The following is a 72,089-nucleotide window of genomic DNA, read 5'->3' on the forward strand; positions in this document are numbered from 1 at the left end:
AAGCTAAATCATGTGTTGCGCTAGGATTTGAAGCTAACTCGTTCATTTCGCATGCAGTTGAAACTAAATCATGTTTATCACAAGTATCTGAATCTGAACCATCTGTTTCGCATGGATTACAAGCTAACTCGTTTGATTCGCATGCAGTTGAAGCTAAATCATGTACATCACAAGAATTTGTAGCTATACCATTTGTTTCGCATGCATTCGAAGATAAGCCGTCTACTTCGCATTGATTTGTAGCTAAATCATTTATATCGCACGTATTTGAAGGTAAATCATATGTTTCGCATGGATTTGAAGCTAAGCCTTCTACTTCGCATTGTTTTGAATCTAAATCATTTGTTCTCTTGGATTTGAAGCTAACCCGTTTGTTTCACATCCAGTTGAAATTAAATCATGTATATCACAAGTATTAGAAACTAAACCTTTTGTTTCGCATGGATTTGGAGATAAGCTTTCTACTTAGCATGAATTTGAATCTAAATCATGTGTTTGTCCTTGATTTGAAGCTAACTCGTTTGTTTCCCATCCAGTTGAATCTAAATCATGTAAATCACAAGTACTTGAAGCTAAACCATGTGTTACGCATGAATTTGAAGCTAAATCATGTGTCTCGCATGGATTTTAAACCTTCTACACCGCAGTGATTTGAAGCTATATCATGTGTTTCGCATGCAGTTGAAGCTAAATCATTTATATCGCAAGTATTTGAAGCTAAATCATTTGTTTCGCATGTTTTTGAAGCCAAACCGTATGTTTCGTATATGAATTTGAATCCCCATCTTCTGAATATCTCGCACGTTAAGGTTTTTCTATAATCCATTTTTGTTCGGAAAAAATGTACGTTTAAGTCAATGTAATTGTTCAAAAAAATCATTGTTGTACGTTTTTAATCGTTATGGTAATTGTATTCAAAGATTATTTTCTAGTAATTAGATTGAACAAGTTGTTCGAACAAGATTTCTTCTAGCAAAAATGAAATAAACTAAATTTTGTAGACATAAAAGTCTGCACTGTAGCGAAATAAAAATTGTCCACGCCAAGACACAATAGCCATAAGTCCCTTCATTTCTTCTTTATCGTAGTCATTCTATCAACTCTATAAGAAGATATAAATCTTCATTTTGTTTAACAATTAAGTATTGGATTTTTATTTGAAAATAAATTACAGAACAAATAAATTGCGGATCACTCAATTCCTCTCGCGTCGTAGCATTTTATTTACAATAAAGAATATAACTATAATAACAATATATAACTATAATACAACTGAATACAATTACATTTCAGATCTTTCAATTTGAAATGTTGCTCGTTCGACGGTCCGATCTCGACTCTTCGATTGTCTGTTGGTAACACTCTTCCGTGGTAACCCCTATCTTCCATTATTTTTTAAGGAGTTGTTCACAACAGGGCAGTTTCACATTACAGCGACTTGATTTGGACAGGTCGCCGTAACAGTATTAATACTCGCGTAGTCAACGTCGGGTCACCGTTGTCTCGGAATTTACCAGGTAATAGTAATAAATACGATACGGAATGTGCCAAATGTTTATGATTTATATGCAATGAACATGCAATAAAACACATTAACATTATATATACTCAGTGTACATAAACTTCTGGGCTTTCTGGTCTTCCTGGACCTTCTGGAACTTCCGCGACTTGTTCAATAATTCAAACGCCGCACGAATCCGTGCCGACCTATATAAAAAATATATTATTTGCCTGATACAGGCATTGGTAGCAAACGTGATAAAGCATTTGACAATATTTCATGTACATACACACTCGCTTTTCACTGTTTGGAATTTCGTTTTCTACGAATCTAAATCAATCTATCTGGATAATTCGCTGCATTTGTATGCAGGAATGTTATAATCTCTATCCACGGTGTTAGGTAAAATAATAACGATATTTTGAAATTGATAAATTAAAATCATTTCTTCACTGCTAGGTATTTGTTACAACAACGTACGCTTATAAATTTAATATAAGAGATTTTGCACATAGCGGAACGGATCATCTGCTTCGTATTATCTGCAAATAGCGCTGTTTCTTGTAGTGACAAAATCCTTAAACTAATAAATAAACGTGACCAATAGCTGATACTTATCAAAAAAAGAGCACCACGTTATCGGCAGTTCACGAACTTAGAGACTTATTAATAAAAATCGAGTATTGTGTATACTTTATTATAACCAAGTCCACAAGTTTAGAACTATTAGCATAGACGAGGTATAAGAGTAGATTGGACATCCAATGCATTATTTTATCACCCAGAAATATGAGGCTTTAGAATTCCCATTACCATTCCCGTGTCGCGTACATTCTTACCGCGCGCGCGATCGATATTTCAAATATTTAACACAGACCTAGGATCTATACGTGCATTGCATCTCATGGCCTTTTCTATCTCAGTTTGAGGGGCTCTGAAGTAAAGCTGTCGGAATACTCGAATATTTGAGCAGCTCGAAATTCGGACCGAGCCGGCACTCGATGAAACCGAGTCGGTAAAACGAGCGGCTCGAAAGAATCGAGTAGCTCGAAATAATCGAATAGCTCGAAAGAATCATTTATTTACTTAATACATAATGTGTAATTCACTTGATTCTATTATCGCTGTGGTTAAAAAGTAAAAGTAAAACATTGTTATATAATGTTTATATTATCAATAATAATTGTACATTAAAAGCTGCATTTACACTGTGCATAATTAGATATAAGTGTGAAATTATATTTTACATTAAATTGTTTTGTTGCGTATCATCCTTGGAATTGTCTAGTATCGTGGTCTATGAGCGAGCGTCGCATCGGCGGACCGCGGATGATCATGGACGACTCCTCACCTGATTCTTTATCTATTTCCTATAGGTTATTGTCGCATGTTTTCGCGGAATTATGCTATATGTAGTTATAGAGAAAAATCATATCTAAACTGTGTCTTTCTTCCTCGACCTCTTAAAATTTCAGGGTTAATGGAAGAAGTACAGTTCCTCCACACTCTCCAACAAACACGTAGGCTCGTTCCATTGAATCCCCGTCGAATCACGGCATGGAATTGTAGTCGAATCGTCACAAGCTCCCCGGAATCGCAGTCGAATCGAGGCCCGAATAGCATGAATCCACTGATATTTTCCTTTGAACGACGAACATACCTTCTTTGATGTTGCCTATAATATTTCATATGTTAAGAATCGGTTTTTCTAATGCTTTTTCTCGCAAATAAAATATGTTACTAGCTACATACACTGAATAAGTATTGTTTAAAGCACGTCGTGTTTGGTATCGCTTCAATTGGAAAAACCTGACTAATATATTAAACAAATTTTTTATGTATAAAAAAATTTGAAATAAAAAAATTAAGTTATCATTTTTATTCTAGCATTGTAATGTATATATTTGGAGTAATGTACACTGGCATCCTGGCCGATGCCTTTTCAGGTAGTTTCCTGAAATTATCCTGGAATTATTTAAATTAAAATATCATTTACGAACTTTGTTACTCTTCACTGCACATCTTGCATACAAATTTCATATGGTACACACGAGGTGTCATGCACACCAGAAAATTAAAACGGCTGTCACGGTTAAACTTCATATTATCTCGGGTCCGAAAAATTAGTAAATATTCTTCAGACGTTCTAAAGTAAAGGTGAACAGCGTTTTTCTTAAAAATATCACTGTTATGTAGTAAAAAAAATCCGGAAAGTTCTCGCCTTGTGACTTGTTCAATACTTCGAACGCGGCTCGAGTCCGTCCCGACCTTCTGTCAAAGCCTCGTGCTGCGGACTCTCTCGCGGACCCTCTCCCTCGCACCGTCACCTCTCATTGGCCAAATATGATGACCTCAGCTACCCCTCATTTTCGGCTGTTAAAATAATTGTGGAACACCCTGTATAATGAAATAGATACACAATTAATGGCATGGTTCGTACAAAGGACACTTGGTGACCGTATAACCTATAATCTCATATTACAAAAGGCAACGGAATTAAAAGAAAATTTGTCATGTTCGCGATTTAATGTTAGTCGAGGCTGGTTAATCAAATTCAAAAGACGTCATGGCATACGTTTCAGAAAGAAGTACAAGGACGAAGCTACTGCTGATCAGGATGAGGCAAATGCTTCCGTAGTTAATTTTAAAAAAATAATAGAGGATGAAAATATAAGTTTGGAAAATGTTTATAAAATGGACGAAAGTGGACTTAAATGGAAGGCTTTTCCAACGAGAACAGTAGCTGAAGCAGAAGAAAAAAATCTTAGTGGACATAAGGCTAAAAGAGATAGAATTACAATTGGTTTATGTACAAATACGTTAGGCACACATAAGTTTATGCCTATTGTAATTTACAAATATAAAAACCCAAGAGCTTTGAAGCACGAAGTTTCATTACCTGTAATATTTAAATCACAGGCAAATGGGTGGATAGACAAAACATTCTTTCTAGATTGGTTTGAAAACTATTTCAAACCATTTGTAAAACAATATCAGGAGGAAAAACAAATATCGGGGAAAGTAATCTTATTGTTAAATAATTACAAAGTCCATAATGTTCCACCAGAAGTAAATGATTATTTTAAAATTATGTATTTCCCGATCAATAGAAGATCTTGTATTTTTCAATCGATGTATCAAGAAGGGATCATGGAAAAAACAAAAAGAGTTTTCCGTCAGAAACTCCTGCAACGTGTTTTAACGTATGATGGAGGAATAAATGAATTTTATGCCGACTACACAATAAAAAACTGCATTGACATTTTATCCGAAACCTGATCGGAAATTACACAAAGAGATATTAAAAATGCATGTGGAATAAAATTATTAATCCTGCTAGTAGTTCCATTCAGTCGAAAACAAGAGAGCTTGAACCTGATTGGCAAGGTATGACAAGTGTGATCACAGGAGAACAATGCAACCCGGCACATGTTACACAATTTTTATTAAACTGTGAAGAAGCAGAAAAAAGGATGGAGTCATAGAAATAAGAGAAGAAACGGCAAAACTTCAGGAAGTACCGCAAGAAGTAATTTATGAAGGGAGCAATAACGAAATTGGGAACAATGAATTACGTGTAATATTTGAGAGATTGACATTTTATAGTGAAAAAGCACCAGCTTCCAAGGAATAAAGATATTTTTCTTGGGCAAGGAAAATTAAATTAGTAAGTACGTATTCATACAATGGTAAAAATTTGCAACCAATTTAAATATGAATTATTTTCAAATTAATTTTTCTTACATTATTTGTTATTAGGAAATAGAGAAAAGCCATTACCGTAGGCCACGATACTAGACGATTCCAAGAATGATACGCAACAAAACAATTTAATTTCGAATATAATTTTGCACTTATCTATTTGTGCATAATATCAATGCAGCTTTTCAATGTACAGTTATTATTAATATGTATAACAATGTATTTTATTTATATAATCACAGTAATAAGAGAATAAAATGAGTTACACATTAAGTATTAAGTAAATAAATGTAATCGAAATTACATCATATTTGGCCTTATTTTAATCAAAAAATTATCAGCAATAAGATAAACAAAATTCAGTTTTGAAATGTATAATTAAAAATGTTATATTATTGTATTATGAGTTGTCTTCCGGGAATTCGAGTCAAAGGAGCCGCAGCCTGAGATGCAGCACACCTGTTCACCGACTCTGTCGGACCTCAGCTTCGGCATAGCGAGAAAATCGATCAATTAAAATCAATTGTTTATATTTCACTATTTTACTATCAGTTCTCGTCCCGAGTTCCTTGTTTCTGACCTTTCCCGATTTGTTTTGCAAAAATTCGATTTTAAATGAATTACGACGCGAGTTTTGAACATTGTTTCTCTTAGACTAGCTGTATGTAATCTGAGCAATGTTTGTTTACTTTCGCCGTTGTTTAGAAATGTTATTAATACAACCAATACACTTACAGTTCGAATACTTTTGTGACATACGATATATGTTATTACATCTAATACAGTTTTCCTAATTAGGATATGTGTTATTTTATTTCAATAAAAACATACATTATTCTCACATATTCCCCGTAAGCGACATATACGATAATCTCAAAACATTTACTATACTGCACAGCTTATTGGTCGCATCGAGATGAACTTTTTTTCGTTGTTCTTGGGGAGGATCCATCTTTCTAAATAAATTTTCAGCTGATTGAAGAATTGGTTTTAAAAATAAAAAAGAATACTATAGCATTCCTACGACTTTTCTCTACAAAAATATGTGTTTCATAGGATCATGAGATGCATATTAAAGTTACAGTGAAGCGCCATATGTTGTGGTGTGCTTCGTCACAGGTAAAGGGACCATGATTTACTATGGACAGCTATGATGGTCGATGAAACGAACCACTAGGTAACCCATGTTACTGCAATGGAATCTGAAAAGATAAATGGCAAGGCTCACAGCCACCAGAATAATGTTATTTAAATTGTCTGAAGTAATTTAGTAATTTGGCGAGAAATGACCCTTCTATAATTTGTATGCTATTTATATTTTTCTTTCTTTTACTTGTTAATATTGTATTTTTGGGGATAACAGTTACTCCTATTTTAAATACAAGTGCTCGATTTATTTCACCGTAAGTTTTAATTGGAATACTATTCCATACATTCGTACTTTCCTTTAAAACTAGCTTTGTCCCTCCTACTCTTTTGAGCTCAAAGTCTTTCGTTGCACTTATTCTATTCATTGCTGTTTGTTTGTTTGATTGGTTTGATTGTTTGTTTGTTTGTTTGTTTGATTGGTTTGTTTACTTGTTTGTTTGTTTGTTTGTTAGTTTGTTAGTTAGTTAGTTTCATTGGTTTGTTTGATTGGTTTGTTTGTTTGTTCGTTTGTTTGTTAGTTTGTTTGTTTGGTTAATTGGTTGGTTTGTTTGTTTGTTTGCTTGTTTGCTTGTTTGTTAGTTTGTTTGATTGTTTGTTTGTTTGATTGGATTCTTTGTTTGTTTGTTTGATTGTTTGTATGTTAGTTTGTATGTTTGTTTGGTTGATTATTTTTCGATCGTTTTTTGTTCGTTTTTCGTTCGTTTTTCGTTTTCTTTTGATCGTTTTTCGATCCTTTTTCGTTCGTTTTTCGTTCGTTTTGCGTTCATTTTTCGATCGTTTCGTTCATTTTTCGTTAGTTTTGCGTCCGTTTTTCGTTTCTTTCGTTCGTTTCGTTCGTTCGTTCGTTTCGTTCGTTTTCCGCTCGTTTCGTTCGTTTTTCGTTCGTCTTTCGTTCGTTTTCCGCTCGTTTTTCGTTCGTTCGTTCGTTCGTTTTCCGTTCTTCTTTCGTTCGTTTTTCGTTCATTTTTCGTTCGTTTTTCGTTCGTTTCGTTCGTTCGTCTCGTTCGTTCGTCTCGTTCGTCTCGTTCGTTTCGTTCGTTCGTTCGTTCGTTCGTTCGTTCGTTCGTTCGTTCGTTCGTTCGTTCGTTCGTTCGTTCGTTTCGTTCGTTCGTTTCGATCGTTCGTTTCTTTCGTTCCGGTCGTTCCGCCCGTTCCGTTCGTTTTCCGTTCGTTTCGTTCGTTTTTCGTTCTTTTTTCGTTCATATTTCTTTCATTTCGTTCGTTTTTCGTTCGTTTCGTTCTTTTTTCGTTCGTATCGTTCCTTTCGTTCGTTTTTCGTTCGTTTCGTTCGTTTTTGGTTCGTTTCGATCGTATCGTTCTTTTCGTTCGTTTTTCGTTGCGTTATTTGGTCGATGCTTCTTTCACCTCCGGGTCGCCACTAGGTTTAAAGGAAATTGCGTGAACTAGCCGATACTTCTTTCATCACAGGATCGTCACTAGGAGGTAGGTTGGTAGAAATTAGAGTTTGGGTGCTTCGTAACTTTTATAAAGAAGAAATGAAGATACACTTTGAGCGGAAAAGGTATAACTCTTTGAGTTTCTACCAATTACTGCTTCGAATCAGAAAATGGGATAATTGAATTAGACAACTTGATAGACTGGTAAAAGGTAGTTTATTTCAAGCTTTCAGTCTAATACAATTGCATGTGTATGAGTGTATCGCGGATTCCAGATCGCGCTTCTATTAGTTTGGGGAATAAGTTCGTAGCGTTTTTATATTTTCTTGTATTTTATAACGATCTTTTGCTGTTTGACATAGTGTATAATATTCATTCGATTGAGCTCTTTCTGCTCTACAAAACTGTGCTAATCGTCTTTCTGAGTAATTTAATTTTTTGTTACTTTTGAGACTTAGAAATGGAATATCCAGGAGGTAAAAAGCAACATTTTCGACACATTCTCTTCTTCGCTTTTCATCGAGGCTAGATAGCTCCTGAAGCAGTCCGGGACATTTGCAACGTATACGAAGAAGGTGTCATAGGCGAGTCTACAGCACGAAAATGGTTTGCGAAATTCAAAAATGGCGATTTTTATGCCGACGACACGCCCCGCAGCGGAAGACCTTCTAAATTCGACGAACAGCGTCTCAAAGCACTTTTGAAGGAACGATTCTCAATCATCTTCATTCAATGGGATTTGCCGAAAAATTGGGAGCCTGGGTGCCTCACGAGCTTACCGAAAACAACAAAGAAAATCGCCTCTGATAAAAACGCTACGAACTTATTCCTCAACCCAATAGTTTGTCGCACTGGGTAGGTAGTAACCTGGGTAACCTTGTAACGATATACGTACTTGGTTGAAATGTTCGAAAGAGAATCAGTCTCGATTTCGCTAGCCTTCCTTCGTCAATAACTGACTTGAAACTAACTTTTTAACCCACACACAAACACTTTAACTCACTAAACCCACTTTTTAGTCGCGTATGGACCCTCAGCATACCCAAAATTTCCTTGAAAAACGCTAGTGGGGGTGTCCATATGTGCCCTGGTTCCAGAAGGTTCGTCATCGTACCCCTTCGAAGGTACTTGTCTCACGATATACAGAGCCAACCCGCCGGTTGATATCAGCTTGGCGTACGCCTTCAGGAAGAAATAAAAAAAACGTTAGGAAATTCTCCGTACGTTACAGAATCAAGAATTATCCGGGAAATAAAGTTTTCGACCTTATCAGTACGGTTAACATTTGCGAATTCCCTACATCAATTATTACATCTACAACCAGGTCAAAAAATACTCCACTGAATTTCACGCAAACCCACTGGTCAACACCACCACTACTTATGATCGTAATAAAATTCCTTGCAGAATCAAAGTCGAATTTCCACAATCATTCATCCATGATAAAAAAGCCAAGATCTGTTTCGCTCCACCCAACGTGTGGCTGGCTGCAATTTAATGTTACTCTGTCTGATTTCAAGGCTATCTACCGTCGCATCAGATACACAACAAACGAGAAATCAAACAAAAAATGTTAGCCATAAAACGCAAGAAACTGGCAACCATGTATGCAACTGCTTTTGCAAGCTTCCAACATCCAAGCTGCTACAACATTCACTTTACACGGCCATTGCACACAACTATATAAAGCTTTTTCTTATTACTATCTACTCTGACCACTTGCCATCTAGAACCTTCAATAAAATACCTTATCAAACACAAACACATCCATCATCACATCCAACAGCTGCTTTCCAGACCGTAAGCTCATCAATCAGCATATCTCATACACTGCAAAATAACACAAATTCATGCAATCTTTTCAAGTGGAGTCCTTTTTGAAAATTTGTTCTCTGAATCAAATTCATGTATTAACCTTTTGACAGATAAATAAAAAGGAATTTGATGCATCCGAAAAATACTATTTAATTTGGTTCAACTGAACAGTTATGTGCAAGCTGAGAAAGAGAATGTTTTATTTTCAAATATGCATTACTGATTTGTGGATGCAACTTTGTTATTGGTACTGTCGAGAAAATGGGAAGGTGGGCCATCTTAAACATTGTAAACAAATCAGAATCAACGCACGAGTGAAACAACTAAGTAATCTAATAATATACTGCACGGTATCTGCCGAAAACAGCTCTTGACGAGTTAGGAATGATGACATGAAATAAATGACGAACCCAACTCGTTATTGTATGTCAAAGGGTTAATAAATAATATCCTTTACTTCCAGTAGGTAACCCCATCTCACTCATTTACTCGGTGACACCTGATCACACCGACAGGAATAGGTTTCACAACACAAAGAATTCAAATATTTAAAAAAAAACTAAAAAACGGGCTTAGTTTTAAGTCAGCTTCCGATGATGGAATACTAGCGAGATTGAGTCTGATTCTCTTTCGAACATTTCAATCGAGTACTTACATTGTTACAAGTTTATAAGCCCCCGCCTACCCAGTGCGACAAACTGGGAGAGTGACCTAGAATCTGCGATACACTTACACGCATACAGTTGTATTAGACTGAAAACTTGTACTATAGTATCTTTTACCAGTCTATCAAGTTGCCAAATTCAATTATCCCATTCCCTGATTCGAAGCAATAGTCGGTACAAATCCACAAAAATGTACAGTGACCCATAAAAGTATTCGTATACCTTTTAAAACGCAATAATTATTTTAAAACTGAACTAAATGACTTGAATTTTTTAGATGATACAAGGACTAGTCTACTAGGCGATGACTGAAATGATTTTTTTTAAATTTTGCTGTTACTTGGAATGACAAAAAAATCTCTCGTTTTTTATTTTTTTCTATCTGAGCCTATAACGAAAAATTAAAAAATGTCTTTCGTAGATCTCGGTAACTTATATGCATCTTGAAAATTTTATCAAAATCGATTCACGTTGTTACGAGTTACAACAAATTAAAGATCGCAACAATCGCAGTTTTACCACGATATTGACCAAAAACTGTAAGAAATCTGCAGTTTTTTAAATCCTTCAACGCCTGTAGCTCGACCCTGGGTTAATCGATTACGATCAAATTTTCAGCACGCATATAAGTTACTGAGATGTACAAAAAGCATTTTTTAAATTTTCGTTATTTTAAAACAAGGATTTTTAATTTTTCCTTTTCATTCCAAGTAATAGCAAAATTAAAAAAGAAAAGGTTTTAGTCATCGTCTAGTAGACGACCCATCTATCATCTAAACAAAATTTACGTCATTTAGTTCAGTTTTGAAAAAGATATTGCGTTTTAAAAGGTGTACGAATACTTTTGTGGGCCACTGTACCTTCACCGCTTGAGCTATATTTTCACTTCTTTTTTGTAAAAGTTACGAGGCAACCAAACTCTAAATCTCTATCCGCAATCGTTACCGATTGTCAACAACTATAAAAACGAGCCGTAAGGCTCGAATAATCGTATCTCCTCTTCCCAAATTGTCCATTTTTGTGCACAATCTGAGCGTCAATTAGAGGAAATTTATAGTACACTAATCATACACCGTACGAAATCGTAACAGTAGAACAGTAGAACAGCAGTAAGAATTATAATCTAAAAGCTCCATTTGCAATCTTGTTGCCTTTTTATCGAGATTTAACGGAGATGAACATCACTTTTTTCCATATTACCTACGTTCACCCTAATATTTGCAAAAATTCTAAAATATTGTATGTAAAATTCTAAAATTCTTGGATGGAATAACTGGACTAGTGTGCACTGAATTTGTAGTTTGTAACTCCATACTGCTTTTGCAAGCTAATCTTTCGTGAACACTATCGCCGAAACAGTTGCTCTCGTAATTTCTGCTACACTGAACAAAGTAGAGTAAAATAGGAAAAGGATGAGCTCATCATCTGAAACAAAAACTCGTTGCAGCTAGGATAGAGCATTATTTTGAATAACAATAGTAATACGTATATGTATCGGGTCAGTTACCATCGTAAAGCCTTCGTAACACGGAGTGAACAAGCCGGCAAGATTGATTATTGCTTCCGACTGACTTCTCATCATTGCGAATAACACCAACTTTTGCATTTTTGGTGGTGTACGATACCATAATGAATTGTATCTGATTCATTCAACACCGTCGGTACATTATTACCTTATTATTATATAATATTATATATGATACCGCATTGGAAGCGAGTGTTGTTCACTGTGTTATTTATTCATTATTCGCGATTTATTATTGCCATTTAAATATGCGAACAATTTTCAGACGAATAATTCAGAATTAATTTCCAGAATTATTCTAATTTTATAGTGCATGGAATTAGAGTGCACCGTTTATTTAATTCACGAATAATGTTACACAGGTTTTTCACTCGTAAATATTCCTTTTATGGATCGCGTTCACCGTTTTGCAATTTACCGGACTGACAGATTAAAATTGGTCGTCTTTTATTCAATTTTTAAGATAAATTTATATACTTTGTTGTTTATTTATATTAAATTAATGAAGTATACAGAGTGGATCACCATATATTGCCAACTAGATTTACTTCATTATTATTACACGTGACGAAAAATGTTTCAGATGAAGTTGAATCGTTTCGAGAGGGGCACATTCTGATGATACTAGTTTTCTGGTAGGTGGACGTGTAGAGGACATATAAATGTCATTAACGTTTTTTTTTTTAATGGAATCATATATTTTTTATTACATCAGTTGATGTATCTTAATATTCTTTAATGTTTTCGTGACTCTCTCGTCAATATTGTGCATTCAATGTGATAACTATTTATAATACATTATGCGTCATATCATATTCAATAATGTTATGTTCACAGACGAAGCAACGTTTACGAAGAATGAATCCATGAATGGATACCTAAAACCGGGTATATTAGATTCAGCTTTACATGTGCACTATCACTGTACCAAATCTCATCAAAAAGTAAGCGTCAACCGTGGAGATCTCTCCTACCGATTTGTGGCGTGTTGTTCCATTTAAACATTCATTCGTTTATACAGCTAGGAGTTGTGAGCAATTTATTGTCTCCTGAATAATTTATTTTATATGAATTATTTTGATATATTTTGAATTGAAATGTCTTCTCTTTAAAATATGTATGTGTGCACAGAATATACCTATTTAGACTGTGAAATTAATTGCTTTTAGAGTTATCGATTAAGTTCAATCATTCAAAGTATAACCTACTCCACCGCCAAACATTCTTGCAATTAACAATATTTATTTGTAAAATAGTAAAAACGTCACTGATAATTAACAGATAATTAACCTTCATTAATCTGCAATAATTACCTATAAAATATCATTAAATTCTTATATTCGGTGTGAATTATACAATATTATAAATAGTTAGAAATAAGTGAACCTAACTTGCAATGGGGTGAATGATATCTGTGAAAAGAACAATAAGACTTACGAAAAGGTTAATTTTATTTGGAAAAAAGGTGAATTGCGATCTATAAAAGGATTAATTTTGAGTACAAGACCTATATTTTGTTCACAGAAAGATCTTTTAAGCAGAAAGATACGAACTTACGTTTCATGGAAAAGTTTATGACTGCTGTCCAACAGTAGTTGCGCACTATAATTATTTCCCCAAATGAATGCCGAATACGCCATAACAAAGTGTATACTAAGCATCAGAGCATCCATATCCCCCGCCTCCGTAATGTTCATAAAAAACTGTGACACAGGAAAAGCAGTCTTGTTACACCTCCTTCGACAGAAGGACAAAAGTATTACGTGATTAATTTTTAAATTCTAATTTCTCGATTCTAATAATACTTACACCATATAAATTTACGCCGAACCCGACAACAGCTACTGATATTAATATGAAATACGTCACCATGATGTCGTTCGAGTATCTTTGCGTATAACTTTGTCCAAGAATTGATAATGTTCCAGTATGTCGACCATCAAAGGGGGCAAAATGAATAAAACACGGAACAAAAACATAATGAAACGTATACCAATAATATTTGAATATCTGAATAATATTTGGATGAAGGTACCAACAGAATAGCACGACGGTGCATTTCTATAGCTGACCGTATGTCAATTATTTTCATTGTATCTGAGGTCGCCACTGTGTTCACCGCGTTTTGCATTCGGTAACTGAGGACAGAAAAATATACGAAACGCTATTTTCACATAATACATCGCAATCAACATAAATATTATGCAGTTACTCATACGGGTTTATGTCATCGTGTCAGCGATTATACCTCAAACGTAGTTCCCAAACTCACTATGCCCATGGACCCCTTCTTATAGCAAAAGCCTGACCATGAACCCCCAAGTGAAATAATTCTACATAACTAACAGAAAAATCGAAAAATTACGAATATAACTTTGATGTCTTGAACGGTTTATGATGAACGGTAAAAATAAAACATAAATAAAACATTTTGATATTTAAAGTATTATTTATTGAAATTATAACTTCTGTTTCAAAATATGAAAACACTATTTTTTCCCATGATATAAGATTATTTATGTTCAGCTCAGTTTGTTAGTAACATTCGTAAGTCTCTAGCACTAATTTCTGTAATTAGTAATTAGTAATTAGTAATTTCTGTAATTACTAATTTCTTAATCAACAGTTTCTGTACAGACCTCCCCTGGAGGTCCGTAGGAATCACTTTGGGAACCACTAGATTATATGTATACAGGGTGTCCTAAAAGTGTATCGCAGTCGGGAAATGAGGAGTTTCTGAGGTCATTTGAAGTAACTTTTTCCTTAGCGCACAAATGTAATCCGTGGCTTTGTTTGCGAGTTATTGTATACTATTTTCGGCTTATTAAAATCATTAAAGAGGAGAAAGAAATTCTCAAATGACGGCTGTTTCTTGAATCTTCTCTAAACACGAATGGGCAGCTATGAAAATTGAAATAATATCATTAATTCAAACGTACCTGGCGATTTTCAACATTCCACTTATGTAGGTGGAAAAAACAGCAAGTGATCCCTCCGTACATGTCATTGTTAATAAACCATACATCGTTGTCAATGTTATATGCCAACAAGTAAACGCGCTCTGCTGACTTCTCTCTTTATAAAAGAATCCCAAGAGATTTAAGAAATGAAGCTGAATATCCGAATCTATGAATGTAGAGATTCCTAATGTTCCAACTAGACATAGTCCGCCGGTACACATCATAACTAGAACCCGGAATTATGTTGCATTAGAATACTTCGTATGTAAAGAGCTTCGGTTAATTTCTGCAGAAATAACAGAGACCGAAATGTAATAAATTAAAAATATTCATCATCGAAATGATGCAGAGTGCAATATCACAATACACAGGGTGTAGATTCTAAAATCTAAACACTGCAGCATTATTTTAATCTTTTCGCTGCCTCATGGCAGAGCTGTTCAACAGCTGACCCGTACGGACAGCGATTTTCAGCTTAGAGCAAACACCGATCGGCGGGCTCTAGGACCCACCCCCAAGGACAATGGTACCCCTTCCTTATCTCCTCATGAAGCTCTCCACCAGTAACGACGCGTTATTTGGCTGAAGACAGTGACAGAGACCGACTGTACGTTATGACAAGATTGAATGAAATAGAATGAGTATCGCATGATAGATCGTCATATAATAGATCCTAGTAGCATAACCACTAACCACATGACCCCACTTCGCTAGGACGTTTGCCCATAGCTTTACGCTTAGCACTTGCCCACCGCAAGGCCTGTTGATCAGATCTGCTTTATCCATTCATTTTTTTCATAAATGCATAAAATTCGTAGTCTATAGGTCAAAGATATGCATAGTTCTTGCGCGATAAGAAGGTACCATTGTGTTTACATTCCCCTTCTTACTAGCTGCCCCATTGCCACAGCTATCGCTCGCTATTGGCCTGTTACGAGTCGAGGGCTAGGCAGCTTTGCGTGGCCGAAGGTTTGATGCGTTTTCGGAGTTTTGGTAAGAAAAATACGTGGACTAGCCAATATTTGTCTCATCACCCGGGCGCCACTATAAGGATAGGCTTTCATGAACTAACCAATATCTGTTTCATCATCGGGGCATTACTGGGTAGGTAAGGTGACGGGGACTAGCCGATATCTGTTTCATCACCGGGGCGCCACTAGTAGGATAGCGTGGACTAGCCGATGCCTGTTTCATTACCAGAGCACCACTATAAAAATGTCTCGTAATACGGAAACGAGGGGTAAATAGGGTTGAGATCATTTAATGTTTTCCTAAGCGAAAATTCAATCTGCGGCTTTGTTTACGAGTTATTAACGAAATTCATTGACTAATCAGAGACGAGTGCGCGAATTACAACGTAGTCGATCACACAAGCGTAACGTGCTTCAATCAATGAACAAGTCGCGGAGCGTGAACTTTCCGATTGTTTTTTACCACGTGACAGTGACAATTTTAAGAAAAACGCTGTTTATCCTTATTTCAGAATGTCTGAAGAGTATATCTAGAGCTATACTTCATTAGTATTATATATAGCTTATACTTCGACATATAGAGAGAAGAAGTTTTGTTTCGAGTTGTAGAGGTTTTTACAGCTGTGCGAAAGGGAATTTAAAAAATGTTTGTTTTATAGAATTATTGAAGTACCTACTGTAATAATTTGGAAATTATAGTAGAACCTCGATTATCCGGACTAAGCAGAGTGACACGAATGTTCGGATAAAAGAACAGTTTACTTACAATTAGTTACAGTGCCAGGTTTCATCGTTATTGATTTTTACAGTAAATTGCTTTCCATATGGGTTGCCTTAGATCGGGGATTTGCGGAATTTGGGATAAATTAATCCCGATTAGGGTCGAAATAAAATTCTTGTGGATAATGAGGACACGGTAGACATGTGATATTTGATGTCAAAAGCTGCAGAGGCTTTGAAATTTGTACATGAGGAGGTAGCCAAAAAGTTACTGCTTTTTGCTATAATCTATAAATTGTAGTATACCCGAAGATATACTTCTGCGAGGATTTTTTCCTCTCTAGGGAACATGAAAGCTAAGGTGAGAAATTGATTGGTCCCCGATGACAGTATCCAAAGTGCTCTGACATAAAAATCCCCTAATTTTGGTATTGTTGTACCCAAAATTAAACAGTATCAATTCTCTAAAACATGAAGCGAAGAAGTTATTAAAGAAATTCTTTAGTTTTATAATGAAGACATTAATTTATTTTATCGCATTTATTTTATACTTTTTATATTTGTTATTGTGTTCTCCATATGAATAGATTCAATAAATCTTTTTAATTTAAATAAACTATGATTTGCAGGATAATTTAAAGGATAATGTCTATGTAAATAAATATATTTAGAGGTAGTGGGTAAAAAAGTTCTCCGATCGCTGCCTCAGATCGAGATGATTCTATGTAAAATCTATTAAACTAATAAAGCATTCTGATATCGAAGGGAGATTATAAAGTAGAACTGTGGTGACCCAATTAATGTCAGATAGTTACATGAGATTTTGGTATCAAAGTTTTATTCCAAGTGTATTAATGTTTGTGTAATCGTAGCTTAATTACCTTTGTTTGAACAATAGTATTTCGAATGGAATATTTTAATGAAATACTTCTACTAATGAGTGATAGGATTATGTTCTTCATCTTTGATGTGCAAAATGTTGTTTTATTTTAAAAGTATACATGTGTTATATGTAGAAGCAATGCCGTATTCTCTCCATAACTGGCAAAAAGATATATACCGTAACTGACAAAATTTTATCACCAGCAAAACAAAAGATCGTGACTTGTAAAATTTTTGATTCTTTTTTATGAAACTTTCACCATCGTATTCGTCTCGTTATTTCCGATTAAGTTGACATCAACACGATATATTTATAATCATAATAAAAATCATAGTAAGAATTTCATTGACGAAAAACCAAAAATAAGGAATTTTGATTTTTTAATTTAAAAGACTAAACTCACACGTGATTCCTTTAATATTATATTTGCCGATCTCCTCGAACCTCATTTCCTTTTTCTATTTCATTCGCTAGCTTTTTCCGCGTGCGAAACACTACAAAAAATATAGTACCGCTACCATAACTGCAACTCTGCAAACTCGAAATTGCACCAATTATTGAGTGAATACTGTATTACAATACTCATTACCAAAATAAAGCTGGACAATGTGCTTTGCTACTATTGAATCTTCCAATAATATTTCCAATTCGACTGGATCTTCCACTTCGGAAAAATTTTTCTTCATATTGTCAAACATAAATTTCGTCTAATATCATAAGAAAAGAAACAGCGAGATTATTAAAATTCTACATAGCAGATACAATAACATTCATATTTGTTGACATATAATCTATAAAAAATGTCTACTTCGAAATCCAAATATACTGTTCAAAAAATCTACAGCATAGAACAATTTTGGTTAAATATTGGCCAACTTTAACTGACAATAACTTCGCGAAACATCACTGCAGTGTGATAACTTTTTCTTTAAATTAAAGTTTGAAACCCTTACTGTAAGATACTGTTTCTGGATTTTAAGTTTGATGCATCCTCATCACTGTAACCATGCGAAACCATGTTTGTCATATTGTAAATTGCCAAGTTTGACGAAACGCGTAGACTTTATCAGTGGTACATGACAAAAATGCATGGTTACTTTAAAGTGGTGTAATATTGCAAAAAGAAATTGTAACCACGCTTCTTCTTGTTATATTAAAAGGGAACGATCAAACTTTATTGGATTGTAAAGAGTGTCTCTGAAAAAATTTGTATAAAGTTCGTGCATTTCGTCGAACTTGGCAATTTGCAATATGACAAACATGGTCTTACATTTAAAGGGTTATAGTGGTGAGGATGCATCAAACTTAAAATCCAGGAACAGTATATTAAAGTAGGGGTTTCAAGCTTTAATGTAAAATGAAATGTTATCACATTGCGATGATTTTTTGCGGAGTTACCGTCAGTCAAATTTGATCAATATTGAGCAAAAATTTTGTTATATTATACTATAGTTTTTTTTAACAGTGTGTATGGGGAATAGTGTAATTAAACTAATGGTGTTCTATTCGTCCAAATCAAAACGAAAGCGTAATTTTCTCTGACTTACCTGTGGAAGTAACGCGACAGAAGTAGAATACCGTAAAAGGTATAACAATAACGTCAGTCCGAATGATGTCATCACAACTATTTGATTCAGAGACAATTTAACATTTGTTGTTATGAATATCTGAAAAATATAGCTACTATATTATTATATTCTATTAAAAGATTTATATCTTTTCAGGCATAATAATTCATTCAATACAATGGTTTTTTTGGATAAAAAAAAATTGAATATTTAAAACGGGATCCATTCTTTTGAAATGTTTCAGTAACGACTATTTCTGGCAGAATTTGTTTTTAAAATTCTCCTATTGCCAAAATGTACGAGCACGATGCGTATTTTTATATATATATATATACAATTATATATATATATATATATATACAATTGTATACTTTATACGAATATTGAAAAATGTAAGCAAATAATATAGTATTATATACATTGTAGTTCAGCGTTTCCCAAACTCTGTCTACTAAGGAACTTTAGGAATCCTGAAATTCTAACAGCTCGGCTATTTTATAGATACCTTCAATGATGTCAACCGATCCACTTAACTAAATACTAACTAAATACCTTTTCAGGTTATATTATACGTTACGTGAATTTTGTTAACATTTCGACACTCTATCTCACACGTATAAATCATTATGATCAACATCGTCACGCAAAATTACAATTAGGATTACTATTCACCTTTTTAGATATATTTCGCAAAAATTTACTTACGTATTTAAAAATTATTAAACGACACATTATTGATGTTTTGCATTTGTTATGCCTTAGTTAATCATGATATCCACAGCATATTCACGTGAAAAATATTTAGCTACATATTGACTTCTGCTATGTGAAACATGGTCCTTGTTTAATTCCGTTGTACTCTGATTATCGCAATAAATAATTGTTTGCATCTTTCAATATTTTAGAAAGAGCTATATGTTTTAAAAATCTCCTTAGTTATATTATTGCGATACACATCTCAGATAATGCCATGTATAGTTAGGTACAGTAAATTCTCCCTAGAAAGCCCGGAGCTCGGAATTGAAAACGGTAAATAATCAGAGGGCACTCAGTCGCAATTCTTCGTGCCGACATCTTTAGTGCGCGCGTGCGCGCCCATGTGTGTGAGCGAGTGAGAGAGAGAAAGAAAGAGTGATCGAAGGTGTACATTAATACAAATACATTGTGATGCTAGAATAAAAACGATAACTTAATTTTTTAATTTCTAATTTTTCATACATGAAATTTTTTCCAATTAAAATGAGACCAAATACGACATGCATTAGACCATATCAATAAACATGGTACAATAAATATATTGTACGTAGCATTAGTAAAATATAGAAGCATTAGAAAAATACTAAAGGCAAGGTCAAAAAAGGTATGTATGTCGTTCAAAAAGAAATAGTTATGCCATTGCAGTTATGTTATTCGGACGACAATTCGGAGGCCACATGTGATGATTCAACGACAATTCGGAGGCTACATGCGACGATTCGACGACGATTCGGAGGCGACATGCCATGATTTGACGGAGATTCAGTGGAACGAGCCTACGCGTTTGACAGAGAGTGTGAAGGAACAGTTTACTATACTTTTTCCATTGTATTGTCATTTTATCGGATTTCTAGTTGGAAATTACAGAAAGTAATATTAAAAATGCATGGAATAATATTATTAATCCTGCTAATGATTGAAGCTCTGTTCCGCTCGTTGGGATCGACCGCCTCGCGTCAGCTGAGCTCGCCTCTCATTGGTCACTGGTTTTCGTTAATAACTCGTAGACAAACCCCCGGATTGCATTTTCGCTAAGGAAAAAGTTAACATAATTATGGAACACCTTGTATATCATGTTTGGTCTTATTTTAATCAGAAATCTGTCAGCAATACGTTAAAAAAACTTCAATTAAAAAATGTTACAATTAAAAAAATTCTGTTATTGTATTATGAGTTATCTTCTGAGAATTCAAATCAAAAGAGCCATGTCGCGTGCTGCGCCACACGCTTGACCGACTCCGTCAAATCTTAGTATCGACATAGGAATGAATTACATAGGCGTAAGACTAGCACAGGGAATTCCAGAGTACCCGAAATTTGGCATTCTAAGCAGAATTTACTGTGTGTGGATACATGTAATCTAACATCTCTGTCCGAAATTACTATCTAAAACTATTGATAATATTTTATCGAGCTATTTTACGCGCAGGTCAATGATAAGAAAGTCTATTAATAAGCTTCCGGCAAGTAAAGTGTTAAAAGGAAAAGGTCGATTGTTTTATATTAGAGTAACGATAGTGACACCGAATAAAATTTACATTTTTTTTCCTCCAATGCCACAATCATTTTCCGTTAAGCTGTGTGAAATAAATATGTATTCCTAAAACTTACATTGGCTTTTATCACGAATATTTTTTCTTTTGTACTTACAGAATCTTTTCACGTGATTTTCATTCACGTAAAACAAATCCACGTGGAACGGAAATTCGCGTAAATTGAGAGGCGGGTGTGTATGTGCAGAAAAATCAATACAAAACAGTCTTCTGATTTCTTCAAAAAAATTTCTAGAGAGGTCCAAAAATTAACATTTTAACTAGGATACTTCCTTAACATAATAAATATAACAAATGCATCACATACATTAAATTTTAAACTAGATATAATTTTTCCATGTTTTCTAAACTATATGATATATAAATTATTATGAACACGACGTTATGATTTTGTTCTGAAAAGTCCGCTGCAAAAATATCTTATTTTTTGGACGTCAAATTCGAATATAGTTGTTGCATAAGAGATGTTACGAAATGCTAACACAGAATCTACGTGTACAATTTAGAAGTGATTTTACAGAATATGAAAAGATGGAAATAATTATGTCTGGTATTCACACGGTTATAATAAACCCAGCTAGTGGAATGATCCCTTGAAGGAATATTCTATTACAAATTGAACCTTTATTACCTGGCTCGCTATGCAGGTGAAAGTCATCACAAGATAAACGAATCTTTGAATGTGTGTTAGGATAGATTTGTCGTAGGGCCATAGACCAATGAAGCACGTCAAAGTATGATAGAATTTGTAGTTTCCATTGAACACTTCCATCTCTGTTCGGTGTCGAAGAACGTCTGTATGAAAAATCTGTGGCAGTGTCCAACTATACCTCGTCACCATATTTTATTCATGACATTCTACTTTTATTTCAATTACCTGTCGGTCTCAGAAATTGGCAGTAATTTGTTCGAGTTATATAGAACCGTCTGGAATCGATCGGTTTGATTAGTGAACTTAAAGAAATGCCAGAAAATATCGGACATTAAATTCTCGAAATACGTGTATTGTAACATGCTATTCATACTTGCTCTGTCTATCTTCTTTCTTCAAGTGAAATATTCGCAAAATTTTCTTTTCGCATTAATCGGATTTTTTCACAAATATGTAACTTTGAAGTAGTGATTTAAGATTAAATGGATCTACTCATAGAGAACTTAATTGATTGAACAATTTCAACGAAAAAAGAAATAGAAATTTATCTCATTTTATAAGTATTGTCATAATTTAGTTTGTGGGTGAACAACATTCAGAAGAAATGTATCCACCAATAATTCATTAAATGAAAATCAACATTTTTGAACACACAAAAATGGCTCGAGACAGCCACAAGTAGAGAAGAAACTTTTTCAGGAAAGTCGCTTCTCTACCTGTCATTCATTGGGACAGGTTAATGACTTGGTATGTGTTATTCAAGATATGTCTCTGGAATGACATTCTTTACAAAAATTGCAATCGAAATTATCGACGACCGATTGTGGCTGTACTACCGAAGGAAAGTATTAATAATTTAACACTGACTAACGTGCACAATGATTCCCTTACTGTGTATTCCTACAGTTACATTTCAGTCAGAAGTGAAGCTTTTCAAGCGAAGCATTTCATTCAGCACAGTCGATTACTAGTGACCAATGGTGTAAGATGACAAACAGTTGAAGTATGAAAAACGTTCTTCGACTTGGCGTTACAACAATGCTTATGGGGTTTCTTGTCCGACTTTCAGGAATACTGAGATCGCTCAAAATTAGTTGGTTTGTGAACTACAAAAACTAGTGAATTACGAAAGAGCGCAATACAAAAGGTTGGTTTCATTTTTGTCTTATAAAAACTTTAGGCCAAATGTGGCCCATACGAGAGCCGACACAAATCCGAGAATGATATCTTGTGAACATACAGTTGCCCGTAAAAGTGTTCCTACATCAGAACGAAATTTGTTTAATTCAATTTTATTAGTATTTGAATACCTTTTTTGGGGGAAGTGAACATCCTCCTTCTTTATATTTTCTTACAATGTATTGTATTGTGAAATGTGATCTACTATCCATGCTTGCAATTTGCATTAACGATTTTTGTTTCTTAAATAAATTAATAATCCTTTCCCTGTTCTTCAATAATCGTTTCTCTTCGTTTTTGATTGCGATTCATATTTGCGAATTAATTTTATAATCGAACTTATTGCACTCGTTGCTAACAAACTACTAAGGCATTCTATCGTTAATATTCAGTATTCAGATGTTTCGGTTTGTCATTTGTTTCGATAATAGAGCATTTACGCAACTTATCCTGCAACTTATCCCGCAACTGTACGAAAACTGACCCGATATTTATAAAAAAAAAAGGTTCGTGTTTATTTACTTCTATACAGTTTTGGAGATTAAGAAATATTCTTTATTATGTGTAAACACATTCCGAAAACATTATGTAAATATTAATAAAATTGAATTGAATCGAAATTGAATTGAAATTTTATTATGGTATACGAGCACTCTCTCTCTCTCTCTCTCTCTCTCTCTCTCTCTCTTGTGGCAACTATGATTTTTTCATCTATATGAAAACACGAGATTGTTTCTCGACGCGGTGGTTTACAATATATTTATAGTATCAAATGCGTACGCATAATAGTATGAATGGTAGCGGACTCGCACTTCAAGCGCGTATTGTATTAACTATTCAGGGCACATTAGGACGACCCTCGCATCAATAGATTTTCACATCACACATGAGGTACTATTTTTAATACGTCTTTTTTGGTCGGTAGTATCTAAAGTAGTATCTAAAGCAGTTGATTAACTATCTCGAAAACTATTGGAGTCAGAAATATATAGTTCAAATGATAAAGTTGTATACATTCACTAATGAATCCGCCTGCGCAATTAGATTCTAGAAAACGATATGTTACAAAAAGAGTACAATTCTGTTTCTTTTTCTAGTTGAATATTAACTGATTTTCTTGTATATCTATGCGTGCTTAATTGTTATTCTTAATATTCAGTCATCTGCAATGCTATCAACACAATACTGAATAGTGCATGATGAAATAAAGTTCATGTTGGCGCAATTTTTGGCGCAAGAGAGTTAAACGAGAGGAGAGTACACACTCATGATTTTATATATAGGGAGAAAAGAATAAATTGCAAGACATCTAATATATTATAATATAATATATTACCATGTTTAATTTTATTTAAGATTTACATTTAGATTTACAAAAACTGATAATTGACTGTAGAAATAACCTCATTTTTCAAAAATATTAAATTCGCACAGCTTTTACCTGAAATTTTGACTGTAGTATCTACATGCTAAAACATTTATTTTTGTCAAAGTTAAACAATTTTTATAAAAATGTTTAAAAAGCTTATGAAGAACATGACATCATAAAAACACATTTTCAACGTTTATATATCACGTTCAGTACTTGATAAAATACATAAAACGACAAAAATGTTTAAAATTATATAAAATGCAATTGATATAAGTGATCTTATTTAAATCTTATATTTTGATATAAGTGATTTATAAATAAATAATACAGAATGATATTAAAGGACTAAAATTAAATTACCAACATTCAGTCAATTTTCAGTAACAATGCCAAATGATAACATTTCGATGACAACACCAAAACCAAAAATTCATACCAATCATTCAAGTTTATTTTGAAGAGCCATACCAAAGAGCTTTATTCGTCAACTCAAAGGTCTCACGATCATATACATATACCATACGTTAGTTCGGTTTGAGAGGACGAATACGCAGCAGTTTTTAAACTGCCGAATGCGCAAGTAGTATGCCCGTTTAGCATCATTTAGACCAGACGAATTCCAGCGACAGTAGACCTGAGGAAGTTCTTAGTTGATGCACCACAAGCACATGATGTTGATGGATGTGCTATGACCTTCTCAATCCAGCGACTTAGGATATCGATCGATGCCATAATCCGGCGAATAATTTGATTCAATTTTAAATTTTCCATGTCAACCCACAGCTCCGTTGCAGGAAATCTCGTCTTTTGAGAAAATGGAGCGCGAATTTCTCAACACTGAATAGGTATACATCCAATTAGTCAACTCAGGGTGACAAAATAATGCATTGGAGATGTCCAGTTTACTCCTACACCTCGTCTATGATAACACATTGGATGTCCAGTCTGCTCCTATACCTTGTATATGATAATACATTGGATGTGTAGTCTACTCCTATACCTCGTCTATGATAACACATTGGATGTCCAGTCTACTCCTATACCTCGTCTGTGGCTTGGATTCCGACTGTATACTCTGTACTCTTCTCTTAAGCCGCCTTACCATATCATGTCGTGCTCAGCGTTATCGATAGTTCACGAAAAAAAGGCACGTTAACAAGAAGCAAATATCCTGTATATTTCATTTTTACTATAAATGCTGAATATATTATTTGGAGACAGTAAGCTCATATGATGCGAACATTTTAATGGTGAAAATAGTATTTATGAAACATGTGCTAGAGAAATACGATATAAAGTGTAATTATTTTTATGGACAATTGAGAAATTGTTTCTACTAATTACATAATTAGTGATGGTACATATATAGAAATAGTTTTATTCATTTTGTTTTGCAGATGGGTATTTACAACATAAATAAATTTATAAGGTTTACAGTGCTAGCATTACAAAAAGAGCATTGCATGCATTGCTTGTACGAATCCTAAGTCTGTGATATTGAGTTGTTGGAAAAATAATTTAGGTTTTTTTGTAAGTTATCTATTTGGAAAACCGAAATTACATTTGCAGCAACCCAACAGATACTATCTATAATAGTTAAATTAGAGTCATTCCAGCTTATCGAATCACCGAGGCGAAGTTTATAGCTGAAAATTCAGAAGAGATTACACATCAGATATCATATCTATAATTATAACAAAACATTATTTTATAATTCCCTGTAACGGTTGAACACATCATCTTACACTGCGGGAAACACATCAGGGGAAGAAGACAAAACAACATAAGAGCTCCTTTAGATGATATACTGAAAAACAATAGGACAATCCAAATCTTGCTACATTATTTGAAGCAACCAAATTATGCAATCAACTGTAAACCTGACTTTGAGTCGCTAATAACCCACTCAGTGGTTGATGCTACTTGAAACGATGGATATAAAAAAAAATCAAAACCTCATTTACGAAGTAGAGGTATACAATCATACATCATTATTCGCATTTAAATCGCTTGCTTCACTGCAGGGCTGAGAAAAAATAGTTTTTTTGGAACAGTAAATAGACAAATAGACTATAAATATTTTTATCTTCTCATAAAATATAGAAATTGGCAATATATTATGACAACCCAAAGTGCTGTGCCGCCGGAAGGGGACTCACGAAGTGAAGGTGCCATGAATTGAGCGAGGGAGAATCGCAATTCCGGAGAGAGTTTCCAGAATACCCAAGGATCGAGCAACGGTAAGTCGAACTCAATGATCTTTTGCTAACTTTCGCGAGGTCCGTTTGCGAACCTCTGACTCCTAGGAAAAAGCAAGGAAACTTACACGAATTCAAAGCGATAGTTCAGATGAATTTTGAAATATGTTCTCGTGTGGCTATTTTTACACAACGTAGTTTAAATGATAGCTGGAAGTATCTATTTTCAAACAGGGTAGATTAGGTTGCAATAGAATGACGAGATCATTTCGAAAAATTGAAGATAATCAACCTCTGACGTGGTGAAATCTTTACAAGAGTTAGAAGGAAAAGTTCAGATGGATTTTAAGATACGTTCCCGTAGAGCTATTTTTATGCAATTTAGCTTATATAAAAGCTGGAAGTGTCTACTTTAAGACAGGGTAGATTAGACAGAAATTATACAGGGTCCCATAATTATGTCAACGCCCAGAAGGGGATGATTCCTGAGATCATTTGAAGTAACTTTTTCCTTAGCGAAAATGCAATCCGCAGCTTTGTTTAAAAGTTATTAACGAAAAACACTGACCAATGAGTGGCGAGCGCTAGACGGCCGAGCCAATCAGCGGAACTGGGCTTCGTCCACTCGTAGGCTCGGCCCGTTGCGCCAGAATATATCTCGCCTCTCATTGGTCAGTGTTTTCCGTTAATAACTCGTAAACAAGGCCGCGGATTGCATTTTCGATAAGGAAAAAGTTACTTCAAATGACCTCAGAAATCACTCTTTTCCAGGTGTTAATATAATTGTGGAACACCCTGTGTGCGACGAAAGCCAGTGGCGCCCTGTTCTCGTTCTGACGCGTGATCTATATTGGCAAACCCACAAAGTTTGTTGCGGTTATCTCGAAAACTAAGACTGTGTGACCGGTACATGCATAGGAAAAAGTTCTTCAATATGACGTTCTTGACAACATATTTCACGATCATTGTAAGCATGCAATTTAACCACGCACAACTATGCGTGTGCAGGGTTATATTAAGGTTATTTTAGAACCTGTAATGAAAACACCGTGTCTTCCCTCCATTTAGTTTGGACATCATTGGTCAGAGCCATGGATCTAAAATTCTTAGGTCCATAATGTAGGCATGTTAGCAAGAAGCGGTTATTCTACATATTTCATTTCTACTACGAGCACGGACGAAGTGTAGAACAGATCACTCATGCAATATATTTTTATCACAAACGAGGTCTAGAAGTAGATCGGACGCCCAATATATTATCACAGACGAAGTATACCTCGTCTGTGTTACAACCATGTTGGAACTTGATAGGTGCAGAAGAACTGCCAACAATAACTCTCTACGTTACCATAGATATGGTCAATTCACATGTAGTAGAATCTTTTCGAAAGCAGTTTCAGAATATCTCGTCAGATTGCACTACAATGCAGAATAGTAACTATTGCTTTGTAGAATAGCAACATGTTATAAACTTTTGTAGAATAAATACATTTCGGTCATTTAAAACAAAAGAATCAAAGAAACGGTTTCATTTATTTACATATACCAAATCTTTAGACCAATTATCTTTTATTCTAAAATCTTTATGTATCACGTCTATCGCCAAATTATTGTGGTCACACATCTCTAAATGTAACTTATGTAAATCTGATTATATAAATTCGTTAAACGTTAGTAAGTAGAGCGAACGGGGAAGAGTCGTGTATTGTTGTTGCATATAGACAAGAGGGTGTATGACACAAGGGTTCGAGGAATCTATGATAATCATTTTCATTCAACGTACAGCCACACATCGACGCGTTATCATATGTACTATATTATTAATAGCGGAGAGAGCGTATAATATTTCTTCGGGGGTTGATTTATGTGCTTCACCCTGATTTTTTCCCTGTTACTACATTACATGAACGATTATCGCATGACAGGGGAGAAAATCATCGAGCATACGATAATCGAATCAATCTGTCAATCTAATAATTAAACGCTCGCCAGCGTCGATCGAGGTTTCAATCGCGAATCTCACCATGCGCTGTCACCTGCTCGCCGATGCGTATCCCTACGAACCATTTCGTCGTGGCCGACCGATACGACTTCGATCTTGTAATTTATTCGTCGCGCGGAAAATTAATTCGTCGATCTTTATAGCAAGACTGACGGGGTAACAACCACCCCCTTAAGAAGTTAGTTTCGCGGAGTTTGACTCGCCCGACCCCAACGCACCTCGGGTGAACAACTTCCTGAGTATGCCACATTCTCGGTAAAATTGTCCTTCTTGTGTAAAAATAATGTTTGTCATTCGTTAAATATTTATTTCGAGAGAAATTAAGTTTCTAATGCTTTTATCTCACAGTACAAGTAGCAAACATACTATTTTAGAAACAACCATGTTATGGAAAATAGCTGGTTTACCAACTTTGAAAAATCAATTTGTTTGTCTCTCATTCAATAAACACAGTAACTATATCTCCAAAATTTCGTGTAGGAGTTCGTAAAAGTTATTTGTATAGACAAAACTTTAAACAGTGTTTCTCTCGAAACAATTTCTTCACAGCTTATCGACAAGATTAGCTGCCGAGATCATGTTTTGACGACTTCACAAAGGACTGTGAAATCAATAATGTTTGGAGTGTATGCAACGTAAACAAAATTTTAATAAATGAATTTGTGGTTGTTCCATTACCAAAGTGTAATAAAAATATACAAAATATCAGATTAATTTTCTTTGCTGTTTTATAAACAAATTCATGTATTAAGTGTTTTCTTTAAGCCTTTTCAAAAGTTTTATTTAAACAAATTAAGACTGAGACACAATTACTATTATTTCGAATATATGACATACCTACTGAAAAGATTTCACCGAGTTTGCTAATTTAAGCCAAACATTGAAATAATTTTCCGACTGACGGAAAATAAAGAAAATATCTTATGATTTATGAAATGGCCAATACTTTGACATGTGGGTTTTTATATTTAAGCTTTTTATCAATTTGTTATATTAAAATTTAGACAAACGGAAAATTTATTGAAGACTTATTATCAAATGACAAGTATATCAAACAATCATTAGGTTATCAAAAAAATTCGTTTAGTTGTCAAACTAGTTAAGAAATAATAAAACGTTAACGCAAAGATAATCACTTATATATGCTTATGTTTCCAACATTAAGCGCGCATGTTACAAAAACAACTTTTGAGGCAATTTTATAAATTTTAAGTAATCGTATCAGCCATATCAGAAAATAAGATTTCAAGTAAAACGCGTTTAAATATTCCCTACTACCAGCTCTATCCAAATATGTATACGGTGGAACCTCGATTATCCGATCCTCCAATATCAGAATCATCTCTTATTTAAATATTTCTTACATGTAGAAATATTCAATCAAAGACGAATCATATACAAAACAATAAAGATGACATTTGTCACTTCAACTAACTGTTCGATTACCTGAATATTTATGTCACTCTGCTTAACTCTCGGGTAATCTAGGTTCTACTGTACTGATACTTAAATGGCGAACGATTATGACAAAAATATAACTGTGCATGCTTAAGATCATTTATAATTGTATTTATCAATTTTATTGAACACAATTTTCAAGACAATTAAAAACATGTGAATATTTCCATTAGCTGCTAGAAACTTGATATTTAAGTAACAAATTATAATCTCTGGAATTTAAATAAATTCTCTTACAGACGCATTTTTAAATATATGTATATAAGTAATTGAAGAAAATATAGTAATCAGGATCGACTTTTTCACAGACCAAAATACTCCCCGGAAGAAAAGGACTGATCTCGAAATTGCTGCTTGTTTCGCGATCAAAGACTTCGACGATCGCCGTTCGGGCATCGCTCGGTAATTAGTGCGAACCTTCAACCTTTAACTCAGCAATGTCGAGCTGCGCGATTTTTCGTGGCCTGGTGTGCATTTGCCTGTTGGTTCCTTTCGATCGAGATTCCCATGAAACACGAGAGCAATGTGGTAAAGGCTACAGGCGGAAGAACAGAAGGCACACACAGAGGTTGGAAGGCGATGAAGCAGCGCTGGCGAGGGGTAGTTCGGTCACGAGAAGAGGGTGGGGACCGACGCAATTAGGAGAGAACATAAATCCCGCAGTTTAGCACATTTCCTCGCCGTGGCGGCAGATCGAAGAATACAAATCAATCGGCGTAACGGTCGACTGCGCATTTAATTTCCATTCGGCTTCTGATCCACATAGACAGAGAGAGAGAGAGAGAGAGAGAGAGAGAGAGAGAGAGAGAGAGAGATAGATAGAAAGAAGGGGAGAGTGAAATATATAAAGAGAAATAGAGAGAGAGAGAGAGAGAAAAAGAGAGAGAGAAAGAGAGAGAGAGAGAAATAGATAGAAAGAGAGAAATAAAGGGAGAAAAATATTGAGAGAGAAATAGAGAGAGTGAGAGAGAGGGAAATAGAGAGAGTGAGAGAGAAAGAAATAGTGAGAGCGCGCGAGAGAGAAATAGAGAGAGTGAGGGAGAGAGAAATAGAGAGAGTGAGAGAGAGAGAGAGAACAGTAGCCGGTACGAGACGAAAGACGTAGGGTGGAACAGAGAGAGGAAACAGACAAACGGAACGCGAGAGGAGAAACCAAGAGAAATTGGGAGGCCATGCGAATGAAAGAGGAGAGAGAGACTACGGGAAAAAAGAGTTTAGGATGGGAACTGTCAAAGAGGAGGACGAGGGAAGGACGAAAGTGGGTTAAAAGGAAAGGATGAGGGAGTAATTTGCGAACATTGACGCAAAAGAGATTTAGGACACTGAGAATGGATGATTGGGTGGAAGAGCGGGTGAAACACAACGCGGACTGTGATGCTATTAAATTTGACATGCAAAGAAGAAATGGGCGGGAATGATGGGCAAAGAAACGGGGTGGACAAATAGGATAAGGAGCAGCCAGAAATATCAGGAGGATCTAAGGAGGACTGATCTAATGAGTGTTAGAAAAATAAGTGCGCAAAATGTTAGGAGGTTAGAGCGGGTATTATGGACACCGATTTTTCGCATGATCGGTCACAATTTCTTTGAAACGTGAAATATTCTAATTAACCGTCGTTATAAATAAATATCTATTATATCTAGTAAAATATACAGGGTTATGTGAGTCACCTAAGATTTAAACGTCAAACATTGTTTCCGACGATACGTAAAAATGCCTGAAAAAAGAATTTTTTCCACATAGTAGCTACTATTCAGACAAAGTACATCTTTTTCTTGAGGTTATTTTTCCCGATACTAGAAGAAATCTGCAGTTTTTTAAATCTTTCAACGCCTGTAGCTCAACTTTGGGTTAACCGATTTCGATCAAATTTTCAGCACACATATGTATAAGCTACTGAGATCTGCGAGGCATTTTTTTCATTTCTGTTATAAGCTCAGATAAAAAAATAATTACGAAATTAAAAAAATTAAAATTAAACATTTTGGTCATCGTCTAGTAGTTCAGTCCTGATATTATCTAAAACAAATTCTAGTCAATTAGACCAGTTTTGAAAAAGTTATTACGTTTGAAAAGGTGTACGCTCAATTTTGTGAGTAACTGTATATTATATTGTCTTATATAGTCTCTTAAATGACTTTGGAAACAATGACACCGGGAAAGCAATGTTCATTTATTTCATAATTTTACATGTGGAATCATAGGATAGTAGAGTAAACTAGAAGATCAATAAATGTTGTATGGTATTTGTCTTTTTATTAGTTGTACAATAATTGATTCATCGAAGCAACACTGTGTATCTCTGACATTTTCATGCATCGTGATAATCAACAGAGCAATTTTACAGAAACTTTACGATTTATATCGTTCAATATAATAGCGTAAATCAAGGGTGGCGAATTTTGCAGACAATTTTTATTTTGCATAAAAATCCGCAACCATAAAAATCTTTATTGATTTCTTTATCTGCTTGCAACGAAGAAATAGTGATTAATTAAAGTATATAAATCGCGGTCATATAATTGCACTACCTAAAATAAACTATCTATTTATTCGTCGCAAAGATCACAGAAACGAAACGTCGCAAAGCCTTGTACGGCTCTTGCTCGAGAAGAAGTTCGTCACTCCTGGCGTAAATCATAAAGCAGCCTTGCCTCCTACGGCGAACCGCGAAAGTATTTAGATGCTTTTTAAATCGAAGTAACTTCTTCATAATTTGGCCAAGCGATCTAAATTTGTTGAGATATTAGAGGGACTATTTTATTAGACAATGGATGAGATGTAATAAAATGGATGTTGAAGTGATACAAAATTTTAAAAACTGAATTTTTTAAGTTATTTATCTGAGCCTGGAAGAACAAGCTTTAATAATGCGTTTTGTAGGTCTCGGTAACGTATGTAAATGCTCACCGAAATTGATCGATGCACAGTCAAGTCACAGGCTTTGGAAGATGTAAAAATCTTCTTATTTCTTACAATTATTGAACGAAAGTCTGTAAAACTGCGATTTTTGTTATCTTTAATTATTTGTACCTTCTAACAACGTCAACGTTACCGAGATTTTCGTTACAGTCTGATACAAAAAAGCTGAAAAACGTGTCTTTTTCATTTATACTTCGTCACTCCAACTATTTAGAATTTTTTGAAACGACTGTTTAGATATTTTATGGTAAACTAGTCCCTCTGACATCTTAAAAATATTTCAATCGCTTCGTCGAATTTTAATCGAAGTGATATCGACAAACGATTAAAAAATTGATTTAACTCTAAATCTATCAGACCGGTCAAATAACCGCTTTTTAAATTTTGAACAAAATTTTCTAAATTCATTTTCACTTTTCCTTAACTTACTGCAAGTCTTTTTTAATAATATATAGCTACTTAATTTTTCAATTTGTATCTCTGTTCTTCTTTCGTTTTTTTTTTATTAATCTTTATGTTCTCTATCGTTAATTACAAAATGAAATACGAAAAATGTAGAAACTTTTACGACGATATCTACACTAAAATCACAAACTTATGATTACTGTTAGTTTTTCGAAGGAAAATGTCATCCGATTGTGTTTTAAGCAAAGACCACATGCTTATGCACAGTTTGTTTCATATTTGCAACGCTAAAAATTCAATCTGAAATAATAATAGTGCATAAACTTCCAATTATGTGTATAAAATTTATAGTTGCAAGTAAAATTTTAGGGTAATGAAAGTGAACAAAAACTAAAAACTGTTGAATATTTCCGAATATCAAGATTCTTAAGAACAAGAAACAAAAACATGGAGGAAACATCAACGGATTCCACTACAATTTCTGAAAAACGAAGAACATATCAAATTGAATATTGTAAACAACATAAAACCAAAGATGCTGTTGTACATGTCAAAAATCTGTTTGCGGGAAATGTTCACTGGATCGGCTCAACATCTGTAAAAATACTACGTGTAATAAATTTTATTTTCATTTATATAACAATATCTAAATTACTGAAGCAAAATATAATTTTTTCAATTTTTAAAGCCTTTTTTCTAAAGAATGTTTAAAATGCAAATTAATTATTACATGGAAGTTATTTCACATTTTATTGCCTATGCTAAATTATCTTTTAAAAAGAATATAACGTTTATTTAAAAAGCGGTTATTTGACCACTTTCAGTAGAAATGGATAGAAACAAAATAGGTTTAGTGTTAAAAAATAAGTAGTATCACGAGTTTTTATGGACACACACACACAACAATGTCATACAAAATGTCCGTGGGTTTAGTGTTAAAGAATATGTAGTATCACGAATTCTTATACGCGCGCGCGCACGCGCGCGGGTATGTTCATCGGCGAAATATTTCACGAAAATTATAGTTTACGGTATTAATTTATCGTAAAGACAACAATTAAATAGGAGAAAGGATCAATCGGCGTCCATTTTCAATTCTCCGACGTAACAAAGGCAGGAGAATTCGACGTAACGGTGTCCAGCATTGACCGCGGCTCTGCACGGCACAGGCACATCCGTTCGTATCACGGAAATCCTCGAATCGGAATGTGCTCAATGAATGACGCCGCGCAAAAAGGATTTGCCGCGTTCCACGATGAATCGGCGATGATTTGATTCGTATTAAGCTCGCGACGGATCGAATTCGCACGCGTCGTTACACGGCTGCGTTCCTACTCCTAGGAAATGAGCACATTCCGATAATCGCAATTTCGGTGCATTGTTTACTCGCACGATAACGATCGACCTGGTCGCTTTTCGGATGTTATTAAATTCCGGTAGCAACAACCATTCGATTATGCTAGGGAACGTCGACGTGCAAGATTTGTTGGAAACACGTGTTTGCTGTTAGGATAGTGGAGCCGATTACTGTGGGGTAACTAATTGCTGTGCCTTCGGTTCATTTTCAGGCATAATTAACTTCATATTTAACGAATAAGACATATTAAATTTTTTATTAAAAAATAAACGAAATTAAAGAATAAAAAAATTATAAATGATGTAGATTTACAATGTTACATTTGAATATAAATGAAAATAACACGTCTTCACTGTATGGTGCACACAGAGAATATGCATCACACGCACAAATCTAAAAAATTATGTTATAAATATTATATATTTATATATTTATATTATATATTTATAATTATATATTATGTGAATTATATATTATATAAACTATATGTTATAAATTATATAGTATAAATTATAGGTTATAAATTATATATTATAAATTGTTAAATTCAAAATAGAATTGAACTTTTTACGCACCGATTATAGAACATTAGAAAACAGATTTTAGAGGTGGTTTTGTATATATTAGCTGATGTACTTAAAGTGTTTAATCTAGTATTAAGTATTCTTTAATCCATATATACAAATAGCGTAAAATTCAAACTTAAAAAGGGGTTCCAAGTAAGCTATAAAGAGTCATAAACATTGGACATTGTTTATAAGAAATCTTATACAGTTGCTAGGACGATCATATATTAATTTTCAGTACAACCTTTAGCACCTTCGCGTATACAATCATTTTAACAAATAGATGCCAATAGTATTTCGACGCTTGGGTAGGCAACACGCCGGAATCATGAATAATACGCCAATTCATATATTTTCACCACGTAATATATTATACACTGCAACATAGCATTACTTTTCATGAACATTAGATACCGATTAGAACAATAGATCGCTTTAGTCGTTAGTCGAATATTTGAAATGAACTGTATTATAGCGGACGAACTTATTCGATTTTTTGTATATTACGTGTATAGTGTAAAATGTAAAATGTGTATATTGAACTTAGTTATATAATTATATTTGTACTTATTATTTTATTATAAATATGTTATAGTTATATAATTCCAGTCTTAATTCTAGTTTCAGTTCTAGTTCTAATTCTAGCTCTAATTCCAGTTTTAGTTTTAGTTCTAGTTCTAATTATAGTTCTACATACTAAAAACATAATAACATATATGTATGTTATATTATACATATTAATAGTATTGGTTAATTATATTGTGTTGAAAGATTACGGTATATTCGTCTTTTCAATTTTGGCTACGAAAAGACGCTCTCCAAATCACTGTGCAACGTTCCCCGTAAGTTGATGAATCTTTTCCTCCACAAGCGGATTAAGACTGGCAGCAATCCCAGTTGTAGCAACCGGCAGCCAGCACACTAACCTGACACAGCATCATTTCTTTCACGTCCCTATGTCAATTCTTTTCTGCCATATACATAGGTACTATCTTGGCAAGTTGAGGGGGAGGTGGCGACCAGGGCGAGGGGAAGGAAGGGTCGGTCAAGCGGTAGGTTTGCCGATTCTCGTGTGTACGTCCCGCGAAACCTACGATACATCATTTTCGGCTGGGATGATCTTACGGTAGATTTACCATTTGTACAGTTTATGGGCGTCGGTCTGGGCCATAAACTTGGTTGGCAATGGCGGTAGCGCGGGTCGCCGTCGACTAAGTTGGGTAAGCTCGGCCGAAGCTGGGATACTACGATCACAAGGAGGAAGAGAAGGGAAGAACGGGACGGTCGAAGGGAAATCTCGTGGCCAGAGGAACCTTACGGGGGTGGAAGTAGTTGGGGAACATGCAGAGGCAATAATCGTGTCCCCCAGGTCGGTACCGACGAAAGTGCTGCCGAGGTATTGCTCCCTGCTAACCTATGTCATGTCAAGCACCATTACTCAAACCAGGCATTTGGATATGTTTCTTGCGCAAAGATTCCTCCGCCTTCTTTGGACGAGGCTCGAGAACTTGGCCGTTGCATATAACTTGATACACTTGATCGTTGAAAGAGGGCAAAACTCCAAACGCTTGCATCAGGAACGTGTGATGGAGGTGGCTTTCCTTGATCTGCCTAATAAATCAACATTCTCCAGTTTCACTTTGCAAAACGAGATAAAAGTCATACCGCGTAATAAAAATCATACCAACAAAAACTTCAAGTAAGAACACTTAAAAGATAACTACATTATAATGTTTCCATCTGGATGATTCTTTTTTTTTCCTAAAGCTGCTGAACAATGAAAGTTTGCGACCATCGCATGGCGATTTCATAAACACAAGTCCCAAACACTTCTGTCCCGAATATAATAACGATACTACAAAATATAGTAATTTCTCCCTAATTCGCGGTCAGATTGCGCACAAAAATGGACAATTTGGGAAGAGGAGATACGAGTTTTTATAGTTATCGATTGGCAACAACTATAAAAACGAGACGCAAGGCGCGAAAAATCGTATCTTCTCATCCCAAATTGTTAATTTTTGTGCGTAATCTGACCGCGAATTAGGGAGAGATTACTGTAAATCGAAGTACAGTAATTTCTCCCAGAAATGTTCGAAGGTCGGAATCGAAACAGGCAGATCTGAGAATACTAAGTCACGCAAAGCTCGATTCTTTGAGTCTCGCGGCTCATTTTTATAGAAATTCGGGGCAGTCGGTAAAAAACGGCAGCGGCCAGCATGCAGGTATACATTAGTATGAATACATAGTAACGTTAGAATAAAAACGATGACTTAACGTTTTTATTTCTAATTTTTTGCTACTATTCGAAGGCAATATGTCGCTATTGGAATGCAATTCGGAGGCCACATGCCATTATTCGAAGGCAATTCAGAGGCCATAAGAGCCTCCAAAGGCAATTTGGAGGTCACAATAAATACGAGCCACAATCAATTTCTGCACAATCTGAGCATCAATTAGGAAGAATTTATTGTATAATGTCTTTGCGTTTCTAAGAGTAACTGCGTATTAGAGGCTTTGCTGAAATGAAATTATATATAACGTAGAAATGTAAATATTAAATTAGCAAGCTCAATGTTTTTTGAAAATTAATTTAGACCACTTTCAATATAAACGGCTCAAATGTTCATTTACTGGACAGGTCATCCAAGTAGATGTAAAAAATCACCACTTACATTTTCTTTCGTACAAAAAAGCAGACAACTATTTAGGTTTGTTTTATATTTCAATTGCATCTAGGTTTCGAACTTGATAAGGTTATAGGATTTTCTGAATAAACTTGATGAGATTATAGATTTTCTAAACTCTTAAGAACGAGAATAAACTTCATAATAATTTATATTTGTGTAAAGTCCGCAGTCTAATCGTACACTTCTGACATTATTCTTAGTCGTAGCAAAAAAAATCGTTATTCGAATTCAATATTCAAATTAAAATATGTCCATAACGAAAGTTTTTTTGCTATAAATGGCTTAGTACTTTTTATAAGGAATAAGCTGGATCGGGTAGTTTTCAATACTGATCTCCATACGTCCTTGACGCATCGACCTACAGAAAAAAACAAGCAATATGAAAATATTTCATTTAACTGTCATAAAAAAGTCAAAATGGTAATTTCAGGTGGTCCATCCTGCATATTAAGAAATTTTCTTTATTTTCGAAGAAAATAGATTCAACCGCGTATAGATTTGACGATTTCTTACAGAATACATTCTGTAATTTACATTTATATATTCGTTTAACCTGTTTATTGAATAGTTTTGTGACACATTGTAACACAGGAGCATTTAATAAAAAAGCATAAGAGTAACTGATGGATTGGCTCGACTTTCTTCATTAAAAAATCCAATTTTTTTTCTATTAATCTTTTTCTCACATTGTTCGATTATCGTTTATTTATGGAGCATTTGATCTACCGTGATCTTTGCACGATTTCTATTTAGTATAACCTAAATAGCATTCACATAATAAGAATATAATTAAAAGTCATACAAATAGAATGATTACCATGAATAATTTATAATTTCCTTAAACAATATTCTGTAAGAATTTCGAAACTAATAATAATTAATATTTAATATTTAATATTAATACTTGATAAGTATTTGCTAAATAAACCATCCAGTTTAAAACGTTAATAGACAAATAACTAAATAAAATAGATAGTAAATATTTCTTCTACTATAGTTTCTCAATTTAGTCAGGAATGAAAGATTTAAATAAAGAAATTTGAAAAAAGAATTTTCGATGTTATAGATATAAGCATGAAGCAAGAAACAGTTCTAGGAAATATGAAACAGAGATTATGGACGAGGGCTTCGAGTACAAAGTACGATTTCAGCAGAGGTGCCGTTGACAAAAATCCTTTGAAACATGGTCAGAACGCTCCGCAGAGCATGAAGCACAGAGAAACGAAATGGGGATCAATGTACACAACGATTGGTCGCGAGAATATAGACTGCAGCTTCTGGCAGCTTATCCTTGTTACACCGTGCCCCGGCAATGTAATACTGTCTTAACCAACCAGAGTCATTGTGATCTTATTTCCGGCTTGCTCGATCTAGTTACGTAACCTTCGGCTTAGATGGTTCGACGACCTTTGACGATTTCGAGTAGGACATTTTTATACTACATTTTACTAGTTGCTTCTCTCGGGCACTTTTAGTATATAGTGTAAGACATAATAATCATAAGATATATTCAATCTTTAATTGTCGAGATGCATAATGACGTTTCTGAATCTATTTGCTTACATTTTAAAATTAGCCAAATATTTGAGACAATGTGTTGCATTTGTGATAAGAGAAACTAATAAAATCTCCTTTTCCAACAACAAGTATTTAGTAAATTATGTATATATTTTATATGACGCGTTATATACTTAAACAGTAATGTGCAACAGTTAATCACAGACATCCATTTTCCAATGTAATTTAAATGTAATATTAAATGTAAATTATAAAAAATATAATTAAATATATTATTAAATGTAATATTAAAATAAATAACACCGTTTAAATTTTATTTACGTTGGTTAAATTATAACTGGTTTAAGGAATTTTATCGTATCTTTAGAACATTCTTATCTATTGAGGGTCATCAACCATTTTGCTTTCTCTGACGTGTTATGTCGCGACGCCGATACTGATTTTATAAGGTCGCAGGCAAGATATCTCGCGACATGGTACCGCTTGTACGGTGCAACGGACGTGTTATCCCGCGACACAATACCGTTTATGCGGTGTCACAGACGAGCAAACACGCTTTAATTCGAAAAAGTTTGGTTCCATTGACACAACATTGAACCAAGCTAAGTGGCCACAAACGGAACAAAAACCGAAGCGCGTATTTACTCGTCTGCGGCACCGCACGGGCGGTATTGCGTTGCGGGATAACACTTCCGCGGCACCGCACAAGCGGTATTATGTCGCGAAATATCTCGTCTGTGATCTTATGCGTACATTATCGGTGTCGCGAGACATAACACGTCCATGAGAGCAAAGCGGTTAATTTGGAAAACCGAAATCATTCTCCTGCCTCTTTAATACACTTCCTAGTTGCTGAGTGTAACCCACACACACACACACACGCACGCACGCACGCACACACACACACACACACACTTTTGGTTTAAAGTTTAAATGATACTTTTTTGTCATTGGTAGATAAGGTGGAAGAAAACAACTGCTGGGAAGATAGATAATCCTTACATATTTATCAAACTATATAACCTTCATAATTTCCGGTACGTGTGGCTTGAAAATAACTTGAAGCTTGAAAGCTTTTTGCAAAAAAGCACTGCGATGACCAAGAGATCAATTTTTCAGAGTTGATTTGTCTAACTCAAAAATATTTGCGAAATATGAATTCTTTCGATTACGAAATGCGCTTTAATACATAACTATAATGCATCTCAAAATTTTCTATATAGAAAATCAAAAGTATTGTAAAACTATACATTGTAATATTCTGAGAAATTATTATTAAATGGACGATATTTAGTGTCTATGTATTAGGTTGTTCGGAAAGTTCGTTACAAATCTTTTACACGAATTTAATGAAACGAACTCTATGAAACGTGTAACGAACTTTCCGGGCAATCAATACATAGTTTGTTTGAAAACAATTTATTGGGTTGTTCGGAAAGTTCATTTCACATTTCATAGAGTTCGTTTCATTTGATTCATATAAATGATTCGAAACGAACTTTTATTGTTTATAATATTTTAGCATTTACATCGTTTCTTTAAAAACAACAACAACATCAGAGGTACTGTTTTTTTAGCATTGTTATTAACTATTTACAAAGGAAAATTGTACTGTTCTATAGTAAATGTTCCATAAAAATTCTTTTTTCCAAATAAAATTGTTTAGACCGGCGAAGTTCAATTCCATTTCATTTGTGTATGTTCGTTTGCAAGTTTGTATAAAAACAAAACCGTGGTTGTAACGATAACGAAAGAAAAATCACGTTAATCTTAAAGCGTGCTATCCTTTCGTCGTGGAGTGTAAGAAAATTCCCCTTAGCTACTGTATTCGCGACGGAGAGCGTGATTGAATGTCACTGTATCTCGGACACCGAGCGTAAAAATTGCTCGATGATGTCAAAAAAGCTCAGCTACCGAACGAACTTCTTTTGTCTGGCAGCCCCCCGCCCTCGGCCAGCAAGTCTGTAAGCAATCGTTAGCGTGTCATCATTTACGTCGAGTGTGCACGTGTTTGTGACGCAACGGTGATCACTGTTTCCTCGGGGTCGGATGTTAGCGAGCGAACACGTCCCGTTCACGGCTCGCCGCCGGATTTAACTTCCCGATACCCACACCTGTACTTTACCTGCCGCACGTGTGTGATCAGCTGTACGTAATGGGACAACCCTAACTAAATCCGGCATTGTAAGAAATCCGGCCGGAGTTAATAATAGCGCTCGGCTTTCGCATTTGTGCCGGTCAGCACGCATATTGTGCCGGGACGATCGTAGCTCGTGTGGGATCACGGCGGATTCGGTGGAATCGGTGCCCTCTTACGCTCGCCGAAAGGATGCCGTTTCCTTCGCCTTTCACGCCCAACGAGTCAGGATTAAAGGAAGTGATGCGGCCTGGTGGGATCGCCCCCGGGAAAATTGGAAAATTCCTATGCCTGTCTGTGTCTGCTGATTGCGATTGCTTCTCCTACCGTGATGGATAACTACCTGCATGTCTTAAAAAACCTGCATTCAGTCGAACAATAAAGTTTGTTCGTGGTAGGTTTTTATTAAACGAGCGTAATTATTGGACCGCGGATTTTATGGATATACAATAAAAATGACTAGCTAAAATACCAAAGTGTAAACACAATTAAAAAGTTTAAGATCACGGCTATAATTTTATTAATATTTGTTATTTTAGAAAATTTTGTAATAAAACGCTCTTTGCTTTATTAAAATTATTAAGAGAAAAAACACGTCTTTATTTAATTCCTGTTTCGTTGAATTGAGCTAGAATATGTTTATTTAACCTACGAAGCCAGAAGGTGCGATTGCAATTAAAATTTAGCTGTATTTTCTTGTTATCGACAGTTGGCCACGAATACAATTGTAAATCTCGATATAACAATCAAGTTCATATGTTGGAAACTGTTCGATTCGTGTATAAGATACTGTGAAATGTGAGAAAATACGTAAAATTTTAAATGATATAATTTTATTAAAAAGCGGTCAGTTTTAGACATTAAGTGAACAAATTATTTATCTTTTTGGAGAAAATTACCAAAGCCAAGGAAATCAATGTAACTGTGCTAGGAACGTTACAGTAACGGGTTAAAATGGGTCTCCACATTCTGAACATTTAACCCATATTCAGTTTCCTAAAATTTCGAATATTCATAAGTTTGAATCCAACGTCCGAATACTGGTACAAAAATCCGCAATGTAAAGAAACGATGGTAGCGATACATGATCACCGTGATAGAATAATAAAGAGTCGGTTACGTTGCGTGCAACCGGCCGCGGCGTTCTTCTATTCAGTCATCTCGAGGACAGATCAGAGCACTCCCCTCGGTGGAGGCCTAGAAGTATTTCACAGCTGATCGTGTTCATCCCATGAATCTCGAGCTGGTCGCGACTCCGTGGACTATTATCAGCCGCAGTCCTTCACCTGCATCCCGTGCATCCCTTTTTCCTGACGGGATGGCAGAAAAAGCCGAGGAGCATCGACACGAAATGGAAGTAAAGGCACGAGTGGGGTTCCTCGTTGGCGTAGAGCGGCAGCATCTGGTGCCACCCTAGCCTCCGCTTCCTCTTTCCTTATTCACTGTTCATCTCTTACCACCGCGCCGTTTTTATCCCTGTCCTGTATCGTTCCGTCTTCCTCGATTCCCTCTGTCCCATTCGCTCCCCGTCTCTCTCTCTGTCTCTCTTTCTCTATCTCTCTTTCTCTCTCTCTCTCTCTCTCTCTCTCTCTCTCTCTCTGTCCCTATTGGCATCCGCGTCCCTCTTTCTCTGCCGCTCACCCTGTCCTCGCTGCCGTTCAGGCCGCTGCCGTTGTCCCGACGTTACTTCCGTGACGATGAGCTTCAATACGCGCCGATAGTCGCGGCGGGAAACCAACGAGCCTACCCAAAGTCGTCCATGGTTTCCACGCATCCAACCCAACCCAAACCAAGCCTAGCTCAACCTGGGACGCGACCGACACGTACACACGCGAGCCTCGGGCACACATCGAAAACCCGCAGACCCGGGTACAGTCGCGACGGTAACCGTGTGTAGGTATAAACACACGTTGCGGGACGCGGCGGGGGTTGTGGGACGGGATGAAAAGGGGGATGGCGGCGAGGGGGAGGGGGGATGAGAGAAGGGCGGTTGCGCCCGCGCGCAACCATCCGTTCCTTGCTCCTCTGAAATAATAATAGAAGAATGAAAATGAAAGAAAAGGAAAAAGTAATAATCTCGGGGATCTTTTAAAATCCATCGAAGCAGACGAAGCCGCCGGATTGTGTTGTGTGTTAAGGCAATCTCGCCGCCGCTACCTCCGCGTGCTGCCATGTCCTCCCTCGTAGCCTATCGTTCCTAGTTCTGCCTCTTCTCTGGCTCCGCCGTCGTCGACCGTTGTCCTCGGTTTTTCTCTCGTCGCGTCGTCGAACGAACGCACGCCCCTGTGAAAGAAGCCGGGACGTCGTCGTCCTCGTCGTTGTCGTCTTCCTCGTTGTCGTCGCGAGCTGCAGATAGCCCGAGATACGATGCAAGACCCCGATGCCGAGGCAGCTAGAGATATATATCCCACCTGACAATACGTATGTATCGGGCCGTGTATGTAAGACGACGTTTATCTGTCCGCTGGCTCCTCCTTTTTCTTCCCTATCCATCTGCGAGAGCCGGCCTGCGAGGGTAGACCGTTATCGGATTCGCTGATAGCTTCCGGTGTCCCGGACTCCTCGTTACACGCTGCACGTATCTTTGTTCCTGTTAATCGTCGCTTTTACGCGGACCGCTGGATTCCTGCCGGGGAATCGTGTTTATTTACACTGTTGATTATGATCGGCCGTCGGCGGAGGCGCGACGCCATTTCAAAATTTTTCACGGCGAAAAGATTGAGAGTAATGACTGCGTCGCGAAACCGTTGCGTGGTTTGAAGAAGACAACAGCGATGATGTGAGACGGTAGAATTGTGCGAAACATTTTCTTTGTGTCTGCTTTATAGGCCACGAGAGAGATTTCCAAAGTACTGTTGTCAAGCACGTTTTTACTGTGGCACTGAATATAGTCGTGCTCGTAGGAGGTAGGAATTTAAATTGACACGTTCTTTGATTTGGTCTTTGGCGTCCAGTCAAATGTTAAAATGTTCATTGTACCTCCTGTCATCGACTAATACGTTTACGAAAAACGGTGACCAATGAGAAGCGAACTCAGCTGGCGCGAGGCGGTCAAGCCAACGAGCGGTCGCAGCTCAGTTCCACTGATTGGCTTGACCCCCTAGCGCTAGGTGAGCTCGCTTCTCATTGGTCACCGTTTTTCGTTAATAACTCGTAAACAAAGCCGTGGATTGCATTTTCGCTAAGGAAAAAGTTACTTCAAATGATCTCAGGAATCACTTATTTCTGGGTGTTAACATAATTATGGAACATCGTACATGACCAACGCAACAGTCAACGTGTTGATTCAGTGCAAACTATCAGGTGCCGATATGAGCTCTTCTTTACTAATTTCACACAACGAATACATACACTCATGTTGGAAATCTTTATTCAGAATAATTAGAAATAATATAGAAAGAGGCAGCTAACATCTCATAACCTTCAACGATGAAATAGAGCAAGGGGTGACTGATTTCATTCCTTCATGTTAGTTATTCGTATAACACAGCTCCATATGATCAATATTTGTTTAGACAGTTTTAAAGCATTTGATGACGTCTACTAATGGTTCAACAACTTCATTAGTTCAAAGTCATTGAGTTTATATCGCATTGGCGTACATACCAGAAATAATATAAGATATATATAAGAATAATAAATAATATATAATAATATATATATATATAATATATAATAAATAATATAATAAATAATATATAATAATGATAATAATATTTTTCACATGCAGATCGCTCGTGATAAATATGGTCTATTAATTATTAATTATTATGTATTAATTATTTTGTATTTTTAAAGACGTAAACAATTAAAGTTGCATATCTTATTTTCTACCGTATGCGATACAGGGATGCAGCGTGATAATTGTCGTGTATAAACGAAGAGTACAATAATAAATAAGATATAAGAGTCAACATATTTTTCATATTTTAAAGTAAAAGTTTTAAAATGATTTTGTATTATCCATATTGATATAATATTTTGTTTATTACTAATTCGAATAGAGTATTACTTCATAGCATGTATTTCTATTTGTTAATAATCGAGTAATTCATACAAATATTTCGAGACCCATCAGTGAAAAGTATGTCTATTGTTATACCCTCGTCTATTATTTATTCGTATTTTTCCTCTATGTACAGTAATTATCACCCTACCTATTGCACGATGCTACCACAATAAAATCACCAAACAACGTTTCATTAAACACTTCACACAACCATTTCACTTCGACGCCGCAACTTCCATTGCAATGCAGTACAACTCGTAGATACACGGCGGATGTTTATGGAAAAGAACAATGTTTTACCGCTATTGCAAACACTATAACAATATTTTCAAATTCTTCTAATCTTTTTATTTCATTTATTTCATTTCAGATTTATATTAACGTGCCTCTTTAACTCTGGAGCCATTAGTAAACTGCAAATTTTATGTATTTATGACAAAAACGGGTGGATGAAACAAAAAACATTGAAAAGGTTAAAAGAAACTAAGAATATTGCTGTACTAATTTCACCTTGTTAAAATTATTAAAGAAAGAGAAAAAATTATGCTTGGCTCATTTGTCTTGCAAACGATGCAGAAAATTACTGTCTTGCACAGACCCACAGTCTAGTCATTACCGTTTTCTCGTGTCTTCTAAACTACAAAATAATTACCACTAATAATTTATATTTCTCGTTATGGATTTGTATACTATTAATTCCTTATAAGCAGATCGCAGATCCTTATGCAAAAAAAAACTGTCTACATCTCCTGCAAAAAGTCACTTAGAAGGTTCATTCCCCCATTAACAATTGTAATCGACACATATTCTTTACGAAATGAATACAATATTAATCCTTACCTAAAAATTAAATATAACACGTATTGCACATGATGGAGTTGACAAGGAGAGGGAAGATACTCGAATATGTATAATAAATTCCAGATCCGCTTACGCGGCAGAGGCCACAAACAATAATATTTACATTGCAGTCAGTCAGATTCCATGTCCGCATTTAACGGTTAAATGTCCTCGATCTTTCTACTGTTTGAAAGTGCGGATACTCATCTGTGCGATAAATGCATAAAATCCGCTCGACTTATGAGCGATGTTCGATAGTCCGAAACGGAAAAGCGATAACACGGGTGGGCGTGATTCGTATGATCCGTTAATAGGGGATGAAGGCCAGTTCCCGATGGAAAGAAGGTGAATCGCTGGTAGAAGAGAGCTGTCAATAACCAAGGTCCGTGTCGCGTATTCCAACACCGTTGGGCGTCTTGGTTCGCTTGATGTCTAGCCAGCTCAGCAAATTGGCTCGAACGTAGGTTTCCAGCTCTTTAGGACGCGAGGCTCGCGGATGCCGCGCATTTGACGCATTAACACGGTCGGAACGGCGAAAGGGGACTCGCTGTTCGGCGGAAAACAGGGACGCCGGGGGAATTTCGGGCGGTTGACAGGAGACAAATATGAGGGAATAAGACAGAGCGGTGGACGAGGAAGGATCGAAGGGCCGAGGACACGGGGCGAGGGGTGGTCGACGTGAGTCCAGATAGAACGAGACGGAGAGAGAGTGACTGGGTTTCGTTTCGGGCTGAGTCGGGGGGGGGGGGGGCACAGGATTTCACGGGAGGCTGATCACGAATGGACGCGTCTCCCGCAGCTCTGCCGCTGACAGCCAGGAATTGGAATTGCATCGGCGTCGCTCGATAGCCAACCATCCCGCCAGTCAGCCAGTCAGGCAGCCAAACGGCCTAACATAGCACGCCTACCCTGCTTGGGTGCCTGCTGCTGCTGCTGCCCGTCTATTCCCGCTCATACCTGCCCGTCTGTGCGCTCTGCCTGGCCTGCTTACACGTCCGACCACGCACCGACCGAATCTACTGACGCTTTCTCCTACAATCCTCGAGCGATCCCCGTCTACGGACGCACGCGATCCGGAGATATGTATGTACCTACGTATGTACGCTCAAGACGGATAGATGGACCAGGTGCCGATCCAACGTCCCATAAAGGTAGACACACGCTTCGGGCCACCGACGCACACGCAAACGGGCGCACGCAAACGCACACACAGGGACCACCTGCGCCCGCGATTCGACGATCCAGGCGTTGAGATTATACCGGCCGAGGATGGAAGGAGCTGTCGGGCTACTATGGTAAATTTATCGAGGATGTTTGGATTCGAGAGCGATTCTGTGGCATTTGCGAGTTAATTGGTGGAGGGTATTTTGAGTCCACGAAGGAGGTTAACTATTATTATCTGAGGAAACAGATCTTCGTTGCCCGATCGTTGAACCTGTACGAGATATTGAAACTATTTTATTCGTTTATTGCATTAGCTTGGTATGTACGGGTTGTAGTATGTGGTTTATCGAGTTGATGTTATGGCAACATTCTAAAAAAATTTTGTATAATTATGAGATTATATCCTACGAGCAATCTATGCATTAAAAGTTCCGTAAAATCATGTATCCTGTAAAAATGACGCAAAAAGATCAGATTCAGGAGATGCAAATAAAGGCAAATAATAATCACGACGGTAGCCAAGACAATGATAAAATAAAATATGTGAAATGAAACACTGGAAATGGTAAAATAAAATGGACTGTGCAAGGCGAAAAAATATAAAAAGTGAAAATAAAATAAAATGTGCATATTTAAAAAATACAAAAATTAATATTAAATTAAATGTGCAAAATAATGCGACTTTATCAATGTACTACTACTAATGTACTTCACTTCTATAACAACTTATAAAATAAGGTTTAGCCATTTTAACGTCATCATTTATTTTGTGTTCACTTGTAACAATATTTCCCTCCGAAATAATGTATGCTCGGGTAAATTAACTGATGCAAATAAGCCCGTAAACTCCTTCAATAAGACTATATATCAATAAACAATATTTTCTACAATATTGAATAAGTTTCATACTCAATCAAGCATTATGAGTGATACATTTGCATTGCCTTATAAAAGTATCTGCATTTGTTTAGATGTTGTTAAATTTGTATTATAATATATTCTTAAATAAATAATTTTATTCGGTGCTTTCTGATAAATGCATTTACGCAATATTAATGAATTTTAAATAGAACATTATAGCTAATTTAACCTATTTTATAATTATAGCTATAATATTTCCATAGGTCAGATATTAATGCAACATATCGTATCAGGGATCAAAAACGCAACTTAGGAATAAGTGAGAGGGAAGAATAAGACATTGCCTATCTACAGTTATTAAACAGTTTTAAAAATCTATCAGTCGTGGTTAAGGTTTCCTTAACCATAACCTTCCTTCCACTACAATTTCTTTCATAGCTATGTCGATTGGCATTTAATGCTTTTCGGAGATATTATGAGAGCGGCACAAATTTTTTGTTTATACAAATATATCCGCCACTACCGTCATTGAAAACAGTTTAAAATTTTCTCTCGTTAGAACCCTCATTATAAATGAAGATGTGTCCCAGATAGCATTGGACGTCCGTTGAATGAGAAAAATTCAAATTCATTTAAATGTCGGTAGTGGCGAATAATTTTATTTAAACGAAAAATGTTCATCGTTTTAACCATTTTAATCTTTTCTCCTTAAAAAGCATTAAACTATTAAATCTTTATTCAAATCAGTGTTCTATAGCTTCTGCAGTCTTAACAATACATGTATAGATAAATAAGGAAACACTTATATGCATGCATAAGGGATGTTTCCAGCCTGAATAAACGAATTGTGACCGATAATAAAAATAGTTCAACATTTCTTTTAAGCTCCCTTAGCACAGTTACAAAAAAATCAGAATTATCGAGTCGCTAAACTTGTCTTGTAAGTAAAGTATTAAAGTATACTATTGAAGTATAAATGTTAATATCAATATAAAAGTACTAAAAATGCTTCACCGTCTATTAAGTTGTGGTTGGGGGTTTCTAATCCGCTTCGAAATGAAGTTGGGACAAATTAAGGCACCGTCACCGGCTATACTAGAACATTATCGTGCGCTTACGCGTTCACCGACCGTGAAGACGGCTCGATTTACCAGCACGGGAGGGGGCGGGAGATCGAAAAGGATCATGGCCCGTTTGTCGCCGTTCCCTGGGAGCTCGTTATTTGGGCTATCGAATAGATAGAGGTGTGTGGGCGGCAGTCGTGGCGACCGTACGCTGACACGTACCATGTGCAGATACGTTACGAGCACGTATAACTCGGATTGATGCCGGCGCACGGCAGCTCCGCGAAATATCGGATACCCGGCTGCCTCGCCAGTATTGTCAGACTCGTGTTTTCGAGGGAATTGGATTTTTTTTTATTTAAAGGACGACGCCTGTCCCACAATCCGCGATCGACAGCCGATCCTATCGCGCCGTCCGCTGCCGTCCGCGCGCTGCCTCTACCGAATTTACCGCTTAAAAACAGACGTTATCCCGCGATTACGTTCCCTAAGCATACGAGAATCCTCGCGCAACAGATCCACGTAACACGCGTTCACGTTTACCACCGTAAAAACGATTCGTGTTCGTAGTCCATGGTAATTGAACGAAACTCATTCAAGGGGTGCTGCCATTTAGAGTAAAAAAATAACGAAGATTGATCTCTTTTTTTATTGTAGAGTGGATGTCCCAATTACTGTCAGTGTTCCTGTAACTGTCATTCCTTTAATTATTTTACTTAATAGTGAAATAACACGTGGAAAATCGTAAAGAAAAGATATTTTAATGTTAACGCGTTTACGGACAGTAGAAACTTTAGTGACCTGCAAAGACGGACAGGTGATTTATTCCTAAACTAATTGTGATATCTAAATTTTGATTAGTCACATTTTAATGGTTATATGCAATAAATACTATAGCAACCAGTCAATACACATCAGATTAAAGTGCATAATAATTTCAAAAAATGAAAACTACATAGAACTGGATGTATGATAATGTATATGGTGTTTATTTTATCCTGCGTATTGAAATATCTTCGTAAATTTTGCTGATATAAAAAAATGTGTCAGGACAACGTTGTTTAGTTCGAAGCTAACAGCAGTAAGAATCTTGTTTTTTTCTCCCAAGGTCTTCCTTTCAAGTGTTGAAAGTCGTCGCTATTTTTTGCATATTATTTTTTAAAGTCTTTTAACAGGTCATAGTGTCAGAGATCGTCAAATTCGTGTTGACACCACAGTGCTGCGCTACAAAAAATATGGGTTAATGTGCAAAAAATTGCGATGACCTTCAATATTCGAAAAAAGACCTTGAGAAAAAGAAACATCAATCATAACATTCTTAGCTTTGAACTAGTTGGCCTGATACATTTCTTTATATCAACAAAAATAACGAAGATATTTCAATGTGCAGGATAAAATAACGACCTTGCATGCGTCAGAAATAAATTTAAAAGATTCAATACCGTTTTTTGTTCAAGGCTTCGTTGAAAAAAAAATAAACTCGAATATCCACCAGGCACGTGTGTGTAGTATCTAAAGTAGAATCAGCAGGTCACAATCAGACGCGTCAGTCGGTTTGATTTAACACTCGGACGGCAAGGGCCGGGTCTACCTGGATCTAGAATTTAAAAACTGTTATTTGAATATCAAGTTTCATTAACGATTTTCACAACTTTCGTTAAGATCTATAGAAAAATTAATATGTAAGGATTCTATGTGTACTCAATTTTTCTTGAAAAAGTCTATTCGGAGAAAAATAAGCTTTTAGTAGAACTACTTTTCATTCTAGAATCACTGCAGGGACGATAGTACCACGTGTCGGAATCACCCTGTATGTTCAGATTATCGAAATTGTTAATGTAAAAGTTGTTTCTCCCTGTTGTGATACTAATTCAACACATTTTATAAATTATTCATCTTTTCTCTTTATTTTTATATTCTTGTTTATATTGGGTCAAATTGAAAATGCTCGACGTTAGACAAAATATTTGCATGCAACAATATGATGTGCAACCTAAATATAATCAAAGCTTTTTATTATATGTAACGGTTGTTAAAGATAACATCTCCGCCGATATAGAGAGTGTCCCAAAAATCTCTCGTAATCCGGAAATGGGGGGTTTCTCAGGTCACTTGAAGTAACTTTTTCCTTAGCGAAAATGCAATCCGCGGCTTTGTTTACAAGTTATTAACGAAAAGCACTGACCAATAAGAGGCGAGCTCGGCTGACATATGGTGGTCCAGCTAACGAGCGCACGAAGCACCCTCATTGACTCATTGGTCATTGTTTTTCGTTAATAACTCCTAAACAAATCCGCGGATTGCATTTTCCCTAAGGAAAAAGTTACTTAAAATGACCTCATGATCCCCCCATTTCCAAATTGCGAGACATTTTTGGAACACCCTGTATGTACATAATGTATAAAAATCATTGAAATCGATGAGGTAGACCGACCTTCATCCGTATAATTAACACTTGTCTAATTACTAACTTTTTAACACTCGAACGGCTCACCTTTCTGGTAAAAATACATATAACTGAATACGCTTAGGATCATATATAATTTTATTTATCAATTTTTTCATCATAGGTTCGAAGGTACTCCTTCTGGACACATTAGTTTTTCTATACACTTCAATGAAAAATATGAAAATTTAAATTAACTGTTAGAAACTAGATAGTCAGATAACAATATTTATAACCACGGCCTACGCTTTTGTAACCTTAAACTTTAAAATAATGCTGAAATCATTTTGACCATGAAAAGGGAATTCTAACCAAAGATCGCGTTCCGGTTGCACGTGTTTCCACATCGTCACGGCCCATTGTATCGTTCGCCGTGGCCAAGGAGATTATTCGGTTCTTCCGGCGGCGATTTGCACGCGGCGGACAACGAGCCAAATCGAACTATCCCCACGGGCGATCTAGCAAAGACGTGCAGTAACAGCTGACGGACGGTGAAACCGAGACACGACTGCGAATATTCTAGAACGCCTCGAATTCGTATCGTCACTTTTGAGTCGTTCCCCGTGAAATGACGCGGAACGTATGTTAATTTTTTTCAAAATGATCCCGCGCCACGTGCAATTCACCGGCGGATCGATTTTTTGTTAACAAATCTAACGAGTTGAGACGAATTGTAGGAACACTCTTTTTTTCTAATGATTATACACTCTTAGGCAAAATTTCCGATGACTTATAAACTATGAAATTGATTGAAATCTGATACATTACAGTTTACTTCTTGTTCATTGTATCCAGTGAAAAAATTGTAATTGTACGGAAAAACTGCCTAAAATTCCACTATCGATTTATATTATAACTTATTTATACTATTTTTAGAAAATTAAATTTCTTTAATGTAATTTGTGTTTCACTGTATGTAGCAGATTGTTTACATTCTCTACTTTTAACTAGTAAAGACTAAGATAGAAATTAGGGAATAGAATACTAGTTTATACTTATACATAAAAGAAGAATTTACAAACAGACTATGTTTTAATATGTTATGTCATAGAGGTAATATGTACCAGATATTTAGTTAAATTAAAATTTGCATGGCTGACGAAGGTTTGGGCTTGATGAAGATAATTGATTAAACATCTGTCTACCATTGAAATGTTTTAATAACCTCTAAACTGCCTTTTTATTTTAATAATTTCCTTAAGATTTAATAATTATTTTTTTAATAATAATTTTGATAACAAGAATTTTTAGAATGTTCCGAACGTTATTAGACTAATTTTATGTTTTATACACCAGTGTAATAATTCAAGTCTGACTTTCGACAGAGAATTCTACTGTGCAACCCTACTGAGATCAAATTATACGTGATACACTGTGATACTGCTCTTACTTATGTATCATGCAATTTTGTGTTATTTTTTCTTTTTCTTTTGTTTCTAACTACTTTTCACTCTTACTAATGTATCATGCAATTTTGTGTTATTTTTTCTTTTTCTTTTGTTTCATTCTACATATTGTTTCTATGCACATCAATGTGCATAGAGCTAATTACCTTGCAAGGGGTTCCTAGCTTAAATAAAAAGAAAAATAAGAGCACCTAACGAGTCGACGGATTCAAATCCAATTGTTTGTTTCGCCGTAATTATGCAAATTCTCATTTCCATACGTCATTTTACAAAAATTCAAATTAACACGTTCGCTGCCAGCGACACGTGCGACGATCACAATTTTATATTTCGCGTAAGAAGAACATCACACTCATTTTATGAATGCCGCTATTTAAAATTGTAACACACAGCATGATATTTAGAGAATTCATAGCTTCTCTTTGAAGTTTACATTTTACATTATATTTTATAAGAGGATACGATGTGTTTAATTATGATAAATAAAATAATTATAGCTAGGCACGCTAGCGAAGCTAGTAGCGAACTTGTCAATTAAACGTTTCCTTCGTCAACTAAAAACTTACTTAGTGCAAAAGGGGGATAAAAATGCTATTTCGTCTCGCGAAAAATTTGAAAATCTGCACAGGTCGTAACAGTACAAACTTCCACTGTCCATTTGCAACACCGAGAAACCATTAAGTAGGCGTCGTAATAAGTCTCAGCACATCCGATAGAAAATTACAAGCTGGCCGTTTCAGTGCTTTCGGCGTTGAATAAACACTAAATCACAGTGTCGTCACATTACTTGACTATTCTCCCCTGCACAAAAGATGAGACGACTGTGCTCACCGAAACTTTTCAACTGGTCCCACAAACAGCCACTTACACGCTACCCAAATAAGGCAACACTGTGCCCGTGGCTCAAAGGACGGCCCTCAAAGTACAGAATTATGTGAAAAGGTTTGAAAACGTTGCGACTGCCTTCACCGCGGAGAGAAAGCGAGGGAAAAAAAGGAAAAGCGAGGGAAAAAAGGGAGAAGCGAGGGAAAACCGTGACGGATCTAGGATGGGGGTTCGTGAAAACCATTGGCACGTCGGCCCCTCGCCGGCCGGCAGAGCCTTGCAAATGTTACACGTGTCCCCGGGGCGGCGGTCACAAAGCAATTACTCGGGCCGGTTCTTAAAAATTGCGTTTAACACCGGCGAGCAAAGGGCCGAGCGGGACGTCGCGGGAATTGCGGGAGCAACAGTAGTACGCTCGAGCCGAGCCGGGTAAAGGGTTCGCGTGCCCTCTTCCACGATTCCATCCCCCTTTGTCCCCTGTGTTTTCCTCCGGCTTGCTCTTTCTCCGACGGTGGTTAGAGTGCCAGGGAAAAGGAGGAGGCACAGAGACGGAGCGAACGAGAGAATTAGAAAAAGAGGGAGAAAAGAAGAGAAAAGAGAGAGAGAGAGAGAGAGAGAAGGTCGAAGCGGATGTGGAGTACCGAAGACTGTAGGAAAGGCAAGGAGGAGGAAAAAAAGTGGCGCAGACAGCGCGGCAGGAAGTCGGGGCTAAGAAAGGAGAGTGGATAAAGGAACGCGGGGAGTGTGGGGGTGAGGAGGAAGGGGCGGCGGTTGAAGAGAGGAGAGAAGAGAGTCTCGAGGCGGGGTGGCGACGGGCAGCGGTTGGATTTCATTTCGTCTTGTCTCTTTGATGTCCGTGATGCGTGCTGCTGGCCCGCTTCTGCCTTTTTAACAAACTCATCTCCTCGGCGACCCTTAATCTCCGCCCTTTGGCCCGTTCTATCCACCTTTCTTTCCTTTCCGCGCGACTCTCTAAGAGAACGCGCTCGCGCGCGCGCGCGCCCGCGCCCGCCTGCACGTGCACGCTCGTGCGCTTGTGTGCGCAGGAGAGAACGGTGTAGAGAGCGAACTACTCTCCAGAGATAGGAGAGTGTATGTGCGCGAGAGCGCCGGAGAGGACAGGAGAGCACGAGCGAGCGGTACCGTCGTCGTCGTCGCTCTGTCCTCGGTCTTTATATAACTGCAAATGCCTGAGCGGAGGCGCGCATTACGCCATTTATGCGGTACCAGGCTCCGGTAAAGATCACTATCTTCCGCATGAATCGGCAACGCAGACGCTATCCTGCTTCCCGGAGATTATTTCCGCGCTAGGCAATACGACATTTTATCGACGGGGGAACGAGATAAAGTTTCTAGCCAATTTCTTCGGCCGATTCCCGACGGCGGCCGAATCGATCCGAGGGGCGGCTCGGGGTAGCGGGGCCGCCAACCTTTGAATACCTTCACGATTATCGCGCACCGCCCCTCCGCCCACGACCGAGCGTGTTCGCGACGACGCTCGATGCTCGTAACTTCGCCGGGCTGTTTGCCTTTCGAATTTGTGCGCCGCGGTGGGCGAGACCCCCGGAATTCAGCCGGGAAACGGCTCCTGGCAAGTTTAAACGTTTCTCGAGATAATGTCTTTCTTAGCTACGAAATATTTCGGACAATCAGCGATAGAATACGTGCTGTATAATTAACCTCTAACCGTGGACAATCGAATTTGTGACAACTATACGCTAAAATAGATTGTTTATAAAGTGAACATGACATTAATCTTTATAAAAATGTTAAATTTTAACAAGTATTGCATGAGTTGGGGGTGAAAAGAAGAGGGGAAGGAACTCGATGTAATAACTTCTAACAATAATATTTACAGGAGAGTCTGTCAGACTCTAATTACAAATTAAGTGTGCTTAATGCCCTAGCAGTTAATGGTTAAGTATACTTAATGAATACAATGGAAACGGTAAATAGTATAAACATGATATATTGAAAGATAACGACGGGGGAATAGAATTGATAACAGACGATGAATCGATAAGAAACCACCAATAACGATACGATACATCGATTACATAGCAGTGGACATCGATTACATGGAAGCATCCTTCAGCTTATAACTAGATTGCGGGCCTACGTACAAAATGAAAAAGTTTCCTGCATCTATGGCTAGTAACGAAATTTTCGAATTTCTTCATTTTTTTAATCTTTTCAACAAGATAAAAGTAATTTATTGACAGTTTTCTATTGCTTTGATAATGAACCTACAATGCCAGTCTAAATATCCGTTTTTATATTTGTTCTTTTCAAATGGTTGAAGTTACAATGACTTAGTCATAGAAAGTGATTCAATTAATTTTATAATTAAGCATACATTGTAACTAGATTGTGGATATTTATGCAAAATAAAATCGTTCTATGTCACCTGTGAGACCCAAAAGTTAGGTGTACTCCTCATTTAATGATGTCAGTACATCAGAAATAATATAACAATATTCTGAAAATTTTCTAAAGTCTTCACACGTCTGTATTTTAACTACTTATTTTTACCATAAACTCATGAAAACCGCAGTCAAATTTCAACAAAAACAACGAAAAGTTTAAATAAATTCAGCTTTGTCAATTTTATAGTGCATTTCATGCCACATTCTTTCTATACATTTTCGCAGATTCATTAATTTAAGTTTCAGCTGTGTTGAGAATAAAACAATCACACACAAGTACTACAATATCTTAAATATTTTGTTTATTATAATATATTGAAAATAAATAGGTATAATTTCGTGTATACCAGCCGCGGGTCAACACTGTTGCACGACGTTCTACCAAGTGGTTGTGATTTATAATGCAACTAATTAGCTAAGTGAGATTCTGCCGGAACCTTGATTAAGCGCCAAGTGGTATAAAACTGTTATATTTGGTATGCGCCCTCCATAATCACTCCGAATGTAGACCAGTTGAAGAAGGTAAGGTTTTCGGCCAAAAGAAAGTTTCAAGAAGTAGTGGCAAAAATGTATCTGGATGCCTTAGATTGTAAAATAAAATATGATTACGACTTCAGATTATATAATAAAGGATCTTCTCATTTTCCGTCAAGTCTTTGAAATGCTGGAATATTTTTACATGAAAAGTAAATAAATATACCAAGGACATATTCACCAGTATTTTCATTTCAATTTGATCTTACAGACATAAAAATTCAAATACAGTATATTGTTATAACGATGTATGGAAAATGGCATGAGGTGTAAGTAAATATAATCTTTTCATTGTAATAAAGCAATACATATTAATTATTTGTAATCCTTTGACGGCCGGAGTCACCTACAAATATCTTCACGAAAATTTGAATTATAAAAATCGACCCAGCGCAGTTTTTTAAAAAGTGTATCATAATTATATTAAAATTTATCTCATTTATATTATTACCATATGTGTATGACAGAATTATATAAAATTTAATTTTTTAAAATTCATTCTTACGCTGATCCATTATAATTTCTTAACTTTGTTATGATTCGCAAGAAGTGAGAATGTTGAAAAAATAATTGATGTCATATAACTTTGTTTTGGAATTTCAATTTAATTTAATAAAATACTATACTTATTAATGTTCGGTGGGTCCAGTGTTAATGAAACGTGATAAGAACTTTATTGTATTGGCTTCAGATGTGAATGAATCAACACTTAAAATTTTACTATCCCCCGAAATGAATATTTTATTATCGCAAAAGGTTTGCCAGGAAATCTAGATCGCCTAAATTTCTAAGTGCATAAAAATATGTGGAACGAAAGCTGCTTATGTTAAGCATCCTTCTGTCGGAGATCATCTTTTTCGACTATTTTGAAAACACGACCATTACTGAACTTTATTACTTGGTAACGATCGGGCTCCCCCGAGTAGAACATCGTTTGCGGAAAAGGGTACATCCGCATTGTGCTCGCGAAAATTAAGTGGTCTCTTTTGTGCGGCATCCCCTCGCCCCCTCGTTGTCGATGATCGTCGGTAGGCCGGCGTCGTTCGTAGCTATTATGCGGGAGAAGGGACGGACGTTTTAACACGAGCGCAATTATGCTACGGAACGGCGGTGTCTACGAACATAAGTCATGCCTTGGCGAGGAGGCGTCGTAAAAAGGGGGTGACGGGTGGAGGTTATGCAAAACGGGTATCGCACGCGGACGATGTGCACGCGTGTTTAAGCGCACGTGCCGACGGTGTCTTGCAACTCCAATTGTGTGCACGATTTTATCGGAAATGCGCTGGTTTGAACGTTTCTATGAAATGCAAACGAAAATTTCAAATACATTTACACGTAAAATGAGAATTGTATAATATTTAAATTGGAAATATTTAAACAAATTAATATTGACAGTTATTTCTGTGTTTTTGTATCCCGTTTAGAACTCAGTTCATCAAATCAGTCGAACTTGAATTTTTACAGTTTTATTTCAACAATGTTGTATACTCATCACGAAATAATGGAAGCAAAATTTTGATTGACTGAAATCAATAGAGTAGTTTACGATTGTATAGCACAAACACATTGGGCAGAATGTTGTAAGATTTTTTCTGAATTCTTTAAAAATCGCAAAAAGACAATTTCATGACAACATTTTCATTCTTAGGCATCTACTTCTTTTAAATAATTTTTAGCCTACTTCCTCGAGATATCCATTGGTTTTCTTATTGGACCAAATACAAATAGTTAATGATTTCATTGATCTATTAGAAAAAATGAAACTTTAAATTTTTAGTCAAAATGAATCCAAATCCTGTCATCCTGGATTTAATATCTTATCAAAATGTGGGTTGAAAAGGTTTTAATTGAGATGCGCGATTTCTTAAAAAAATGTTTATGCAGAAATACATTATTTTCCAGACCGCAATTAAATGTAGTAGAGTGTAGTTAAACATAATTGAATGTTCTTTAAACAATATTGTAAAATCCCAAGAAGATTCACAATCGGTATAAGATAAATCCGAACGTTCTAGATTGCACCTCCACGTCAACTTTTTTTATCATTCCAACAAATTGAAATTGTTTAAAATAATTTTTTAGCCATTGTCTTGTACAGTAATTTGTTTAAAATTCTCCATAAAATGCAAGTCATTCTGTTTAATTTAAAAAAAATTATTCCGTTCTGTATACAATAATTTCTCCCTAATTTGCGCTCAGATTGAGCACAAAAATGGACAATTTGGGAAGAGGAGATCTGATTATTCGAGCCTTGCTGCTCGTTTGTCTAATTATTGACAGCCGGTAACTATTAAAATGAGCAGCAAGGTTCGAATAATCGTATCTCCCCTTCTCAAACTATTCATTTTTGTGCATAGTCTGAGCACGAATTAGGGAGGGACTAGTTTACTGGACGATGACTAAAATGCTTTTCGTAAATCTCTGTAACTTATATGCGTGCTGAAAATTTGATCGAAATCGATTAACTCAGAGTCGAGCTACAGGCGTTGAAAGATTTTAAGAACTTCAGATTTCTTACAGTTTTTAGTCAAAATCGTGATAAAACTGCGATTTTTGCGATCTTTAATTTGTTATAACCCATAGCAACGTGAACTGATTTCGATACAATTTTCAACGTGCATATAAGTTACCGAGATCTACGAGAGGCATTTTTTAAATTTTCGTTATAGGCTCAGATAAAAAAGTTAAAAAGACAAGGGTTTTTTATTTTTTATTTTTACTCCAAGTAATAGCAAAATTAAAAAGAAAGCTTTTTAGCCATCGTTTAGTAGACTAATCCTTCCATCATCTAAAAAAAACTTCAAGACATATAGTTGAGTTTTGAAAAAAGTTATTGCGTTTTAAAAGGTGTACGAACACTTTTGTGGGCCATTATACATTTTCATAAGGAAGAAAATAACTCTCCGGAAACTGAAAGTTAGCTTTCCTTACTGCTTTAAAATTGTGATATAAGTGCTTTTTTTAGCAAATATATCCTTTCTTCTTGTCTTAAATCTTTAATTTCATATGTTTTAAAGAAATCCTAGTCACTTTGCATTAATATGGATGTTATAAATGACAATTTATAATTAAAGTTTGAAAGTGCGGTCGGGGTTACAATCGACTCCATTAGACGCAATCTTCGCAAGATCGTAATCGTCATATTTCTTTGATATTCGTTCCTTTTCGAACGGTTAATTGTCGTTCTGTGACCAGTCATTACATGTTGTGATGAGTGAACAATTTCTAATTAGTAGATTCTTAGATGGAAATTGCAGTTTTAAAGATTGCTACGCCCAATTTTCTTCAACTTATGATTTAAATAAGTACCTGTGTATATTCATTAAGTTAACTAATAGATTTAGAATTGCTACAATTTAATATTATAATTAAACTTTTAGAATACCTCGCACAATAATTAGAAAAACCGGTAAAGAAGCCATGGATATACAAGCTTACGAAGATGGCTAAGAACCTGGTAGCACAATCAAATTTAATGAAAAATGGCTTCAATGTTGTGGCTTTAATGATTGAGCACATGAAGAATTCTTGAACAAAACGATGTACATATTTTCCATAATCACTAACGTTTCAAAATAGAAAAAAGATATAATCCTTCATTTTGTATTTTTCATTGTTCACTTTTCTATGCATCAAAATACTTTGTTACCTTCACGCACTATTACAATGTGGTTTATTAAATATCTTGATTTCTCAATATTGAAACATTTTACCCGCTTGCCATATTCTATCTATAACTCGGATGTTCCTTAATGCACAACAAAACCAATGTAATTGAATAATCTCAGATAAGTATGTGACAGGTTCGTACAATAATTGTCGTTGTAAATACAATAGTTTATGTGTAATTGTGTTCTGAAATCAAAGCGTTATAACGATCCTGGTCTTCCCTATACGTAGCTCCCGGGGCTTGTAATAAATGCAGACAACGTATATCTTGCATAAAAATCCAGTGTCTAAGTGATCAGTTTTAGGAATCACTGTATTTAGTTTCAGTTTCATTCATTAAATCCATTCGATATTATTTTGTCATTTTTTTGGATTATAATATTCAATGCCTTTGAAATTCGAGTAACAGTAAACTGCTGATTGTGCCTTCGTGCATCACAAAGAAGAACGCCTTCAGTATGGTATAGGCGAGATAGGGGGTTGTCGACCCCCGAAATACCTTCGCATTCCACTCGCAGGGTTCGCGTGAGAGCAACCGCTTGTGGGCAGCGCTGTCATCGTCCGCGTTATTAGTACGTAGGTTAAAGCGCTTTCTAGGAGCGTCGATATGGCCACGGGAGGAGGGTGGCATTTGCTGCGAAGGGGTTGCGGAGGGAGTATGTGGGAGGTCCGGGGAGGTGGGGTTCGACGGGGCTGAAGCGTGGTCGGTTCCACGCTCTACGGGGGTCCTTGTTAGGGCGAGGAACGACGACACGCACTTCGTCCCTGGGGTCCCTTTTCTTCGCCGATGACTATAACCTCATGCTCGTTACCGCATTTACCACCTTCCTCGGCTTTCTATTTTGTCGCATTTGCATTTATCGTCCCTCAGCGACGTTCTTTCTGACTTTCCGCTAGGTTGACTATATTTTTAATATCAATGGATCCTACTCCCGGGGGTCCTGCACGAGGAATCCGATTCCCATAACGTTTCAAACCGCCACCCCTTGTCGCGATCGACGTATTGTTACGTCCCGGACGGGTATAATTTATGACTCGACGCGCGACGAATTCTTCGCGGTCTCTTATCTATTGATGTTTAATGATACCCTATTGCCTAATTACAGTTATTAGCCGTTTGCTGGGGGGACGTGTGAGGAATCTCTGAATGGGACGTGATCACAAGTGTTGCATTTAACCTATCCGCACCGTAGCACAGTGGTCCCAAATCGACAAAACGTGGTTAAAACCACAAATATTAATTCATAATATAAATGATCAGTACTGTTTTACGAAATTTTAAATGCATTCTGTCCGAAAGTATATTTGTCAGAACGTTGACCGTGACATCTCAAAATCTACTTCAGCAATTGTCATTAAAATTTAAGTACACATTCAGCATATAGGGTGTCCCAAAATTATTGTACAAGTGGAAAATGAGGAGTTCCTGAGATCATTTGAAGTAACTTTTTCCTTGGCGAAAATACAATCCGCGGCTTCGTTTACGAGTTATTAACGAGAAACAGTGACCAATGAGAGATTATATCAGCTGGTGCAGGACGGTTAAGTCACGAAGCCCAATTCCGCTCATTGGCTCGGTCGTCTCGCGTTAGCTGATCTCGCCTCTAATGTTTTTTCGCCTCACTGTTTTTCGTTAATAACTCGTAAACAAAGCCGTGCATTGCATTTTCGACAAGGAAAAAGTTACTTCAAATGACCTCAGAAACCGCTCATTTCTTGCTTGTATAATAATTTTGGGACACCCTGTATTTATGTGTACAGGTCGTACTGGAGACAACCATTTATTTTTCACATTTTTCTAGGCTTCCAATATTGAAAAGTCAATAGGAAAAATCGATAATCAAATTTCAAAATGTCGCAAGTTTTTAAATTATCACTTCTTTCTTTTATTTTGGTATCTATTGTAGTCAAACTCATACTAATTGAGTAGCTTACATGTTGTTTTATTTCAGATAAACAAAATTACCGCAATCATAGTCAGCATGGGACGATCTTTATGTAATTCGACTATGTTTCAAAGCAGGAACAATTTAAAATCTTTTTAACCCAAAAATTAGTTAAATGCTACTGAACACATACATAAATAAACCTCGTAAATATGACTGCAAAAGATTTTATACTTTCGTTGTAAAAAAGTGCCAAAGGAAGTTAAACAAAAACGCAATTTACACTAAAATACCGCCTTAACACGAGACCCGCGAAAATGTTACTCGACGAGCTGGTCAGTTGAGTGTAGCAAGTGCTACACGTACGATTCACCGGGAAACTATTCTGAAACCAACGAAATGACGTTGTAATCTTTGGAGGAAGACTGTTTTTACGACTCGTAAAAGAATTTATTGTTTCTCGTTAAGTCAAAGCCGAGAGATCAGGACGTGGAACGGTAGAACTCCCTAATTCGATTACCCAGAAAGTCGTTCGACCTATGTAAAATTAAAAATTATTTTAAACCGTCCCGAGGTCGTGCCAATAAATCTCCATAGCGAAGGGTCGACGGAGACTCGCGGAGAAGCGGCTTCCGCTTCGCGGGCCAGCACGAATTTCCGGGGCAGGAATGATCAGATCATAAATATGTATCCCGTGGTAACCTGCTGGATTCATGGAACTTCTTTAATTGAGTTATTTTGGTTTTCCAGCGTGCAAACGGAAGGGAGCTCAACGCCTCCGTAAAATCCTTGTGGGAAGTGTGCAGCCTCGAAATCTTCTTAGAATACCGGCTTGCGGCAAGTAGAATTTCCCCGCCGCCATAACCGTATGATTACGTCGTCGCACGCGTACCACCGTGTCTTCTTCTAATGAAAATCACGCGGTAAGTGGCCGTGCCGAGAATGGAAAAACTTAATAGCATTTACGCGAGATACGTGAGATAAAGCTGTCGGTTTAACGAGCACCCGCCCCGGCTGACCACGCTGCAATCTTGCGTACTCGCACCTGCTCGCAGATTATGCGATAATTAAAACGTAAAGAACGGTTAAATTCTGTTTCCATCATTCTCGTGCGAGCAGATAATAAACGCCTACCAAAGTCCCTTTTTTTCTTTGCGATGAGATATTTAACCTCGCTCGCGGAAGATTATCCGGACCTTAGTGACGCTGAACTTTTGTCAGTCGCAGCAGACAGGCAGAAAGTTTTATTTATTAGGTGTACGAGGAATTCCAGTTAAACTTAAGAGACTTGCTCTAAGCATATTAATTGAATTTAAACTTTCATGAATTTAATTAATTGTTGTAGAATGAAAGGATACTCAAAAGCACTTTATTTAGAGTTACAAATTCTACTCCAGAACATTCGCGTATCCAGTAAAATAAGTGATGGTGGTATATTGCAAAACTACAGAGATACAGAAATCTGGTGTTGGTGAAAATCCCGAGGTGGCAACCTCACGGTTCGGTGTCTACTTTTGAACTGAACGTCTGGGCCCACCTGGGCCTCTGTAGGCAACGGCTCACCCTCGCAAGGGGCCATAAAACTGTTAGGTGGGTCATCGTTGAAATTCCAACATTAATATTTCTTTCACTTCCGGCTTTGTAGTTGATACGATCCCCATTCGGAAAATGGAACTTTCGATTTAAAAATTCTTTTTCATATAATTAGTAATTTGTACCATGCAATTGTAATTCATGCGTATATCGTATCATTAGTTTTCTCACTTAAATTGTGAAGAAGATAAATGAAACGACAATGTGTCCATATATTCAATAGTTTTAGATATTCAAAAATAATGGCGACAAAGACGGCAAATGGGTGGCGATGATATTATGATGTTAGCAGCTGTAGGATACCATGGAAAGACAGATATTGAACTTGTTTCTACAAAAATGAATAGTAGAACGTTCGTGGATATCATTAATAGGCAACTATCGAAATATGCACAAAAATAGCTAAGCAAAAGTATATCTTTCAACATAATAACACAGCTGTGTATACTGCAAGAATAACACCAGCTTATTTCGAAGATAAAAATATAGATATTTTATTGTGGCCAGCAAGATCGCAGGATATCAATATTATTGAAAACTGTTCGGGAATTAATTATTACCACAAAGAATGTTGGATGAAGTAAAAACGGAAAGGTGGAAAAACACATTATTACAAAGTAACAAAAAGAATTCTATGTATTGTTTTTTTTTACGGAAAATCCAACCTATCTAATAGTTTTGTCACATCACTATTTCTTACAAACTGTTACTATTACTGTAAAACAGCTCGAATACTGGCCAATTTTTTATATGTTACTACAGAAGGGATACTCTATACATGTTCATATACAAAAACTTTGTACACGTCCGTAGTTTTAAGAAATACTAGAAATTCAGTAGTGTCTTATAGTTTTGTCGCGGTGTGTACTCTACGAGGCTGAAAGGAAGACACTAATCAAGAAAATATCGAACACAAGATTACGATTACTAGAAATGTAACCTGCAGATTTAAATATACAGTCTACGTCAATAACACGACGTCTTAAAGACGTCCATTTTAGGTCCATTTTAGGTCTGAATGTCTTTTGACGTAAAATGAACATCTTTATATTTGCTATTTACATTGAAAACCTCATAACCTCACGTGTTCCCTCTCTATAATTTTGTTATAATTCATGAGCATTATCCTCAACTTAACGATAAACGAGTTTTTGATAATAACTTTTTTCCATCCAAATTTTTCGAGTAACTGTTATTTTCGGTCCCTGCATGGCATTGTAAAATACGACCGTGTTAGATTCAGTGTTAAAAACGACGTCGATATTTCGGTAACCTCCTACAGCTGTGACAGCCTGTACAGGAATATCCTCGGTATCCGAGGCGTTTCCATTTTATGAATACCCTGTAGGTCGATGGTCCAGGGGTAGGATCCGATACCAAACGTACCACAGCCGTCCCTGGCATTTTAATATCAGCCGAGGTTACGGCTGGCCGCGCGTAAGTGCCGATAGAGGGTGAGCTAGGTGCGCCCACACTTGGGTGCAGGGGTACGGATCGAAAGGTGGACGTAGGGTGGGTGGCGGAGGGTGAAAACAGGAGGAGAGTTGGACCAGTCAGCTGTCTAATGACTGGTTACTGGGAGAGCTCGTAACGAGGCCACCGATAAGTGACAGCAGGTATTCCGTCCCCACGTGACTAAGCTTGAAGAGGGTCGGCCGAGGTGGCCGCTCTCGTCCAGGATGCACAACCAGAGAGGAGAGGTTGCTTATATACCTACGGTTCTGCATGTCACTGGCACTTGCCACCGCTTGCGGTCGATGCCGCTGCGGCTGAGGACGGCGGAGGGGCCAGGATCAAAGCAGTAATTAACGTTTCAATCTCAAGCAATTCGTCGCTGAAATACGCTTTTAAGAAATGGATACGGTAATTGGACGAGGCGCGGAGTTTTCGCCGGCGCGGAACTACAAATTACGTGGAAAGGAACCAGAAGTGCTGGCAACGAACCGGCCACGAAGAAATCGGCAAAGGATGTGGCGCGCCGCTGCAAATGATTAATTTACGGGGATAATGCGCACAGCCTGCTGAGCGAAGTTGGACGATAGGAATTCCGAATGCCTCGCTGCGAAACGACATTTGCTGCAGAAACATTGGTTCAGAAATTAATTGTCGACTAAATGGGGAGCATTTAGTCTAACAATCGTCTTTAAATAATCACGGATCGCTAAACTAACGATATTTACATTGATTCTGCAGGTCACTGTATTGCTAGCTTCTGTATAACTGGAAAATATTTTGGTTGGCTAATATTCTTATATATAAGTAAGGTTATAATGAAAAATTGGTATAGTTTTTTACTATAATATAATATTTACTATAATTTTGTTTAATTTTCACTGCAGCAGAGAACTTACGGTTTTTTATTCATTTGATAAACTTCAGCTGCTCGATTATGAAACGATCTTTAGAAAGTGGTCTAACAAAGAAGTATAAATTGCTGATATAATTACACTGACCGACAAAATCAAACCTTTTTTCTGATTTCCTGTAGTCACTATGAAATTCTTGTAGAGCTTCACTCCCCGATCAAGGGTCCGAAAACCGAATTGCTCCATCACCCTCAGTTTTTGAAAAAAAACAAACTTTTGTAAAAACCTAAAATTTTCGACAAAAATGAGGTACTGCATGAAAAGTACAAACGTTAGAAAGTTCTAATCGGTGTTAAAAGATAGAGGAGAGTTTCCCGAATATAGTGGCATACAATTTATTAATTGTTATTGGTTCTAAATAGCAATATTTTTGTACTTTTACGAAAAGTTGTTTATCCTGTACAAAAACTTTACCCAGGATCAGATTCTGTAGACATTTCTGAAGAAGAAACGGCCCGGTAAAAGTGTCGGAACGATATACATTATTATATATATGAATTTTGATAAAATTTTACAAATTTGTTTATTTGCATGTCTAGTATTAATAAAATATTAATAAAGTATTAATAAAAATCCAAGCAGAAACGTCAATCTGTGTGGCCCGTCCAAGGAAATCAGAATGACCCGTCCGTTAAGTGTTAATGATCAGATTTTACTTCATACATCAGAGTGAATTCACATTTCTTGAAAATTATAAATTCGTTGTTGTTTTATATTTACAAATTCATATTTAATAGATTTAAGTTACATCAGTTATTTTGAATCTATTTAAACAATTCGGGCTATAGAGGGTTAATTCCTTCGCGTTCCGAAAATCCCAATGAAATTCACTTTACTCGAATAAAATAAATATATCACAATAAAATTGAATGTTTGAATCTAGTCAAAGATTAGTGTCAACCTGATGTTACCGACGTTGCACTCAACGTGTTGATAGGTTCGCAATAGCGAGTACGAAGCATTATGGATCCGCTCGAAGACCGTACGAAGATCGCAGTGCCGAGGGAGGGTTTCATTCGTACCCTCGCTCAGGGTTCCATAAATACAACTCGATCCTCCTCAGGAAGAAAGTATACCCACCCGCGATTTTAAATAGCTTGCCACGCATTAACGTATTTATATAGGCCACCTTTAACCCTTCGATCGCTAATTGCGCGTGATAATTTGAATAGAATTTAAATCGCGTTATAATTAATCGCCGGCTTTGCAGGTACCGCGCGTTTCATAAGTATATACTTCATAGACGTGCACGGTGTATGTGGTTGTTCGCTTTAGTTACCACTTCCGGTTTGCCGAGAGCTTAAGGCATAGTTTCCCAACTTGGACACTGCCATCGGCGGACGCTGAGGAGATCCAGGAAGATTTCCAAATTTCAGACTCTAATCGGCCTACTTTTTTACATTTTTAATCTAATACTTTGAGATTAAATTAAAATTTGAAAAGAACGTGCAAAAGCATATTTGGAAGTTTTAACGATGAAAGAAAGAGGTAAAGTACCAGAAAGAGGCAAACTGCAGAGCTAAATGAAAAAACTTTGTCAACGAGGTTATGAAAATTTTGGGTTAGAGAATTTTGAGCCAACAGAACTACTTAAGAATGTAGTCACTTAAAAATTATAGAACGTTTCTAAAAATAAACAGTATTTTCAGAGAACCTTAGGAAAGCTTTAGTATTGCAAAATAGAAAATTCATATGAATTGAAAATACTTACGTGGACACTCGTTGAGAAATTTCAGAATAATGGACACGAAATATCTACAGAGAATTCCCTGGACATCTACACTTTCACCACTACACACACGAACACCGCTCGATCGACAACACGGGCAACGTACAAGCAACTCATACAAACAATCGAATGGAACACAAGTAACAATCAAGCAGTCAATGTCTAGACATACAGGACACTTGTAACACACACGTGTCACATTTGTTCCAACTGTTAGTGTTTACTTGTGCTACTCGTACATACGGAACTACATTTGCTGTTACACTCGCGTTACATAACACCTATCGCCAACTGTCGTAGGGGTGTTAATTTACTAACGAACATTCCCTATCGTGAAGTATTAATTGCCTCTAGAAATGCTTCCGACAGATGAAACTTCGTTTATTCATATTCAATATTATTTATTTTAATTAGACATGAAACATTCTTTATATTATGAATATTGTTACCGCCATTTACAAATGATTTGAAATGTTTTCATACATCAATGTTTGTTATAGAACTGATTGTTTGATCACATATGCGTCATTTGCTTATATGCATTTTCGTCAACGTCCTTCTAACAAATAAATAAAATAAAACAAATCCCTTCAAAGATCAATTTGTTATTGTTAGGATATCCGATATTTCATGTGACTAATGTTTAAATAGATTGCGCATTTTATATATTTATGACAATAATGAGTTGATTAAATATAAAATAATAAAAGCATTTAACACTAAACCTACCGAACACTAAAAGTGACTAGTTTGTGTTGCTTCATAACGATGATAAGACTGGATGTATTTAAACTTTTCACCATTTTGATCATGAAAGATCTTTATAATTTCAACGACTGTAAAATATAAAATGTTACACTGGTTATTTCCAGCTCGCTGGGCGTTGAACAATTTAAAGAGACTGTTGCACTATATTCAACTTACTGAAATTCTTAAAAAACGAAATAAATATCTACAGTAAGCCACGAAAGTATTCGAACACGTTTTAATATGAAATAAAGTCTCTAAAATTGGTCCAAACGATTAAAATTTTTTTAGAGGAACTAGTTTACTAAACAACGTTTAAACAATTGTTTACAAAAGTTGCAATTAGTTGGAGTGACAAAAAAATATACAGAAATGTTTATAATCTTACCAAAAGGATCCAAAAACACCTTTCAATAATTTCCATTTAACACTAGTTTTCTCAAAGATATTAAAGGACATCTCTCTCTTTTAATCATTTTTAATAAAAATTATTTCCTACGTTCTGTGTTTTTTATGAAATTCTCGACTTTTGCTATTATCATCACGAAATCAATTTGGTGAATTGTGTAATACAAAATATCGTGAAGAATAGTATTAATATGAATAAAAATTAATTCGGAATTCTAGTAAAGTGCGACTATGTACCTAATATGGAACATTTTCGTACCATGTCCCATGTTACATGTTGAATGGCCATTTGAAATGCCCGTTCCAAAATAGTGGCATTGAATATGAAACACGAACGTCAACAATTCCATAAATCGGGATAATGAAAAAAGTATACAATATGGAACAGTATGTTCTTGCTTAGAAACATCCGCATTCGAATAAGCATATTTTTTACACTTGATTGTTACATAACAGTATTTGTGTGAGTGAATTTATAAAGAATAATGTTCAAAAATATGGATAGAATTTTTACTCTAAATCTCGCTGGTCCGACAATCAAAGTCGCCTACGAAACCGAATTTTAAGCTACCGATCGAATCCCGGCCAATAGGGACTGTGTCGAAATGTCGATAGCGGCATCGATTCTAATTCCATTTGCCGGTACCGCCACCCTCCAGCCGCGTCCAGGAAAGAATATCCCTCTTTCTTACCACCGAAACTCAGCCCCTCTTTCTGTCCATTCCTCTTTCAGTCTCTTCCTCTCCCACCGCCATTATGTTCCTTTTGCTGGATGGTTACGCGTCTCTATAGCAACCCGCCACCGAGGGCAGACAAGAGAACGCCGGCTACCTACGTACACACCCACCCCATCCAAGGGGGTAGCAAGAGCATGCGTGCGCTCACGTGCTGGGCATCGCGTACAGAGTGACCCATTTAAAAAAAAGGAAGAAATCGTCGCGGGAAAAATAAAAGAACAGAAAGAAAGGGAAAAAAGAACGAAAACGAGGGGAGTGGCGGGGGTCGGTATTTTTCGCCGACAAGAAGGAACGCCGGCGAGCTCGGTTAATTAGGTTGAGTACTTAGCGGGGAGGAAGTAAGTGGATTACTCGCGAAGTGTCGCGCGAAATATTTTTCTTTCTCTTTTTATCCCCCTTCGCCGTCCCTGTTTTCCTTAACTGTGTTTCAGAAAATATTGGTCGTCACGCGCTTGTCCGTAAGTCGTAATCGAAGGGGTGGGGTTAAAAACTAGAACGGGCTACAATTACGTCTGCTCTTTGACCAAGAGGAATTTCTTCGGAGCGCTATATTACGAACTACTTTCCCCGCCGCGTTTGCCGGCTCTCGTTTATGCTAACCAATCGGAAATGGGAAGTGTCAGGAGCGCAATTATCGTCCTGCAAAGTGGCTGGTCTGCAATTCCTCGGGTAATACGTGGAATCTCTTTTATAGTAGCGGACTTTGTAATTGTAAATACAAAATTGCTATATCTTGTGTAGATTTCGTTTCTGTTAAAATATCGCAGCATATCATGGCTCTTAGAACATTGTTACGTCGATGCATGTATTCAAAATACTACTCTTTATAGGTGCAGGCTATCAGAAATTATACTCCGTAAGAATGTAGCACACGATCAGAAATTAAATGCACAAAGAATCACGGAAAAGATTTTATATAAATACAAAAATTCGGATAATTCGTTAACTTTCCAACCATTTGACTATTACCGTTGTCATCATTATGTTGAATTTTTGTGAAGATATTAAAAGGACATTTGGCCCGTAGATGCTAAATAAATAAATGAATTATCACTGCATCTGCAAGACAAGAAACTTCCTTAAAGTATAATTGGCGATTACTTTTTAATACTTGTCCATACCCCATTTTGTCAGCCTAATTTGTCACTTAAGTTTAGAAGATAAGTAGTTAAAATCAACTTTTTCATAGAAGATGAAATAAAGAGATAGGATTAAATTGAAATGATATTCATATCATTTACAAATAATATATCGATATTAGAATCAGAATCAAAGAAAACAATATCAAATCGATTCGCGGAACGGAAAGGTTAATCGACTAGAAATTTCTCATTTATGCTACAATTCATAAATTTTATTTATTATACTTATTATTATCGATATTATTATCGATGATGTTTTCCAAAACATATTTTTGGAAATACTTCTTGCAGACTTATTAGTCATTCTGTTGTTCCTAATTTAACAGCAATTCGTTTTATTTAATTGCCGAAAGTTGACTAATTAAGTGAACAATTTAAATACTCTGGATCAAAATAGCCCGGCAACTGTAGTGTGTGGGTTAAATGACAGCCGCAGGAAGGAATTGTAAAAACGATGATTCATAAAAGCGAGAGAAAGAATAGATGCAGCGGAGACTTTAAATGGCTGCACAGTGATCGGAGGGGGATGACCGGGGGCGTTCGGCTATTTAAGGAAACACCAGGGCGAAACTAATACGCTGTCAATTGCGAAATCGGCCTGGTAATACCAGCAAG

General features: G+C 36.4%; 1 protein-coding gene and 1 long non-coding RNA gene across 5 annotated transcripts; one reads left to right on the forward strand and one right to left on the reverse strand.

Moving 5' to 3' along the window:
• Positions 1–9,402: 9,402 nt before the first annotated feature.
• On the reverse strand, positions 9,403–21,958 carry LOC143260001 (uncharacterized). Of its 2 annotated transcripts, XM_076524419.1 has the most exons (10): positions 21,797–21,933; positions 21,263–21,396; positions 18,836–18,955; positions 17,878–17,995; positions 14,694–14,940; positions 13,794–13,892; positions 13,564–13,654; positions 13,312–13,457; positions 11,737–11,869; positions 9,403–11,654 (listed from the first exon to the last, which is right to left on the reverse strand). In XM_076524419.1, the coding sequence occupies exons 3-10, from the start codon at positions 18,905–18,907 to the stop codon at positions 11,607–11,609; spliced, it is 954 nt and encodes a 317-aa protein (XP_076380534.1). In that variant the 5' UTR covers positions 18,908–18,955; positions 21,263–21,396; positions 21,797–21,933; the 3' UTR covers positions 9,403–11,606. The 2 variants fall into 2 exon arrangements, with proteins under 2 accessions (XP_076380534.1, XP_076380533.1); XM_076524418.1 differs by lacking the exon at positions 21,263–21,396 and having other exon boundaries at positions 21,797–21,958.
• A 212-nt stretch (positions 21,959–22,170) lies between these two features.
• Positions 22,171–32,283, forward strand: LOC143260004 (uncharacterized). 3 transcript variants are annotated; one of them, XR_013034075.1, is made up of 5 exons: positions 22,171–22,964; positions 25,152–25,898; positions 25,974–26,341; positions 26,472–26,608; positions 30,335–32,283. It is a non-coding gene; the product is annotated as an uncharacterized LOC143260004 (long non-coding RNA). The 3 variants fall into 3 exon arrangements; XR_013034076.1 differs by having other exon boundaries at positions 22,171–22,820; positions 22,887–25,898; XR_013034074.1 differs by having other exon boundaries at positions 22,171–25,898.
• Positions 32,284–72,089: the final 39,806 nt, after the last annotated feature.

This window comes from Megalopta genalis, chromosome 9, assembly GCF_051020955.1.
Source record: "Megalopta genalis isolate 19385.01 chromosome 9, iyMegGena1_principal, whole genome shotgun sequence".
NCBI classification, from domain to species: Eukaryota; Metazoa; Arthropoda; class Insecta; order Hymenoptera; family Halictidae; genus Megalopta; species Megalopta genalis.

Bases quoted from the DNA above. Each gene is read 5' to 3' on its own strand.
- LOC143260001 (XM_076524418.1), bottom strand. From the start codon at position 21,937: ATGGAAGTGTTCAATGGAAACTACAAATTCTATCATACTTTGACGTGC. The intron at 17,996-18,835 runs GTAAGTCAGAGA...TTATGATATTAG, and splicing joins CTGTCGCGTTACTTCCACAG to ACGAAATTTATGTTTGACAA. The intron at 13,655-13,793 runs GTTGGTACCTTC...TCTTGGACAAAG, and splicing joins ATGCACCGTCGTGCTATTCT to TTATACGCAAAGATACTCGA.